Source organism: Quercus lobata, chromosome 2 (genome assembly GCF_001633185.2).
Source record: "Quercus lobata isolate SW786 chromosome 2, ValleyOak3.0 Primary Assembly, whole genome shotgun sequence".
Taxonomy (NCBI): Eukaryota; Viridiplantae; Streptophyta; class Magnoliopsida; order Fagales; family Fagaceae; genus Quercus; species Quercus lobata.
In genome coordinates, this window is record NC_044905.1 from 35,992,908 (window position 1) to 36,064,996 (window position 72,089).

At 32.8% G+C, this 72,089-nt stretch overlaps 3 protein-coding genes across 3 annotated transcripts; all 3 read right to left on the reverse strand.

Annotated features, from left to right (window-relative positions):
• Window positions 1-801: 801 nt before the first annotated feature.
• Window positions 802-9,906, reverse strand: LOC115975461 (laccase-14-like). The gene is made up of 7 exons (XM_031096245.1): window positions 9,726-9,906; window positions 9,006-9,157; window positions 7,978-8,222; window positions 3,877-4,002; window positions 2,523-3,114; window positions 1,440-1,792; window positions 802-1,110 (listed from the first exon to the last, which is right to left on the reverse strand). Exons 1-7 carry the CDS (start codon window positions 9,825-9,827, stop codon window positions 905-907), a joined length of 1,776 nt encoding a protein of 591 aa, XP_030952105.1. The 5' UTR covers window positions 9,828-9,906; the 3' UTR covers window positions 802-904.
• A 15,311-nt stretch (window positions 9,907-25,217) lies between these two features.
• Window positions 25,218-30,365, reverse strand: LOC115975462 (laccase-14-like). Its single transcript, XM_031096246.1, has 7 exons — window positions 30,150-30,365; window positions 29,830-29,981; window positions 28,851-29,095; window positions 27,833-27,958; window positions 26,781-27,375; window positions 26,218-26,579; window positions 25,218-25,600 (listed from the first exon to the last, which is right to left on the reverse strand). The coding sequence occupies exons 1-7, from the start codon at window positions 30,258-30,260 to the stop codon at window positions 25,419-25,421; spliced, it is 1,773 nt and encodes a 590-aa protein (XP_030952106.1). The 5' UTR covers window positions 30,261-30,365; the 3' UTR covers window positions 25,218-25,418.
• Window positions 30,366-50,438: 20,073 nt separating this feature from the next.
• On the reverse strand, window positions 50,439-56,059 carry LOC115975463 (laccase-14-like). Its single transcript, XM_031096247.1, has 7 exons — window positions 55,892-56,059; window positions 55,496-55,647; window positions 53,317-53,561; window positions 52,984-53,109; window positions 52,149-52,737; window positions 50,946-51,298; window positions 50,439-50,656 (listed from the first exon to the last, which is right to left on the reverse strand). Exons 1-7 carry the CDS (start codon window positions 55,997-55,999, stop codon window positions 50,517-50,519), a joined length of 1,713 nt encoding a protein of 570 aa, XP_030952107.1. The 5' UTR covers window positions 56,000-56,059; the 3' UTR covers window positions 50,439-50,516.
• Window positions 56,060-72,089: the final 16,030 nt, after the last annotated feature.

Here is a 72,089-nt window from a genome sequence, read left to right on the forward strand (position 1 = left end):
TGATTCTTGGATAGACTTGCATGGCTTTAATATTTGAACCTGAAACCTTATTCCTTGAAGCATTAAACACATCCTAGATCTACCCAATTACAAATAAAGTGCGTTTTGTCAAAGGATTAGCTAATTCTATATTGACATATGTTCCTAAAATTATTCACATATGTCCTAACAAACTCCTTAGTAAAATGGTTAGGCCTAACACTCTCAATAACCAAACTCATTAAACTTAATTCAAGGGAATATTTAATATCTCCGTTAAAAGATTATGAATTTCATCTTGAAAATATATGTTCCTTCAACACTAAATGTGACTGCCCAACATACTGAGATTTTGATCTTGACTTTAGATTTCACTTCTGATATATCAAATTTACTTACACTTCATGATCAGGTTCACTATTCTCTCAGGATTAAGAGTTGATGTAAATAAAAGTTATGAGATTTATTATTCATTTGACAGTTGTTAGTAGAATAATAAATCGATTCTCACAGCAATCCAATTCAATATATATTAACGCTTAAAACATATCGACATATCAACTAGAAATCTTCTCTTCTATGATTAAGACAAATCATCTTAGTTGATATATTATATTCTTCGCAGATGAAATGCCCAATTTTGTCATCGACTACGAATTAAAATTTTGAGTCTACAAAGAACTTGTAATTTATATCTTCTGTGACTAAATCACATATTATGCATCTCATGGATTATATGATAATGTCCAAATATTCATGTTACCAATATTTTAGATAATAATAAAACAACTTTCTTACATAAAACATAATGCTATACATAATGTCATACGTGGCATCATACAATAAGATTTAAAAGGCACATATCCTAACATAAATAACAAACAAATAGTATGTAAGTAGATGAAATGCAATTAGATGAATGCATTTAGCTAAAAATTGGTTCATTTTCTTTTCCTTGATCCAATCCATCAATGTTTTCGAGCCGCAATCTAAATGAAGCTTCGCATTGAGGCAATTGAGGAGGGGGTTTGCGAATGCTTGTCTCAGTCGTATCCCCATTCTTTACAATAAAAACAGAAGACATACCCCACGTCATATGTCTATCCAAATGACAATGCCAAAACCACACACCTGCCAAATATGATTGATGTTAGCATCCAAAATATATATGCCAACCAACTAGAGCCACATGATTATAGTTACACTTTTAACTGTCCAATCAGTTTCAAAAACGGGTTGACCTAACTGTTCTTACATGCATGCAATTGCCATGTATGGAGTATGCTTCACAAAAGGTATGAATCGATTGATCCCAACTTCTCCCTTAAAATTATTATTATTTGCCAGTCAGGTTGTTGGTTGCAAGATCTTGAACCAAAGTATATATTTTAAGCCCACATGCATTTCCTTTTAGAATAACTAAAACTAATTAATATTTACGTTATAGAGACATTGCATACCTGGATTGTTTGCTACAAATCTAATGGCAAGCCATCCTTCCTTAGGAACTCCGAAGGTATTCACTTCAACCGGATCAACCAGATTAAAACTTTTTGGGTCGGTTACATTGTCATAGATCCCAGGACCTGATCCAACCACATAGAAGCTATGCCCATGCAAATGCATTGGATGAAGCCCTGCGCCTTCCACCAAATTGGTACTTTGAAAAACCATCTCAACTGCTTCATTATAATTCAACACCTTCACTTTGGTCCCAAGTTCTGTTAAGGTATATGGAAAATCGTCTCCTGTGAAGTTAAAATAAGATGGGGGCTGGTCTGGGAAATCTGTAGTGTAAACCCCACTAATGTTCCTGCACGGAAGTCTTAATTTAATCCATTTTCCAAACATATAGGCATCTATGATAGTGCGATACTCATGTTAGAATGTTGATAACTAGTTATTAATGAATACAATCTTTTGTAAGTCCATTTCCAAAATAGTGTATTTTTAATTTCTTTTTTATAAAAAGAATCTATAAGCTAAATCATAACATCACCGAAAAGGATCCTCTCGATTTCATGGTTCTATTGGTACATTTATACTATTCAAGGAAAAATATTAACCACATATGCGCTATACTAGTAAAAGTGCTAACCATATCAATGCTATACCCTAAAATAATTAGTTCACAATTGAGGCTTCTTTTAGTTTAACAAAACCTAAATTACCTCAGCATATACCTGATGTAAAACTCAATGCACACCCCCACAAGGCAGACTCAATCAATATCCAATCAATCTTAGGCATACAAGACAAAATGGACCAAATTTGAAATGGATATGATCTTGTTATTATTGTAAGAGAAAGTCCAAGCCTTCTTTCACACTTCAGTCAGATTTGATTCTACAAATGTAAGATAACCATGTATTACTATCTATTTTTTTCTACATGGCCTTTGAGTAAAACCCACAATTTGTTTCTACTATGGCAAGACATGAAAACATAAAGGAGCATGGGAAAGACATTAAAACTGACAACCTTATTCCCCAAGAAAAGCAATGTATATTTTAAATAATTAAATGAGAGAAAGACTGAAAAACCTGTAGTAAGCAAGCAATACATCTGTAGTTGGGTTGGACCAACTTATGTTATTGGCGCTTGTAGCCTTTGCTTCAAGTGTTGATGTAAGGTTATGAAAAATAATGCCGCCCATGGAAAGTGTTATAAACATTCTGGTAGTTATGTTTAGGGGGACATTTACTGGATAATCTTTGTTTGCTAAACTCTTAAAAAGATTTGTGAATGTTATGGCAGATCGCAAGTCTTTGTAAAAGGGAAGATTACTTGGAAAGATAGGGGACGATGGGATAGTATAATTGCCTTTATATTGGAGGATCATGGTGGCATTGACTGAGTCAAATAATGTAGCCGGGGCATCTTGGCTCCAAAATTGTCGAGCAGCAATATAATAATGGCCAAGACTCTGATTTGTTGTGAGTAGGATATCCATTGTTTGTCCTGGGCTTATCATGATGTAACTAGTGTTTATGGGTTTGGTATAATGTGCATCTGTTCCAACAACTGTGAGGTTGTGTTGAGCAACTGCGAAGAATAGATCGACAGACACAGCTGCGTTGACAAGTCGAACAAGATAGGTCTTGCCGTACTCAACCATCCAACGGTATGTTGTTTCTACAACATTAAGATTATAGCTCAATGTTAGTTTTTTTTAATATAAATAAATAATAATGCTTATAATTTTTTATTACAAAATATTATTATACCCACATTAACTCAAATTGTTGATTCTCAAAAAAAAAAAAAATAAAATAACTCAAATTATTGTTATATCTATACTACTATTTAAAGGGCTTCTCCTGTTTATAATTCTTAATTTAGATGCCCAAAATACCCTCAAATTCATCCATTTCTAAGGCTTAAATCATATGATTAGACATGTAAAATTAGTAATTTAAAAACTCCCAATTTTTAGCTAAATTAAAAAATAATAATAATAGTTTTTTTTTCTCACATCCACATTTCTCTCTCACGTTAGTTGTCAAATATTAATACAGTTTCTTCTTTTTTGAAAAAAATAAATAAAATAAAATTGCTTAATTTTCCACAAACGTACCATTTTTTTTTATCACTAAACTATTTTCTTCCCACCTCCACATTTCTCTTTCACATTAATAATCAAATACTAATACAATTTCTTGTTAAAATAAAAAATAAAATAAAACTATCATGAGTAAAACATGTAAGCCCAAAAAAAAAAAAACCTTATTACACATGCAAAGCGCGTGTGACGAGACTAGTATAAATTAATATGGAACCTACACTCTATTTAGGATTCCAATGGGTGAAATGGCAAAATATATCTTATTTTAACAGTATGATCTAACAAGGTATGCGGTATGCCTGAAGTCCAAAATTCAAAATCTACAATCATACCTTTAGAGCATGGGCACAAATCTCCTGGTTCGCCATTTATAGTGTAAGCAACAGAATGTGGCAAGTCAATACCAGAGTGTAGATCCTCATCCAACGAAGATTTTAAATTTCCTCTGTACAACGAACCTGCATGCTCAATAAAATTGAATCATAAATATGCTTAACATTTTATTATTGATTTACCTAGTAAGTATAGCAGTTATATATTGAGACCAAAATGATTTTGAACGATAAAAGTAATTGTATTTTAGTAAATAAATAACAGATTCTTATATAGGTTTAATTATTACACCATGTATGCCAAAAATCAAAATAACATTTAGGAATTAATTTTTTTTTTCCAAAATTTGAAATTTATTTATTAGTTCACTTTTTTTTTTTTTATTACAAAGAAGATTGGGCTGCTCATAACTTTAAGTCTTTTTTTTTGTAGCATAATTTTTTTTTTATCATATTATCACAATAAAAATTTTCTTTTACTTTGTCTGGACTATGAGAAGGTGAAGATTTTTTATTTATTTATTGTGTTTTAAAATATGAATAACATTCATAACTGAACTGTCTTTTTCTAGCAATTTACCTATTTTGGAAACAAAATATTTATCTCATTTGAATTTTAAGTATGAATTCCAAGTAAATTCATTGTTATTGTTAGTTTCTAAAAATCAATAATCTTGGGTAATAATTTTTTGGAATTTTTTTTTTCATAACCAATAAGGTGAGAGTTTAAAATTAATAACAACTTAAAAATTATAAAATTTATTGTAAAAATTATTATATATGTAACATTGCTTTTTCTAAAATCCATACTCAATTCACAGCTTGGAGCCTACTAGTGTATATTGACCCCCGATCAGTGAGAATTAGGAAACTTAATATCAATATGTTATATATGTGGAGCAACTTCTTTCCACATGTTTTGGAGCAAATTAGCTTGTTGGTACTGTTTCTCAGAGTTGTGGCACACAAGAGTTTAGTTCTAAGTTTTGTCTTCTCCCATACATCATTCTCTGGTTATCAACCCCAACAGCCACAGCAATTGTTCACCATCTCGCATTAATTAGGACAACGTATTGAGACCAGAAAGAGGGGAAAAAAATCTCAACTTTATTTTTTTATCCCCTGGGCATTCAGGTTTGCATAAAAATGTCTATTTTATTGTCTAAAATGTTAGTTTGCTATTATACTGTACCACTTTACAATACATCCAACATCCTAATTTTTATTTTTTCACCACTTCATTTAAATTTTCTCTCTCTCTCTCTCTCTCTCTCTCTCTCTCTCTCTCTCTCTCTCTCTCTCTCTCTCTCTCTCTCTCTCTCTCTCTCTCTCTCTCTCTCAAGAACCACCACAAATCCACCATGAACCACACAAAAAAAGAAACAATCCCCACCACCACCAACCCACAAAATGTTGTATATATAGATATATACAATGATAGGTTGTAATAATGATATAAGATTGGAGTATTCATTTGTAAAATGAATAAAATGGAATTTCGAGATCTGTAATTTTCTTTGTGAAAATTCAAGTTTCAGGATGTTCAATCAATCAAGACTTTATATTGATCGATCGAAGCAGTGAGAAAGGTTTCTTGATCGGTCAAAGCTTTTGCTCAATCGATTGAATTGATCAAGAAGATTGATCTGAAGCTTCTACCTGACTCGATTGATGCTCGATTCCTCTCGATCAATCAAGCCACATAAAAACAGTTTTTGTAGAATTTGTGGTAACTGTTTTGAACGTTGGGAAATGTTTTAAATCTTGTAAATGATTTTATGAGGCATTGTAACTCTCCGTACATACCTTTTGAAGGGTTATAACCCTATAGGTATAAATAGAGGTTAATGTTCACTTGAAAAATAGACTATCTCTCCAAAAATTGTAAGTTTAAAGAAACACAAGAAATCTTGTGGGTATTCTCCAAAATTGCTATTTGTAGAACTCAATAAACTTGGTTGTATCCTGTGAACAAGTTTGTAGAAACTCTTTAGAAATTTGCATATGGGGACAAATATTGTCTAAGGATAATATTCAATTGTGCCTCCAAGTCAATCACTAATTTCTATTTACTTGATGTGTTCACTTTGTTCTTTCATTATTACTCCTTGATTTGGTGAAATCCCCAACACAAAACCCATCCCAAAACAAATCCCATAGTAAAGAAATAAAAACTCAGCCACAACAACCATTACAACCCACCACCACCACAACCATCAGAAGCCACCAACCATCCATCAATAATCACAATCATCAACACATCTATATAAAAACAAAAACATACCTAGATCAAAAGGAACCAATCATTGCAAACCTCCATCAAAACCACCACAAATCAAATTGGACAAAACCAAACACCACTACCACCACCACTATCAAAACCCAACACCACAAACCACCAAAACCCAACATCTTTACCACCACAACCCAACCATCAGAAGCTAGATTGAACCACAAACATTCGATTTGACGGTGGTAGAAAGGGAGGCAAGAGAATAGAAAAGTGGGTAGAGTGTTGTGTTTAGCGGCATGAGGAGACAGAGAGAGTCACATGGGTTAAGTATTGCGAGAGAGACTGGCAAAGTATGACAGAGAGGGAGATCACAGACAGTGAAGAGAGAGTGTGAGAGGAAATAAAATAATCCATTTTATTTTTATCGACACAAATTTGTAGTTGCTATTGATACTCATTTACTGTAGCAATCTATAAAAAATTTTAAGATATGCCAACTCGAATGTTTGTGGTTTTGGGCATGTGTGAATTTAAAATAGCATCTAGGGAGGATTTACACCTCCAAAGCTAATGCTTAAAAATCTCACATATTAGCTTTATCATATTATCTCTCTTTTATTTTCTTTATTGAATTCTTTCATGTCTCCATCAAGTCCTCTTTCAAGGTAGAAGAAAAACTAAAAAGATGGCACTCATGACTCACCTAATCAGATTAGAAAGTAAATATAAATTGTTAAGATCACTTATATCAGATGGTGTATAATAGAAAAATGTGTCAAATTGACACATTTTTGTCCAAAAATTACCCATATCATACAAGTCAAAATTGTGCAAATATGTATTATTGATATAGTAACCGTGTAAATTTATATTGATACTATTCATTTTGCATTTATTTTTTATTTTGTTCTTATATACCCTGAGAATGAAAAAAGAGAGTGAATGAGTGTTGTTGTTGTGTGTGAAAAAAGAAAATTTTTAAAAAAATTAAGAAAATTTGATATTTTAATAAAATGTATACTCTGTTGTTTGAAGTAAAATATTTTCTCATTTTCAAGTATTTGTTTGCATGTAAAATGTATTCAAAGTTGTAAAATATTTTCCTTTGACTAAAACTTTACACGTAAAAACTTGTAGAATGTTTTACCACAAAAACAAGTGTAAAACATTTTACAAAAATCTCACTCCATCACACCCAATTGACTCTCACTCTCACACTCACCTATTTTCGTTCCTCTCTCACAATTTTCTTTTCTTCTCTCATATTTGCCTAAGCCAGACTAGCGACAGCACCACCAGTGGTGCCACCCTTCACCTTCATTCATCATTGGTGAGAAATCTGGTGACCTCCTCTAAAGGATGATTACAGATCTCACCTTGTTTTGATGTTGAAAGGGTCGCCACAAGAGGCCCAAGGCGAGCCAATATTACCACCATTCCCTCGCTCACCGCCACTAGCGCCTTCAAGTCCTCCCTTCTCCATATTAATAATAGACACCCCAAAAAACAAGTAAAAGATTTTAAGCCAATTATATTTTGCATTTAAAACTATTTGAGATTCTTATTTCAAGAACACACACACACATAAATATATGCTGAGGATTCTTATTTCAAGAACACACACTATTTGAGATTCTTATTTTAAGCCAATTACCTTAGAGCACTTACGTTTGTGTGGCCATTTTAACATTACAATAAATATATGCTGAGGATGGAGAAGAGAGAAAGAAAATAAATATTTAAATGAAGTAAGAAACTAAGTTTTGAGTTTGATATATGTGTATGAAAAAATAAATAGCTAAACTAGTAAAAGTAAAGTTGGGTTAGTTTAGCTAAAATTTGAGGAATGGATAAAAATATTAACATACCAAGTATTATGATCTCTTCGTCATCTGGTTTGGGAAATGGATAAGTGGATCCAATAGCAGGCAAGATAACAATAGCACCATGAACACCGACTCGTGTCCAATCACTGTGAGCATGCCACCAAAGTGTTCCCTCCTCTGTGGAAAGAATGACCTCATAGGTGAAGTTTGATCCTGGTTCAATAGGACATTGTGTGATGTAGTTTGTACCATCTGACCATGGATTTCTTGGTTGCTTTACACCATGCCTATAAGAATCATAATATCATTTAAGGTTGTCAATCTTGTTAGGCAGTGCTTATGTTATAAATAAAATGGTAATTTAACTGGTTTAATATGAAAATATTTTATTCTTAGAAAATGTCATAAAAAATATATATGGGCATGGTTGCATTCCTAGGTTTACAAATCCTCAAGACTCATATTTATGAGAAGGGAAATGATAAAGTTGCTATAAATATTTACTGTATAAGCCTAATAATTTGGTTTGATAATGAATGGATTGGAGAACTTTGCCGACATTAAATAGTTATAATTTTCAATATAGATGTCAACATCAATTTATATAATAAAATCCGTAGTATGGAGAACATCGTACTTGTGAGAATATGAATGTTAGAGTGTATAATAGACCACTCAAACTAAATACCATGTGCAAATATGCCTTAAGTCTGTGTCATTCAGTGCCTCGACCCAAAGAGATGATAACCACGTTAAGGATCCGTTTGGATACAACTTATTTTTACTGAAACTAAAAACTGAAAACTGAAAACACTGTAACAAAATAATTTTTAAATGTGTAAATAGTATCATGGGACTCATTTTTAATAATTTTTAGTGTGTGAACAGTGCATGAACAGTAATTCTTGTCTCCTAAAAAAGCTGAAACGCGTAAGGAAAAAAAAAAAGAGAAAAATGCAAAACACAAAATGCAGATGCAATAATTCCTATCCAAACCGCACCTAAATGAAAGATAATTTTACAAAATATGGACGCGTGCGGGTTTATTTTGGGAAAGAGGGAGAGATTACCAGTGAATGGTCACCCCATAATTTCCTTGGTTATGAACATTGACATACATCGTATCTCCTTTGTGAACCCGTATTACTGGCCCAGGAATACTGCCATTTACAGCTAACATGGTCTCAGTGCTACACAACCTTGTGAAGTTTTCCTCCGTAAGCTGTAAAAGTAGAAGAAGAAGAAGAAGAAGCATATGCTTATAAATTGATGTCACGGAATAAAACATCAAGCTTGTACTCTCCAACTCTGGTGGCAAGTTTATGCTTGTGTTTTCAAACCCACAGTATTAGAAAATCACCTTTAAAGCATCCACATTGGTAAAGTTATATTTTTTAGCTTTTAACAACTGAAAAAGCTAGTTTTTTATTTTAATATCTCACTTTACCATTCATCAAACATTAATAGTTTTATTTTAGCAACACTTTGATTAAAATAATAGTAAAAATTCCCCACAAAATCTTTAACAACCAGCTACAACCACCTCCACCACAACTCTACCAGCCACAGCCACCGCTATGGCAACTACATCTCATGGTAGTGAAAAAAAAAACAAACAAACAAACAAACGAATGAACCAAGAAACAAACGTCAGCCACAACCAAAATCCATGCCATTACTGGACGAAAAGAAATCGCTAGGGAAAACTAATGCTAGCAGAGTAGTTCATCGGTAACTGTGATTTTCAAGATAAAACTACAGAAGGAAACTATACGATAGCTCGTACTTACAACAAAGTCATAAAAATGAACATCGCCCTTGACCATGCAAAGACACTGTACAGCAAGAAACAGAGAGCCCAAAAACAGCGATTCTTTCTTTTTTAGATTCATGCCCTCTTCAGCACGAAACTAGTTTCTTTTTTCTTTTCTCTTTTGAGAATTGAAAACCAGTTTCTTTTGTGATATTCACGTAGTGCTTTGAGAGTTTATATACACATAAAACACACCACGTTTGGATACCGAGGTTTGTGCGTCCGTGTTTTCTCTCTTTTTTTTTTTTTCTTTTTTTTTTTAAGAAACATGTTTTTCAAATTTTATGTCACATCAATGAGTTCATACACTATTCACGTAATTATATGTTTTGCCTAAACAATATATACCAAGGCACGTGATTCAACCTAACATTCCAAGAATGAACAAGATTAATATTTAGTTTCAACTGTCAAAAGTCAATACCATCTAATCACTCAAATCACCGACGTTTTATACTTGAAATATTATGCTCCTAGGAAAAGCAAAAACTAGAAATTAAAAACCGCTTCCTAAACTCTCACAAGGTATCATATAATTGCCAAACATTCCTGCAGGCAAGCTGAGTTGAAGGTTGGTTATTGTTCAAAAAGTGGTTACTAGGAGCACTAGAAGCAGAACATTAGGTTGATGCCAAAAAAACAAAAAAAGACGAAAAAAAAAGAAAGAAAAGAAAAGAGAGAAGTGAGTTATTTTAACTTGTGACATTATTGAGTTTAACAATAAAACCAGAAAAAACCAAAACAGGAAAAAACCAACTAAGCGACATCATTGAGCGTTTCAACACCAAAACCGGAAAAAACCAACTATATATGCTAAATCATTTTAGTGGTCCAGACTCCAGAGTCATATTTTCAAAAAATTCTAGAACATGAGATTCTTTAAAATGAGCTCTCAATAATGCATTGTTGTTTGATGTATTGGATATGAAAAGGGCAAAAATGGTCCAATACCATTTTTGGCCGAAATAATTTGTATTCTATTGAGAAATAACTAAGGATTTATTATTATTTTTTAACTCGAGTTTGTAAAACTCAAGTTTGACATGACATGAATTTCAAAAACTTAAGTTTTATAAAAACTGCCACAGTGGCATCCACTAACCTAAATTATTTTAATTAAAAAATGTGATAAAACTAAAAAGAGATGTCTAACAAACTTAAGCGTGTACCATAAAACTAAGGTCCATATTTCTAGATAGCAACAGACTTAAGCGTGTCCCACAAGAGATGTCTAACATTATTAACTTTCTTTTTTGCTGAATTAACATTATTAACTTTCAAACCTCTTTCCAAGTACCCTATGCCACAAGCCATGTCTTTCTCACCTTTAGTACATATTCCCTCTCTCTATCAGCCAAAAATTCCTCCAACTATACTTCAACAACATCGAAGAAAGTGATCACTGTGGCCAGCATGATCTTTCCATACGTTGAAAGCATAGCTTGCGTTGGCCTCAATAAGAGACAAAAAGAGCTAGAGTGATGGTTCTAGAGAGATAGTGAGAGAGAAAGTGTGTCAGTGAGTCGGTGAGGGTTTGATGAAAGTGTATGAGTGGAACTCGATTATAACGAAAGAGAATTCCAGTGGCATTTTATATTTTCTTAATTCCAGGTCTGCTTGTGACATTGTGTCTTTTTTTTTTTTTTTTTTGGGAATTTGATTTTCATGAACTCGAGTCTATGTAGAACTCGAGTTTCAAACAATGGTAGATTACAAATTATTTCTTACACAGTGATTGAACGCAAATTACTTTAGCCAAAGACGGTATTGGGCCATTTTTACCTAATGAAAAGATATAGTGTATTTGTGATTTGCAAATATATGGTTTGTTTAAATGGCGGGTTCGACATATCATATATATATATAAATATAAAAAATATGTTTCAACTGTGTACCAAGTAATCGATTAATAATTTATTACTATCACAAGGAATCAATGTATCATAGTGCTTCACTTCATCACTTGTACTATGAGTCTATGACTAATTGGGGGAAAATTATTCCTATTGTAACAAGGATTAAATTTCTCTATCCTTATCATTAACGAAACTAGAAAGAGCTCAAGCCTGACTTTAGAATGAGAACAAATAGACGAAAGGCAACAGTGTGGTTCATGGTACTGTTATTGTCATTACCACTACCTTCAATTTAATATTTAATTGATAATATTAAAGTTTAAACTAATCCCCAACAAAATACAAGCTGTTGAAAGGTTTTCCTAAATATTCTATCCTAGTTTTTTTTTTTTTTTTTTTTTTTTTTTTTTTTGAAAAAAAATATATATCCTAATTAATAAATAAAATAATTTATCTATAGGCCTGAGAGGCCCAATTGTAATGTAAAGCCCATCTAATTCTAACCTAGACCATACCATTCCTATATAAACCATACTAGAGTCATATCATCATGTAGCTATCGAAGGCTCGAACTACATAATTCTTTGTGTTTTTTCTCTTTCCCCTTTGCTTTCCCTCCACCAATCTCCACATGTACAATATATAACTCTGAAGGGTAGAGAGCTTGCGGTAGGATTCCTACAACCTTGTTTGGTGCACTTCTCTGCAAGATAAAATAAAAAGGACGTAATCCAAATAAAAAAGCACATAATATTTTTTCTTTTTCTTTTCCTTTTTTTGACCCTAGTGGGGCTTGATTCTTGTGGCTAGCATTAGGTGTGCTAAATGCTCAATTTTAAGCATTTAATACACCCAAAAACAAAAACAAAAAATACCCCTCTACCTTCATTAGATGTGCCAAATGCCAAAAAGATTTGGCACATGCTATAGTCATGTTCTAATTTTTGTAGGGTCGGCTAATGTGCTAAAAATTTGAGTATTATTTTATTACTTTTTACTCTTCTATTAATAAAAAAGAGTACATAAATAATATTTAAATAAAATGGTAAAAGAATATTTGACCAAGAATTGCAATACAATGTTTTACAAACTTAGTGCATAACTAATACAATTTTTAACAAAGTTAGTACATAAGTAATACAATGTTTAACATACTTATTACGTAAGTAGATAAATGCTTTTAGATATGAAAGTTTAAATAGTGTGTAAAACACCAATGAACGTTTAGACCCCCAATTTAAAATTATCAACACAAGCTTATAATCAAACAATATATGTGCAGAATATGAAATATAAGCTATAACCAAATTGGTAACACACTCTAAACCACAATAAATCACAATCATAGTAGTAATTAAAAGGTAAAGAGAAAGGGAAGAAAGATGTAAACACAAAGATAACACGACAATGTATTATCGAAGAGGAAACCGAAGTACTCTGCGAAAAACCTCACCGCCACCCTCCAAGCGGTCAAAAATCCACTAGAGAATGAAGTTGGGATACATGAAAAGCAAAAGACCCTCCAAGCCTAATCTACCCAGTGCACCTAAACCCTCCAAGCTTCTTGCTCCAACAGAGTTACACTAAACCTTGCCTTCTATAGCTTACCGGATCCCGCAATCGCCCATTGCATCAAACAAAATGAATTGGTCCATTCTAAACTGCTTCCCAAGTACTAAAATACCTCCTCACTAATATGGGTATGGTGAGATAAGGATTTATTTAATATACCTCTCAAGAATATGTCAATGGAGAGGGTGAGAGTAGAGGAATTTGAAGAATCAAATGATGAAAATTGTGGATGAGTCAATCTTGTTTTTCTCTAGAGTTTCTCTCTCAAAATTCTCTCTGAAAGCTCTCTACATTTCATGGGTATAAAGGTATTTATAGTAGGGTGTATGAGGAATGCGAAAGGTCAGGTTTCAATCAAACAGGGCATTCTGGCGACTTGACCTTGCGACTAGAATGAGTTGCGAGTTTGAGTCATGAGCTAATTGTCTGGCCGGACTGAAAAATTTGTCCTATAGTGCTACAGTTGGCGTGACCCTTCAGCTCCTCCTGCATGCTTCACACGTGTGCCATTCTGGCAACTTGCTAGTTGCGAGCCAGTCATGAGATCCAATCGCGAGATTCCCTTGAATTGCACACTTCTTGAAATTTCTTCACGCACTACCCTTACATAATTCCCAACTAATACAGGGTATCTAATTTTTAAATTACAAACAAATTTGGCACGGAATAAAGCCAACACATGATTGAATAAATTCAACCTTACAAGATAAAAGTTGATTCATTTTCTTTTCCTTATCCAATCCATCGATGTATTGGAGCCACGATCTAAATGAAGCTTCGCATGGAGGCAATTTAGGAGGGGGTTTGCGAATACTTGTCTCAGCCGTGTCCCCATTCTTTACAATAAAAATAAAGGACATAACAGTTCTTACATGCATGCAATTGCTTTGTACAGTTCAATACCAACTTCTCCCTTTAAATTCTTTTTTTAAATCTTTATTTGTAAATCAGGTTGTTGGTTTCAAGATCTTGAACCAAAGTATATATTTTAATCCCACAAGCATTTCCTTTTAGAATAACAAAAACTAATTAATATGTAAGGTATAGAGACATTACATACCTGGATTTTTTGCTACAAATCTACTAACAAGCCATCCTTTGCTAGGAACTGAGAAGGTATTCACTTGAACCGAATCAACCAAATAAAAACTTTTAGGGTCGGTTACATTGTCATAAATCCCAAAATCTGATCCAATCATGTAGAAGCTATACCATGCAAATGCATTGGATGAAGCCCCAAGCCTTCCAACAAAGTGGTACCTTGAAAAAAATCTCAACTGCTTCATTATAATTTAACAACTTCACCTTGGTCCCAATTTCTGTTAGCGTATATGGAAAATCGTCACCTGTGAAGTTAAAATAAGATGGGAGCAGGTCTAGGAAATCTGTAGTGTAAACCCCACTAATGATCCTGCATGAAAGTTTTAATTTAATCAATTTTCCAAATATATAGGCATCTATGGCAGTACACTAGTACGATACTCATATTACAATCTTTTGGAAAGTCCATAACAAAATAATGTTTTTTTTTTTTTAAGCATTTCTAAGTTAAATCATAACCCCACTAAAAAGGATCCTCTTCATTTCAAGGCTTATCCATTTTTTCAATTTCATGGTTCTATTGGTACATCTGTGCAATCCAAGAAAAAACACTAACCACATTTGAGTTATACCCTAAAAGAAATAGTTCATAATTGAGTTACCTTGTAGTTGTTAACATAACCTAGATCACCCTTGTATATGCTTAATGTGCAGGGACGGAGCCAAAAGTTCAAGTTAGGGGCGGCGAAGTTAAAAAAAAAAAAGCACATAACAACACTACGCACGTAGCATAACACTACAATCAACAAACTTTACTAAATACTAACAACTAACCATTGAAATTTCAAACCATCTCAACTAAAAATTAAAAAAAAAAAAAAAAACACACACACACACACATTAAAAGACAAGCACAACCATTAATTATGTGTTGCTCCTCTATTCATTGGTATTGTTGCTCCTTTATTCATACGGGCATATGCTTTAAAATAAATAAATAAAAATAAAAATAAATAAAAACAAAAAAACAAAATCACCAGATGGGTAGTTCATAAAATAATATAAAAGTAAAAAATACCCAATACATGGGTCCAAACTCCAAACAGTAAAAGAGAGTTAAAGTATGGCCAAAATGGCCCATTAGCATTAATTTTTGAAATATTTAGCAACAGAGCACTGTTTCGGAAATAATTAGGGAAGTACCACTTTTTCCGAAAACGCCGCTATAGGGCCCGAAAACGTCACTATAGGGCTTAAAAAACGCCACTATAGGGCCCCTTGAACCTGTTATGGGGACTTATAAAAAAATTTTGCAGAAAAACGCCGCTATAGGTCCCAAAAACGTCACTATAGGGCTTAAAAACATCACTATAGGGCCCCTTGAACCTGTTATGGGACTTGTAAAAAAATTTTGCAGGAAAACGCCGCTATAGGGCCCAAAAACGTCACTATAGGGCTTAAAAACGCCACTATAGGGCCCCTTGAACCTGTTATGGGACTTATAAAAAAATTTTGCAGGAAAATGCCGCTATAGGGCCCGAAAAAGTGGTATTTCCCTAATTATTTCCGAAACAGTGCTCTGTTGCTAAATATTTCAAAAATTAATGCTAATGGGCCATTTTGGCCGTTAAAGTATTGATATAGAAATAGAAACAGTGATTCTTCATTTAGCAACCAAAAAAAAAAAAAAAAAAAAGAGTTCCCCATCTTCTATCGAAAAAGAGAGGAGAGAGTTAGAGACAGAGATTGAGAGAAAAGAGGCTCTACCTCTGCTCAACAAAGATGAGAGAGGGAAATACCGTGCTAGAGCTTTCTTGGTCTCTCTTTGAAGCTGATTTGCTACGGACGTGCCGTGCGGTGCTGTTGCGTTTTTGGTTTCAGTCTTCATTCCCTTTGCCTCACGTCTCTGTACTTGTGTCTCTCTCTATATTAGGGTTTTTTTTTGGGGGGGGGGGGAATTTGATGGAATGATTTGATGTCAAATTTATAAAAAATAAAAAATAAAAATAAAAAAAAGACCACGTATTAATTAGTCTCTACATAGTCATTTGAGTAAAACCCACAATTTGTTTCTACTATGGCAAGACATGAAATAGTAAAGGAGCATGGGAAAGACATTAAAACTGCATACCTTATTCTTAACCAAAGAAAAGCAATGTACATGTATATTAAAAATAAATAATTGAGGGAAGGAGGTAAAAACCTGTAGTAAGCATAGTTGGGTTGGCCCAACTAATGTTATTGGTGCTTGTAGTGCATCAATTGTCAATGTAAGGTTATGAAAAACAATATCGTTCATGGAAAGTGTTATAAAAATTCTGGTAGTTATGTTTCAAGGGACATTTACTGGATGTTCTTTGCTGCTCTTAAAAAGCTTTGAGAATTTTATGGCAGAATGTAAGTCTTTGTAAAAAGGAAGCTCACTTGGAAAGGTAGGGGACGATGGGATAGTATAATTTCCTTTGAATTGGAGGATCATGGTGGCATTGACTGGGTTGAATTTTGCAACCTGACATTTTGGCTCCGAAATTGTTAAGGTGTCTAAATTTATGTGGAGACCACATCATAATTATCCTTTCAAGTGCTCAATTAGAATCTGAAATTTGAGTCTAATTTTGCTCCATGTGTCTAAATTTATGTAGGAACCATTAAGAAAAGATCTAATTAGAATTTATAAATGGAGTACAATTTTGCGTCATCTGTACTATTAATTTTCTAAATTTTGCTGCAAAATATTTATATCAACGTAATGGAATGGAACGGGCATTATCCTCTTAAGTTAAACGACGTTCCAAAGAGAGAAAATTCTAGAGGAAAAAAACAAGAGGAAATTAACACAGTTTCTCTTTACCAACCGCACACAACTTTCTATTTCGAAACACCAATGGCAATGGCAACTGGCAAGTCCACACAATTGAGACGTTCATGACCATCACTACTTCTAGTCTATCATTTTTGTCTACTGTCACTTTATTTTTCTATAATTTTTTTACTAATTCTTGCTGAGTGAAGATCTATTAATCTATTCCATACCCTTATTAAACCACTTTAAAAATAAGTGATTTTTTTTTTCAAAAGATCTATTATTATTATTAGTATTATTATTTTCTATCCTTCTAAAATTCCAACCTTCTTACAGAGATTGGAGATTCAAAAGCAGGGGTAGGTCCTTTGGATATGATTCTCACTAAGGTTCATCCCTCTCTGTAATTTTGTTTGTTTTTTCCCTTCATTTTGAGGTATTTTTTGTTAGCACAATTCTCCGCAAGATGAAGTATATATTCCTTATATTGCAGATATCCACAACCTCTACTATGAGTCTTGAGTTATTTTGAACAATGTAGGAATGAGTATGGAGTAGTTTATAAATTCGTAGCAAGTAACATTCTTTTCCTTTCCTTTTGAAATATGCACACCATTCGTTTGACAAAACTTCCCACTCACTCTTGCTGGGAATATTTTTTCTGGGATTTCTTTTTTCCCTCTTTAAAACGAATTAACATGGATGCCTTGAAATTTTACTACAGGAGTTTCTGTTTTGGTTCAGCATGTGGAGGGAGACACCAAAGATGCTTAGAAGGCCTATAGAAACATATGTGTTTGACATGTTGCCTCCTGTGGTTTTCGGTTGTTTTACGACATACAGACGAACCCCAATTCACAAGAATCACTTAAAATCACTATTACCCATTTTGTTTTCTAGGCTGCCAGATAACTCTTTTTTTTAGTTTTATTTGAAAGAAAAAAAAAAGTTAAAATCTTTATCTTTGAGAGGTTTCCATTGAATTATTTCCTCAATTGATGATAAAGATTAGTAGGGGAGATATTTCTAAGAAAGGAGCTTTGCCTTAGCAAATAATAGCTATGATGGAAGACATCTAAGACTTGCTGGCTTAGTGTAGACGAAAAAACATGTCTATATCTGAATTTTTAAAACACGGCTATAGCTCCTAAAAACGCGGATATAGATCCTTTGAGCTATACCCTCATTTTCTATAGTGCCATTTTGTAGTGTCAGCATTGCATCGTAGCAGTAGGCCCAATTGGTCTATACCAACGTTTTTAAAAACGTGGCTATAGGTCTTAGATGCATCTTTTTTGAACAACAACTGTAGTGTTTAGTAGTTTTTCTACCTTCAACATTTATAGAAAGCTTACAGAAAATGTTTAGATCCCTGTAAACTAGATTGTTTAACCTAATTAATTAACCAAGCGAATACTTAGGTTTATTATTCAGATCTAGGTTAAAACAAAATAATCATATTATGCAAAGCAACGAAAAAGAAAATAACACAACGATATGATGACCCAGGAAAACCAAACCAGTAAAAAACCTGAAGAGTATTTAACCTAACTATCCTCAAGGTAAAAAGCAAATCCACTAGAAAGAATTGAAGTTTAAAATAAGATTTAGACCACTAACATCCTATTGCTACCATATGTAGAACTTACTACCACGACCCATGATAGCTCCAAGTCCACGGACTACTTCTTTCCTTGCCTTTACAACACAAGCACCCACACTTGTAACTTTGAAACTCCACACAAAGGTTTATCAACACAAACTCTCTTGTTTGTGACTTCGAGACCACCTTTGAAGGTTTAGATCATCAGCACCTTTGATAACTAGAGAAGGTATCAACTTTTACAACACCGGGTCTTGAGATTTTTCAAGGAATAACACCAATAGAAGACATGAGAAAGTTTTTTGGGTACAAAACCCTAGATACAAAGGAGACACACTCTTCTCTCTCTAAAAAGCCTTATAAAAACGTGCTTAGGGTTTCCTTTATATACTAGAAGAAGTAGATCTGAAACCCTAATCCCTTTTGGGCTTGAACTACTGCTTTGGGCTTAATTAAAATTCTGCAGATACGACTCTCGATCAGTTGAGACTGTCTCTTGATCAATCGAACTAGGCAGATTCTGAATTCTTATTTCTATAGCTTGTATGTTCTTGAATCTTGATTTGAATCACTTTGAGCATTGTCTAATAATACCTATAGGCTCCAGGATCTATATCTAGACAAATTTGTGTACACGATTTGCCAATTGTTCTAAACTTTTAGAACTTAACAAAAGGTTTATAATACTGTTTGCAATATATATGGATCAGTCAAGATTTAAATGTAAATCTTCTTTTGAAAATGGATTTTTTTTTTTCTTTTGTGTTTTAATAATATTCTAACTAAATACATTTTTTTCTCACCTTTTCTACGGGACAAAGGTTAGTCAGTAGTAGTTGATTTACTACTCTACTCATCTGATCTCTTTTATAAACTACTAATCTCTTAGGTGTTAAATATCATTTAGGTTTTGGGTAATTTGATTGGATTGGTTTCAATTTCAATATTTGGGTTAGATTTTTATTTTTAATAATTCAGATTTATTTTGCTGTGGGTATTCATGTAAGATTTGGTTTTGATTTGTAATATATAATCGCTAAACTTCTATTCAGCCATAAGTCAATCTTTGATTTGGGAGGGGAGAATGTCCACATAGAAGCTATTCAAAATTGGATATGGAATTTAAGCATTTTCGTTCAATGGGTATGTTTCATTTTCTTTGCAATTTTTTATTTTTAAGCTTTTCAGTTTGTGGGTCTTTACGTTTTCAATTGGTTATGATATTTTTTTCCCCCCCAGTTTCCTTTAAGGGCTACTTGGATGCTAAGAAAAATATGTTAGAAAGACAGAGAGAATTACCATTTTCTTTTTGCAGGATTTAAGGCCTGTGTGCAAGCTTGAATACAATATATTTTAACTTGATTTATTTTTTTAAAAAAAATTCCTTGTTTACCTCTTGATAAAATTAATTACTATGAAAGAAAATATCATGTTGATCCTCTACTTTCAAGGTTCTTTTGCTTCTATAAATGAAAAGTTCACCTTAGTGATCCTAAATAACTAAGCCATGTTGTGTTCAGTATGTAATTCTATTTTTCTAGGTGCCAATCAATAAATTCTAATTTTAAAAGATATTTAAATTATAGCCGTTCAACCACGTTGGGCTACAAATCAATAAATTTCATGATTTTTCATTTGTTTCATTTTACTTTTAAATTGTGGGTTTGTTAATTCATTTGGATTAATCACTAGGAAATGTATTAATTTTTTGGGATTCTGCAATCGCTCAATCTCTAATATAGGTGCTCGATAAAAATAATGTTTTGGTTTACATTTTGAGAATGGCCATGGATCACTTTGTAAAATCTAATACTAAAAATGGGAGATTGTGTCTCATCAACGGCTGTACCTATCATTCTTGTGAATTTGGGACTGCTAAATGAGAAATAAATGCTATCATTCTAAGTTTATAAATTTATATAATGACACCCCAAATCAATCAAAACATCCATCATGCTTCAAACAACAACGACAGCAATTATGCATCTACTTAAGCCTCTAGCCGCACCACCAACATCAGCTATGCAACAATTTAAGTTAAGCATTATTGCCACCAAGTAGTCTTATTCTGTATAGGAAAATTTTGGACATGAAAAAATATAATTGAGCTAAATAATCCCATGCGTCTATCCCCATTCAATTTATGAGATACTATTGGACCAATTTATTCTTTTATTTTGTGTTGTATTTAGTTGAATTTTACGGATTATCATTGTAAATTGATATTGTATATGTAGTATCCAATAGTGATTTTACGGAGCTAGTATAATGGAAATTGCAAGAAAAAAACCATTTTAGAGTCTAATTGCACACACAAAATATACAAATTAATGTTATTCTAATTGTCTTATTATTCAATTCCAAGTATCTCTATATTTTAAATACAATTCAATTTCATGTCAAGTTTCCTTCTAATTATACTTTAATGGTCTTATAAAAAATCAATTCAAATTTATTATTAATTATAAATAATGTGTACAAACTGTGTGTTTATGCACCCATACATGTGCATGGGTTAATAATAATAATAATAATATGCAATATACAATATTGGTCTCTAATGCTAATTTTAGACCCCTGACAAAACATTGTATTTAACCAAGTTAAAGCTAAGTTGATTATTAGATCTATTATGCAGGTTTAAGTTAAACACATAATTATGCAAGTGCGGAAATTTAAAAGAGACACAAAATGATGACCCAGGAAACCAATGAAACCAAATCAGTTTCATAAAATAATTTCAGTTCTCAATACTCATTTCTCATCACTCTAAACTCTAATCTAATTCTCATGTCTCTATCTCTATTATACAATAGTCAAAATAATTCTATTTGTTGTAAATCTAACTACAGTTACCAAACTAGACTCTGAATCACATAGATGTCTTTGATAGTAAATTGTTGCAACATGAACTTTTTTTTTAATTTTTTTTAATAATCTGCAATTCATTAAACAAAAGAGGAGAAACAAAAGGGGGAATCCTCCTTACAAGCTGCAAAAAAAAAAAAAAAAAAAAAACAAAACAAAAAAAAACAAAAACAAAAACAAAAAAAAAAAAAAAAAAAAAAAACAAAAAAAAAAAAAAACAAAAAAAGCAAAGGGAAGATTTCCAGAATTAAAAAAAAAAAAACAAGAGGAATTAGAAATTAAAGCAAACTTTGCTGCTATATGGGCAGTAGAGTTACAGAGCCTATTAACCCAAAGGAAAGAGCATGAAAAGAAAACATCAGCTAAAATACGAATATTGTTTACTAAGGTGCAAATGAACCAGTCCAGAGTGCATGGGGGGAAAGGCGCATGTCAAAACAAGACTTTGAATCCCCTTCAAAGATGTCATGATGCCAACGTTCATGCTTGGCAAGCTACACTACCCAAAGGAGGGCCTTGGTCTCAACTTGAAGAGGGGAGCGGGTTGGCAAGATTCTAGCCCAAACCTTTAAGACAGCACCAAGGTGATCTCTAGCAACAATAGCGCCAAGGTGATCTCTAGCGCCAAGGTGAGAAGTTTGATACGGGGTGATGAGTACACCATTACTCCTTTAGTAGTGGCTACTGCTCTTACTGTGCCATTGGTCCAGCATCCTATTTATCCTTACAATGAGTCTCTACCCCTTGATGACATTATGTCATTTATTATTGGTATTACTACCCAGAGGGGTTCCAATCCTCAGATCACCTCTCACAAGCTAACCGAGACTCATTATCTTTTCTTTCAGATTTCTTGCCATTTTATTTGGCCTATCTCTCATCTACACACCATTCCTTTGGAGAGATGTGCGTTTTTATATGCCTCTATTTCTAATGCTTCTATGAGCTTTCCTCATCTTTTTATTTGTTCTTTAATTAAGGTTCATCAAAGTAGTTCTATTGTTCATGCTCTTTTCTTCCCCGTTTTTATTCATCGGATTCTTTTGCATCTAGGATTAGATGACTTTCCCGCGTCTGAGCATGTTCATATGGTTATTCCCATAGGTGCCACCTTTCTTAGGCAAAGGGCTGCTCAAATGAGAGCGAGCTCTAAATGGCCTAAGGTTGAGCCTTCCAATGTCGCACCTCCTCCTCCCTCTTCTACAGGTGATACTACGGCTGAGGAGTTTGTTGATCCTCCTCCTGCTATTAATGTTCCTCCACCTTCTACCTCGAATGATACAGACATTCGACGTATTTTGGAGACTGTCATGACCATTCAGGCGACTCATGGTCAACTTTTGGTGGACATGCTTAATGAGCTTCGTGCTTTGCAAGCAGATTTGGAGCATTTGAGATGGTTGCCTTCGCCACCTCCTTTTGATGATGAGTGATTGTCCTTTGGTAATTCGTAACAAAAAGGGGGAGTACATATGTAGATGAGATTTTGTTGTTAGGGGGAGATTTTTGATGTTTTGGAGCTGTCGAGCTTTGATGTTGGCAAACCATGATCAAAACGTTTTAGTCTTGTTTAGACTTGCTCAAAGTATGTGCTTTTATGTAAAGTTGGAATCGAGTTACTGTAAGATTTACTGTGTAAATCTGCTTGGCTCGATCGATCGAGAATTAGACTCGATCGATCGAAAGTCATGCAGAATGTTTTTTTCTGCAGAATTTCCAACTCAGCCCAAGCCCGTTTAACGTGTGAGGTTTTATGTTTTGCCTTAAGTATAAAAGGGAAATGTTTTGCCTTAAGTATAAAAGGGATAACCCTAGCCACGTTTTAGTGTTGCTCTTTATGTTGTGTGTGTGAATCTTTTGTGAGATCTAGAGGTGTTTGTCTTCACATATACGTAGGGTTTCCAATCTCAAAATTGATGTCAAGAGTTTGGTGATCAATTCAGTTGCAGATTCAAGAGCTTAAAGATACACAAGCGGGAGTGCTTGTACTTGATGTGAATCCAAGAAAAAAGTAGTCCGTGGACTCGGAGCTATCACGTGTAGGGATGGCCATGGATAGGGTATGGATCGGGTATACCCATACCCTACTCGAAAAGTTTGCCCATGGATACCCGAATATCAATACCCATTAGTATCCATACCAAAATCTTACCCGAATATATTATTCATAGATATCCATACCCTACCCAAACCCATTTAATTTATTATTATTATTATTATTATTATTATTTAAAATAAATCCAAATATAGCAACTTCTTCGTCAATCCCATTTTTGTCTTTTTTTTCCTTAAATTCTCACTCTCTCTCAATTCTCATCTCATAGTATATTTATGATATATCTTTTGTTTTTTCCTCAGTTTCTCGAGAAACAAACAGAGTGATAGAGAGAGAATGGAGCGATGTCATCTCCTCCTCCTCCTCCGCCACCGCCGCCTCCTCCTCTGCCGCCGAAGCCCCCTAAGATGGACATGTTGATAAGGATGGGGATAGTAGATGAGAATGGAGTGATGTCGACGGATTTCGAGGTCAGCAAGTTTGACGAGGGTTTTGATCGGCGAGATCGATGAGAGTTTTGATCGGTGAGATCGACGAGGATTTTGATCGGCAAGATCGACGAGGGTTTTGATCGGAGAGATCTCCAACCCTTGCCTGACTCGTCCGTGACTGGCAGCTTAAGTACTGGAAAAGCCAAGATGTGTTGGGAAAATGAAGTACAACAAGATGGTGGCATGGACGAGCTCTTAGCTGTGTTGTGTTACCAAGTTCGAGCTTCAGACATGGCTGAGGTTGCCCAGAAGCTCGAATTGCTCGAGGATTTGATGGGAAATGCTCAAGGTGATGGCCTCTCTCATCTCACCACTGAGACTATCCATTACAACCCTTCTAATCTTAATGCCAGAGAGAGTGTAGTGACGGTGAAAGAGGTTGGGGTTTTTTTTTTTTTCTTTTTTTTTCTTTTTTTTTCTTTTTTTACGGGTCGGGTTTGGATAATATCCATACCCTACCAAAACAATTCAGGTAATATCCATACCCTACCCGGTTAAGCTCTACCCATGAAGAACTGAATATCACCCGAAACATTTGGATCAGGTAGGGTTGGATATCCATTACCCAATGGGTATGGCCATCTCTAATCATGTGGTCGTGCTAGTAAGTTTCATACTCAAGATAGCAATAGGATGTTAGTGGTCTAAGTTACTATTGTGTAAATTTCAATTCTTTCATAGTGGATTCAGTTTTACCTTGAAGATAGCTATGTTAAATCCTCCTTTGGTTTTTTATCAATTTGATTTTCTTGGGTTATCATATCGTTGTGTTCTTTATTTTCCGCACTTGTTAATGATATGATTTATATATGTTAACCTAGATCTGCATAATTTACATAAGTTAATCACTTGGCTAAATAACTAGGTTAATCTGATTGCGTTTTAAGGGTCTAAAAACAAACAGTGTTCACTCTCATACTATCTAAACCAGTGAATATGAAGTTGCTACAACCTAGTCATCAAAGGTGCTTGATCTAAATCTTCAGAGGGATATATATATATATATATATATATATATAGCAGTAATTCCAAAATAGTATACCAGTATTGGCCGGTACCAAAATAAATCATTCCTCTTACTAAACTGGTACAGCCTCTAGTACGAAATTAACTTAAAATCTCTAATTGGCTAAACTTTAGAGGCGGACAATATTTAAACCTTATTTTTGCTTATGCAAATATGTTTGTATGTAATTCATTGAATTATGGATGAATCACAATGGATCATGTCAACAATTATGAAAATTTTTGTATCAATAGATTTATTTGCATAAGAGAACCCAAAAATATATTCTTTGGTCTTTCCAAGTGCCAACTCCTAACTCCTAAACAATACATGTCTAAAACGACCTTACTGGTGTCATTATTAAATGTTTTCCTTTACTCTTCTTTCTGGAACATTGACTGTCGTGGCCCATGCAAGGAATCAGTTTCACAAGGAGGCATGTAAGCTGGAGGAGGCAGGATGGTTGACTCTTCGGTATTACCGTTCCTTACTATGAAAGCTGTGTCCATACCCCAACTCATGTGCCGGTCAAAATGACAATGCATGTACCAGACCCCTGAAAAGAATTCATCCAAGTTTCAATCCATTTTTTTATTCATCGAAATAAATCCGTAGTTAGATTATGAATGTATGTCATTCAACTACACGACTTTTGACACGTCGAATCTATCTTAAATCAGTACTTATACATTTGTTAAAACATCTTTTGACATGTCAAATCTATTTTAAATTTGTACCTATTCATTTGTTGAAACCTTACTTTAGATAGATAAACAGTATTTAAACAAGTGGTACCTTTGTATCTAAAATGGGAGAAATTTAGGTACATTTCTTTTGAAGTGTTATTGTATTTTAAGTGTCCCAATTAAATTTAACATGTGACTATATTGATCAATGCAACAAAAACATTGTTATGTTTTTCTAAGCACAACTAAATTCAATTATGTGAATTATTAACCAATACAACAAGGATCTATAGCTAAATTTTGTCAATTTAATATGCAACGTGAATCCTGTCTACCTAGAGTTTTGCAAAGAAATGTCCACTATCTAGTTCAATATTGCATATCAAAACATCAGCAAGAAGAAAAAGGGAGATATCTATGGACTAAACGAAGCACAAAACTAAACCAAAATGAATTTTATCATAAGAAATGAGGTTAACGAAAGTACCTGGATTGCTAGCTACAAATCTGATGGTAGCCCATCCATCTTTAGGAATTGGAACGGTATTAGCTTCAGGTGGATCAACCAAATTGTAAGTCAATGGGTCAGTGACATTGTCGAAGTTTCCAACACCCGTTCCAACCACATAAAATCTGAACCCATGTAAATGCATTGGATGATTTTCTCCAGAATTCATGACATTAGTCCCCTGAAACGTTATCTCAACAGTCTCATTATAATTTAGCACCTTCACCCTTGTCCCTTGATCTGATATGGTAACATTGTTCGTCAACAAGTCGTCTGAGGTGAAATTGAACAAATGCGGTGGTTTGTCTGGGAAATTTGTCTCGTAATATCCACTTATGTGCCTGCCACAAAAGATAACTTATGAGAGATGTTATTTCATAATTAGATACCATTAATCATATTATTCCATACACTGTTCTAATTAAATGCTTCTGAACACGCGTGTACAAATGTGCAGAGACTAGAGGATAATTATTTAATGTAATTATGAAAGAAAAAATCAATTAGAAAGATATCATATGTATGGCGGCCAATATATATACCTGTAGTATGCTTCCAATATATCCAATTTTGGGTTTGCAAAACTGATGTTGTTTAAGCTAGAAGCAAGCCTATTCCCAGCGGGCCCAGCACACGAGTCATTGGGACAATGCATCATGCCTATAGAAACAGTAATAAACATTCTTGTGGTGACATTTAGAGGGACATCTACAGGGTGTTCTGGACTAGCCAAACTCCTTAAACTTGTTGTGTAAAATGAAGCAGCACCTACATCATAAAAACCAGGGATACTGCTTGGATAGACCGGTATCGATGGAGGAGTGTAGTTGCCATTGTACTGGAAAACTGCACTAGTGATGCTTTTGTCAAAGTCATCTGCTTGCCCATCAAAATAAGGGCTAGCAAGCATGTAATAGTGGCTAGGAGATTGGTTTGCTGTGACCAACACATCCATTGTTTGTCCTGGGGTTATCATTATGTAACTAACTTCTAATGGTTTGATGTAAGAGCCATCCCATCCAACAACTGTGAGATTGTGGTCAGCAATGGCGACGAACATATCTGTGTTCATTACAGAATTAACTATGCGAAGGAGATAGGTCTTGCCATAATCAACTGACATCCGATATGTTGTCTCTGCAATTTGCCATCGTAAACACATAATAGGTAAAACATTTTCTTATCAAAAAAAAAAAAAAAAAAAAAAAAAAAGGTAGAACATTTTGACACATTATGAGAAAGCCATATGTGTTTCTTATGTTATGGAGTCTATTGTTTTTTTTTTTAATCAAGTCAAGACACAAATCAGTTTCTTTATGGTAGAAGTGAGATTAAAACCCAATTTCCTTGTTTTACCATAAGAGACTTTATTAATTAAATCAACCGAGTGAATATATATATATATATATATATTTTTTTTTTTTTTTTTTTTTTTTTTGAGAGAGTAACTGAGCGAATGTTAAAATAGTGTAGAATTTGGAGTGGTTCTATAGTCTCTTCTCATGCAATATCAAATAATTTTTTTTTTTTTTTTTTACAAGAGCAGTACAATTAAATAATTAGTTTAGTATAATTGTGTGATTCCGTATTGTACCGTTGGAGCAATCATAAAAATCCCCAGGTTGGCCGTTGATGGTATAAGCATCAGACAATGTGGTCAATCCACCATAGCGAAGGGCCTCATCCATTAACGTCTCTACATCTTCTTTATACCACGAAGCTGCAATAAAACAATAGGAGTCAAAAAGTAAGACTAATATAAAATAGAAGCAATTTGTAATACATTAATCAAACATATCTAGCATAGTTAAAAAAGAAAATAAAATCCTTGTGCCATGATAAAATGCTCCCATCGGCTTCTATTATTAATCTAAGGACTTCCACTCTTTTATTGGCATAAAATATTTCAGAGATATATATGAAACTAATTTTTTTTGGTATGCATTAGAAACTAATTGACAAAAACATGACTTTGAAGTATGATGTGAGAGAGATACAACAATAAGTCAAAGATGAAAAGGTTCTTTGAATTTCGGGTGTGTGTGAGAGAGAAACAGAGACATTGACAGAGAGAAACAGAGAAGGAATGGCTTGAAAATCCACTTCACATGTGGAAAATATCAGACAATGTCAACTTGGATGAAGCTCACCCTCTTTCACAACCTTTAATTTGTTCACATTGTTAATCTACAGTACGGCACCAAAAATCTGTAAACAATTTATTAGTGTACTTGAACCAACAATTGCTCATTGGCCACGTTACCATGATATTAATTAAAAATTTCAAATATAATAAAATAAATTTTACAAGGTTATTATTTCCCTTTAAAATGACCCCCATCAAATTCTCTTTGCAATGGCTACAAGCTGGAAAAAAAACCCCTATATTTCACTGTGGAAAAAAATCAATTGCATGGTTCACATTAACTATAATTTACACCTGTACTTGATCCTGTTATATATTTAACAGCAAGAATCTACTATATATCTTCTAATGGAAAATTTTAACCGAAATTATTGCAATCAATAAAGAAAATTAAAATTTTATGCTAAATGAAGCTACTACTACGTCCATAAATGGTACTGGAGATTGAATATGATATTTTGCGTACCAAATACTATAACTTGTTCTTCATCAGGCTTGGGAAAAGGATAAGTTGTTCCCTCTGCAGGTAAAACAACAAAAGCACCATGGATTGATGATCTTGTCCAATCACTGTGAGCATGCCACCATACAGTTCCTTCTTCCGAAGAAAGTAAGACTTGATATGTGAAATTTGTTCTAGGGGGAATGGGACATTGCGTGATATATTCAGGTCCATCAAACCATGGGTTTCTTGGTTGTTTTATTCCATGCCTGAAACCATAGAAAAAACATTAAAATATTCCATAGCCAAACATTACCATTTTAAACTGCTTATAAAATTTTAAACATTCACTTCACTAAGTGTGTGTTTGGTTCCAACGTCTGTTGCGTTGCGTTTCCGTTTCTGTGTTTTCTCTTTTTTTTACTTCTTTTTTTTTTTTTTTTTTTTTTTCACGCGTTTTCCCCTCACAAGCGGCTACTGTTCATGTACTGTACATGAACAGTAACCGCAACATTTGACCAGTTTTCCGTGAACAGTGTATCCGTGCACTGTTCACGGACTCACAAATTTCATTTTTTATCAATTTTTTCATTAAAAATGGGTCCCACGGTATTATTTACACATTTAAAAATTATTTTGCTACAGTGTTTTCAGTTTTCAGTTTTCAGTTTCAACAAATAAGTTCTATCCAAACAGACCCTAAATACATGATACATTAGCATTTAAAATTTTTTTTTCCCCCTCCACTATACCTCATGTAGTTGTATACTTATATAAAGTTTTAAAAAAGAAAAAAAAAAAATGTTTGGTCATTAATATATTTAAAGTTATCTCACTCCAACTTACTATGTGCAGTTGATAAGACCATCAATGTGTGGTTTTAGTAAGTTGTGCGACTCGTTTAAATAATATACATAAATAGTTTTATTTGCCACATAATATGTACAAATATTTTTCTCAACTAAGTTAGTGAGCTCAAAATTGAGAGAGAGAGAGAGAGTACCAGTGAATTGTCACACCATATCGTCCTTGATTGTAAACATTCACATACACGGTGTCTCCTTTGTGAGCGCGAATCATTGGTCCTGGAAAACTACCATTTACCGTCAACATGCTCTTTGTAGAGCATAGCCTTGTAAAATTGCTCTCCTTGAGCTGCAAGCAGAAAAATCCAACTCTTAATTTGAGAAACAAACATTCATAAAATCAAACCCAATTCAGCCCAGGCTTGTATTCCAGGGTAACCAAAAAAAAAAATACTAAAGTAACCGCTAGAATGGCATAGAAGTGAAATGTAATTGTGAAGTAATTAGTTACACTTACAACAAAGTCATAGTAATGAACATTGCCTTGAGCAATGCAAAAGAGCATTTCACTTAGAAGCAAAAACCCCAGAAGCTCTAGCAACAGATTCATCTTGAACGAAACCTTCATTTTTCTCTCAGTTCCAGTACTTCCAAACTAGAATGGAAAGTGCATTTTTATAACTTCGGCTTTTTTCGGATGGGGTTTTGGTAGAGTTTTGGGAGGTTTTGATTTACCGTTATGTACAAGAAGTCCAGTCCGACATTTGAAGGCATGTGATCAACGGTGGCACCGTTTGATATTTAGGTGGACTTATTGTTATGGGATTTATTAGGTGAAAAAATGAGCACGTGGAACTTTTCTTACCTCGAGATTATCATATATATATTTTTTCTGATGAATTGTTGTTGATCATTTCAGCAAAAAAAGGAATTGTTGTTGATCATATTATATGTTTCATCTGAAAATTTTGGAGAAGAATAAAAAATGAATTTGAATCAAACAGAAATTGACTTACCTATCCTCCAAGTTGAATCTTAACAAAATCAGTGAACCGTAATTAAGAAAAGTGGTCGCCACACCTAACATATTTAGCCCAGGACGGCTGAACCATATAAGCAATTGATGCAATCGTCTAAGGGCCCCAAATAAAAAAAGACCCCCATTTGTATAAAAAAAAAAAAATTATATATATAATATTTATCTATATATTTTAATTACAAAAAAAAATTAGGTACTTTTATTGATCAATAAAATGTATTAAGAAAGTTGTAAGGACACGATTCGTAACGAACCGTAACAGTGTTGGATTCGCACGTAAAAAGGCCCAAACAATATCATTTGTAGAGCGTGGGTTTGAAAGGCTAGGCCTTAGTCACCAGGTGGTGGGTTTTTCGTGGTGTTCATGCATGGTTAAGTTTTCTTCACCCCTGGAATCTTTCTCCTGGAGGTGAGCTGGGAGGCTCTGGTTTTTGGCCCTTTTTTCCAGCCCGGTCCCTAGGTCACTCTTTTTCCCTTTTATACTGGCCTGTGTTCGCTATCCTTCGTCCACGTGTAGGGTCAAACTTTCCAAGACTGATACTTGTCCCATCAGCCCATACTCAAAGTCGTTGGGGGTGGTTGTAAAAGCCAAAGAATGCGGCTCTGTCAGGTGCAGAGTATTGAATGGCAATAAGGGCAGCTTTCCCCGGATATTTTAGATTTTCTTTCAAACTTAGTCCTATACCGTTTTTGCCCCTCTCTTCGGTGGGATTTTGGGTTTGCCGAGGACTGGGCGGTCCTCGGCAGTACCTTAAGGCCATCCTAGGCTTTACATTATTGGGCTTGGGCCACAGCCTTCTTCGGCCTGGACCTCTGGACTCCCTACGAGTAAACGGGCCTGGTCCATAAACTATTGGGCCCCACAATAGCCCCTCAAAACCCTGCTGTCCGACCTTTGAGTTGGAAAGGTGGGTTTTGGTAATACCGAACCGTTATTATGGCTCATTTAATTTAGCCCTTCATTGATGCTGGCGGTTCTCCACCTGCCCAGAAAATATATCGGTTTACAAGGTGTTCCCCTTAATTTACTCATGACACGCTCCTGCCGTTTGGTTGTCCAAGACGCGCTTTTAATGATTTCCCTTTACGAGATTCATTTACATTCGACGGTTCGTCTGATGAGGTGGGGAAGTGGAACGGACACATCTTTGTTTTCAGATTCCTTCGGAAACCTGAACGAATTTAATGCCTTCCGTTTTGCCCTTCCTATAAGAAGACAAGCAGGTGGCTATCGCTTTCGTACAGAGACCCTTTTATCTTTCTGAGATCTGAAACCCTTGGCCTCCCTTAGCGTTTACTTAACCCCATAGTTATACACCAAATCATAACACGTTCACCATAACGAGTGATGAAGGAACCATACCCCTCCTCAAAGCATCATGTTCCAATAAAGCTCGAAATGGCTCGGTCAGAGCAAGGATGGCGGAGACTTAAGATTTGTCTCGCCTTCCTTTCAGCCAAAATCCGAAGCAGGGACTCATCACGTCAAACTTTCGGCGTGACTGAGTCGAGAACACCCATTATCAGTACCAACCGCTCTCTTACGAGCATACCTAATATGGCCCCAGCGTGTTAGGAGTCAGGACCGAGGCAGGGACTAAATGCCCCTGCTTCTTCCTCTCTTCGTTCACTGGCGCCTCCTTTCGCCTCTCTTTCTTAGTCTTCCCAGCACCAGATCCATCCTGGCACTTTTCCTTCTCCCTCTTTTGCTCCTTTTTCTTTCTTTTCATCTCTTCCCTCTTCTTCTCCTCCTTCTTTTCATTCATCTCCTCCATCTTCTTCTGAGGAAGGTCCTTCTCTCGATATGGGCGCTACTAAGGCAGAGTTTGGAAAGACTTTGGAAACGAGTTTAAAAAGAGATCTGACTGTTTACCCAATGTATTGCTTTTTTTATGATTTTAGCAATCTATATTTTGTATAGGCTTGTTTAAGCCCCTCTTTGTACGTTGTAATACATCTTTGTATTAATGAAAATTGTTATCACTTTATTTCACATACTCTATCTCTATATTTCCGGAATGATAAAGCAATGAATAGTCCTACAATCTTGTGAATGAAAAGATTTTTTTTTTTTAAACTGTGGCCGACACCTAGGAACAAAGTCCCAGTTAATAGAAAGATCTTGCTATGCACTTATAAAAACAATCCGACTTAATAATATTGAATCAAACAAAAGATACTTAGGGCTGAAACTCTCATCAGGCTGGAAAAGAAAGGACATTATGATGGGTCTACTGAATCGGTCTGGCACCATACCGCCGAACTTAGAGTACCACACTTGGGGCTATTATGTATTGATAAGTGGTGTTCAGCATAGTAATATAGCATTTGAATCAATGACACTTAGGGCCAGAAATGCTTGCTAAGAAAAAGATATCACCATAACCTTAATGGAGTTGTTTGGCACAACAATGCCGACCTGTAAAAAAAAACGATACTTACCCCAAAATTGGCCGAGATGATAGCTCAATGCACGATGCAGTGTAGGAAGTAACCATCCGAGGAAATATCACCCACAAAATGAACAGCCCCTTAGGCTACTTAATAGTGACGCGTTTCAACATTTTCTTAACACTCTTATTGGCATTAACCCTTTACAGTTTTTGAGCCGAAGACTGAGCAACATAGAATTGTTATCAAGTAGCCAACCTTACAAAAACTCAATCTTCTTCTCATCCAAGAAGTTGGCTGCCCAGGTAGTTGGTTTCCCCATAGGCTTGAGTCCGAGGACTATGCAATGCCTTGGTTCTGTCCAAAACCTAGTTTTCCTCATCCAGGTAGTTGGTTTCCCCATAGGCTTGAGTCCGAGGACTATACAATGCCTTGGTTCTGTCCAAAACCTAGTTTTCCTCATCCAAGTAGTTGGTTTCCCCATAAGGCTTGAGTCCGAGGACTATGCAATGCCTTGGTTCTGTCCAAAACCTAGTTTTCCTCATCCAGGTAGTTGGTTTCCCCATAGGCTTGAGTCCGAGGACTATGCAATGCCTTGGTTCTGTCCAAAACCTAGTTTTCCTCATCCAAGTAGTTGGTTTCCCCATAGGCTTGAGTCCGAGGACTATGCAATGCCTTGGTTCTGTCCAAAACCTAGTTTTCCTCATCCAGGTAGTTGGTTTCCCCATAGGCTTGAGTCCGAGGACTATGCAATGCCTTGGTTCTGTCCAAAACCTAGTTTTCCTCATCCAGTAGTTGGTTTTCCCATAGGCTTGAGTCCGAGGACTATGCAATGCCTTGGTTCTGTCCAAAACCTAGTTTTCCTCATCCAGGTAGTTGGTTTCCCCATAGGCTTGAGTCCGAGGACTATGCAATGCCTTGGTTCTGTCCAAAAACCTTTCCTCAGTTTTAGGCTCCGAGGACTATAAGCCTGTCCAAACCTAGTTTTCCTCATCCAGGTAGTTGGTTTTCCATAGGCTTGAGGTCTAGCCTTTTCTGTCCAAAACCTAGTTTTCCTCATCCAGGTAGTTGGTTTCCCCATAGGCTTGAGTCCGAGGACTATGCAATGCCTTGGTTCTGTCCAAAACCTAGTTTTCCTCATCCAGGTAGTTGGTTTCCCCATAGGCTTGAGTCCGAGGACTATGCAATGCCTTGGTTCTGTCCAAAACCTAGTTTTCCTCATCCAGGTAGTTGGTTTCCCCATAGGCTTGAGTCCGAGGACTATGCAATGCCTTGGTTCTGTCCAAAACCTAGTTTTCCTCATCCAGGTAGTTGGTTTCCCATGCCCCTTAGGCCCATAGGCTTGAGTCCGAGGACTATGCAATGCCTTGGTTCTGTCCAAAACCTAGTTTTCCTCATCCAAGTAGTTGGTTTCCCCATAGGCTTGAGTCCGAGGACTATGCAATGCCTTGGTTCTGTCCAAAACCTAGTTTTCCTCATCCAGTAGTTGGTTTCCCCATAGGCTTGAGTCCGAGGACTATGCAATGCCTTGGTTCTGTCCAAAACCTAGTTTTCCTCATCCAGTAGTTGGTTTCCCCATAGGCTTGAGTCCGAGGACTATGCAATGCCTTGGTTCTGTCCAAAACCTAGTTTTCCTCATCCAGGTAGTTGGTTTTCCCATAGGCTTGAGTCCGAGGACTATGCAATGCCTTGGTTCTGTCCAAAACCTAGTTTTCCTTTGGCGCTGGACCTTGGCTTTAGGGGAGTTAGCTCCTCGGCCAAGCCCCTAGAATTATCCGCGCGATTAACGCTACCAAGCGTAGCCCCTAGTCAAGAAGCATAGCCCCTAGCGGAACTTTACTCTAAAACTCTATAACCAGTTGTCAGAAATGACAAGGGAACTCTCTCGACCCACCGCCTGTGCCAACACACAAGCCTTTCCCACAGACGGCGCCAATTGTAAGGACACGATTCGTAACGAACCGTAACAGTGTTGGATTCGCACGTAAAAAGGCCCAAACAATATCATTTGTAGAGCGTGGGTTTGAAAGGCTAGGCCTTAGTCACCAGGTGGTGGGTTTTTCGTGGTGTTCATGCATGGTTAAGTTTTCTTCACCCCTGAAATCTTTCTCCTGGAGGTGGGCTGGGAGGCTCTGGTTTTTGGCCCTTTTTTCCAGCCCGGTCCCTAGGTCACTCTTTTTCCCTTTTATACTGGCCTGTGTTCGCTATCTTTCGTCCACATGTAGGGTCAAAATTTCCAAGACTGATACTTGTCCCATCAGCCCATACTCAAAGTCGTTGGGGGTGGTTGTAAAAGCCAAAGAATGCGGCTCTGTCAGGTGCAGAGCATTGAATGGCAATAAGGGCAGCTTTCCCCGGATATTTTAGATTTTCTTTCAAACTTAGTCCTATACCGTTTTTGCCCCTCTCTTCGGTGGGATTTTGGGTTTGCCGAGGACTGGGCGGTCCTCGGCAGTACCTTAAGGCCATCCTAGGCTTTACATTATTGGGCTTGAGCCACAGCCCTCTTCGGCCTGGACCTCTGGACTCCCTACGAGTAAACGGGCCTGGTCCATAAACTATTGGGCCCCACAAAAGTCATATTGTATCCTAAAATACAGAATACTACACAATAATAATGCACACAACTTGATAGGACAAGACTGCACAATGCACATAGTACTGTCTTGTCCACAAGCCCCAACACATCACAAGGCCTAAGTTAAGCTGGCCCCCACACGGCCCCACAGTAATTAATAAGTTATCACATTTTTTTTTTTAATGCAAACTCTTACTTTATCAATTATTATAAATTACCACACCAATTAATAATTTGATGTATATTATATCAGCTCATTTGTATTATAGTCATACTAATTTATTGAACCATGTAATAAATTGATTTTTATTTGTACAAATTTAGATTTTAAAGTTTTTTTTTGTTTTATAAATCCACTTATAATTTCCGCCTAAGGCCCCCTAAATTGTTGAACCGGCCCTGATCTAGCCTCCAATTCTCCAAGTACGTATCCATTTGACTCTCACATAAAAGTATATACATATCTTTCTTTACATGCACGATGGAGACACAGAGAATTAAAATAAATGAATATGAAAAAATTTAAAATAATAGTAAACATAATTGTCAGGCTTTTTTTAAAATAATACTTTGTGGGTTTCAATTAACTCAATAGATACAATAATTTATTGTCAAATAAAAAATATAGCATTCAAACCTTATCTATATTAAAAACCAATTGGTTAAAAATTGACTTTTAATATAAAAGCCAGTATTATAAATTAAAATTCTATCATATTTATAATATATATATATATATATATATTCTTTAAAAAACACTAAAAAAAGTTTCAATTCCCTAAAATTTATTTCGGTTGTCAGCTCAGTTTCTAAGACTGTAATTTCTTTATCAAAATAATTCCTCACTTTTTTCAAACGTGGTCGATTAAAGCCGTATGTAACAAACATTCAATGACAAATGAAAAGGCCTTACACAAAATATTTAAGGCTTTTATTATATTTAAAATTAATTAAAGAATACTTATTTAAACTTTTACAATATAATAAATTTTTTAAAAATCCATTCTTCACGCTTTCTGAGATATAAAATTATTATTGATTAATTTTTTTTTTGCATTTATGTTGTTTAAACTTCTTTTCATATTCTTTCTCAAAAAAAAAAAAAAAAAATACTTCTTTTCATATCTGTAGGCATATTTTTTTTGTAGACAATTACAACTGTAAAATATATACTAATATAAAAAATAAAAATAAAACACTTTCTACAATAAATAAATAAACAATAAACAATGGAACATGATTTTTCAAATGCACTATTATAACTTGATAAATTAGAGAAAACAATCATGAAACTATCAACATGTCACGACTCATGAAAGTATCTATGTATGTTTTTTAAACAAATCACAAATGACTCATTAAATAGGTCATATAACTAAAATTGCAATTGAATTGTATTACTAATCACTATATAATGGGTTGAAAGAAAATTCCTATTTCTTCCAACTGTATTTGGAGGTGAACTTTTCCATAGTATTAAATCAAAATTATTGGGTACTTTTATTTATGAGCTAATAGAACCAATTACCTAGGTGAGATAATAAAGGAGCCAACCTAGTTCTTAAACACCACCGCACACTCTTGGTGCAATAATCACTTCACACGTATAAGTGCTTATGGGGTGTAGGGGACAAGGGCCGGAATTCAAATCTTCAGGAGGGAGCTTCATACACATATACACTTAAATTAGGCTTTAGTAGAATTTCTATCTTGTATTAAAAAAATAAAAATAAAAATAAAAAACCTTTGTTCATAAACATTTAAAAATTTATTGTTGGATATTGAAACTGCATTGTTTTGCCAATAAAAAAGAACATATTTTTCCTCCAAAGCAAGTTGAAGAGATCTTTGACCCATTACATGGTGGTTTATAAGAACATTCACATGTATTAAATAACATGATTTATCAAATCATTTAAATAAGTCACATTTACTATTAAATCTGTCATCCAACTAAAAATATACATTGAATAATCTTTTGAGTTACCATGTAGTGGGTTGGAAGACTATGACCTTATAAATTCTTGAATAAAATCATATAAAATTTTCCTACAAACTAGGTTGGATAAATTTCCTCCAACGCATTACATGACACTTCATAAGGTCATCTATATATATTAAATAACATGATTTATTAAATAAATTAAATATTTCTCATGACTATTAACTAGGTTATAATGTGACTAAAAGTAGATGCAAATCCTTATTTAACTTACCACATAATAGGTCGGAAGAATTTTCTTCCAAACCCAATTTAGAAGAAAATTTTGTAAAATAAAATCCCATCCCTTTTTTCTTCCAAAATTGGTCATCGACCCTAGTGGCAGAGCCACTTTAGGGCGAGGGTCCCTCCTAAACTTTTTCTAAAGTTCTTAAAAGAAATTTTGATTAGATATATGTATAGTCCCAAAAAGTTTAAAAGTTATTTTATATATATATGGCCACCAAATCCCAATTAAAATTGTTATATACCTATTAATAAAATTATTTTGTATATAAATATATATATAGCCACCAAATCCCAATTAAAATTGTTATATATCTATTAATAAAATTATTTTGTTAAATTATATAAATTTTTATTAGAAAGTCTAAGGTTTTTTATATTCTTTTTTTTTTTTTTTTACTTCTTTTTTGAAGCCTTAAGGTTTCTTATATTCATTTTAATAGAATCGCATACTTAAATCTCATTAGTGGTGGTGGGTTCCAGTTAGCTCAACTAGTAAAGTCTCTGATGGTTGAATAAGAGATCTGGAGTTCAATCCCCACCTACACCAAAAACTTATTAGTGTCTTGGTCTGATGATAAAAAACTATCATTAAGAGCTGACGCCATAAGTTGGAACTCTTTATAAAAAAAATCTCATTAGTGGTGACTTGTATATACACTGTTAGATAGTTTAGACTCCGGTTATGCCAATTAACCAATTATTAAGTCAAATTTATTTAATTAGTCCAATTATGCTTGTGTCCTTGGTTAATGATAGCAACACCAATTTGTGCCATACTGTTTGTCTCTTAATTTAGTTAGGTGGTAAATGGTAATCCCCGCTTCTAGCTAATTTGAAGACGAAATTCGAATATCAAAGATACATGTTTACCAATGTTTCGATTAAAACAATACAAAGAAAGTGCAGATTATTCACAAGTAATAATATTTCAGTGAGTATAAAGTTTATCCATAGGGAATAATTAACACCAATGTAAAAACATTTATTCTTGAGCAGAAAATAAAATAGTTATTTCTTTGTTTTTTCACCTAAAGATGGAATAAGATAATATTAAAACTACAATTGAAAATAGCCTAATAAATTTAAGAGAATTTAATAGAGAAAAACACTAGGGATTTAAAGATCCATCTAATATTTTATTATATGAACTTTGAATATTCTTAACTCAATTAGCATAGAGATCCAACTAGACTAATTAGAAGATAAAACAAAAAGGTACTCAACCAACATATAGAGTAGATTGAATATGAATGACTAAGCAAATAATTCAATTAAAGCATTCGCACTGGCACTTGGATATGCCAAATGTAAGCTCTAATTTACAATTCAACCCAAAAGCAGCCCACAGCTTGACTAGTAAACATGGGATATGTCAATTTTTTTTTGGCATAGTGCTACAGTACCATTGCAAATATAGGATGGCACTATAGCAACTTTTCTATATCACAAATTATTATTTTAATGGTACTATAGCTACTTTTTCAAACTATATGATGATATTGTAGCAACATTATATTATTTTAATGTGTAAATATAATATTTTAATGAGTAGAATAGGAAAATAAAAGTTGGGATGTTGGGTATATTGTAAAATGGTATAAGATAATTGATAAAGTAACTTTTTAGGATAGTAAAATAGAATAGTCTGAAAATACCGGATGTGAATGCTCTTAGCATGCTACATGAGAGATTAAGTATTTAATATATTTTCAAATCATAACAAATCAAGAATTTCAAGTATTTGATATATTAAATCTTAAAAACTTGTCAATATTCAATAGTTCTAAATAGTGAAAAATAAATTTCAAAATTTAATCATCAATCATCAATCCATAGAAAGCATGTAGATAATCCTAGGAACACATGATAAAAATATTAGGTTTTACCTCTAACCATAGCTAGAGATTTAGCCACACCTAGTTATGCAAAATAAATTCATAAAAACAAAGTTAAACATCTAAAAGAAATAAGCGAAAGATGAAAATATTCAAGGATTTTTGTGTCTCTATAACTCTAACCTCCTCCAAAGAAAAAGGGGAAATCCCTCAAATTTAGGATGTGAATCCCTTTGCTTTTGAAGTTTTATCCATGGTCAACTTCCAACCCACATTTGACTTCAAAATATTTTTTTTTCCAAATTTGTGGTGAACTAAAAATTTTTATATCTTCGAGTCTTATTTCTATTGCCACAAGAATCAAGTCAATTGGAGATTTGTGCAAAAGGTTATTGCAAAACTACCGAGACTATGTAGGATGTTTCAATATCAAGATTTTTCCAATTTCGGCTTAAACGAATTTCTTTCATGCATTTTTTTTTTAACACATCTTTGACTTTTTTAATGGTTCAAAAACTATGCCTCAATTGATCTTGACCCTTAATTGATTAGTTTTAATATCCTGCAAGAGAAAAATATACGTAATGAGTTAGGCTAAAATCAGTCAGGTTCAGTTAGGGTGAAGGTGGATTTGTGCATTGAATCAAGACTCTCAATTTTGCTACAATTAAAACCAAAACCGACCGGTTCACCAACAAAACTGCACCAAACAGACAATGAAAATCATGGGTTGGCACCTTTGATTTTCTCAATCCCCATACATCATGTATTTTCTAAGAAAGCAAACAAAGAAAGAATCAAGAAAATAAAACCATAGCAAAGAAACACAGAACACACCCAAACTATAAACCCAAGAAATCTAAATCCAATAAAAAAGAATAGGCAGCACCGGCGAGTCTTCTGATCTCTAATTGCCTCTCATCTAAGAGATGAAGATGATAGCTAAATAAATATGTAAGGGATGAGTGAAGAGGAAGGGGGAGGGAAACTATGGTTGAAAAAGAGAAGGAGAGGGGCTGAATGAGAAAGAGAAACTAGGGTCTGTTTGGATTGAGCTTATTTTTGCTGAAATTGAAAACTGAAACTTAAAACACTATAGCGAAATAATTTTTAAATGTGTAAATAGTACTGTGGAACAAATTTTTAATGAAAAAGTTGCTGAAAAGTGTAATTTGTGGGACCCATGAACAGTGCACGAGTGTACTATTTACAGTTGACTTGTCAACAATTGCGGGCTGTACAAAAAAAAAAAAGAGAGAGAGAGAGAGAGAGAGAGAGAGAGAAACGCACTTTACAAAACGCAAAAGCCATTTTAAGTTGAATCCAAATGGGTACTAGGGTTTAGTTTTAAATAAAACTCACAAGCCCAAACGACACTGTCTTGAGAATAGGAACTTAGAAAAGAAACTAGGGTTTAGTTTTAAATAAAACTCACAAGCCCAAACGACATCGTCTTGATAATAGGAACTTTAAAAAATGAAAAATGCTATTAAAAAGGTTCAAACCTGGGACACGCATTTGGAAGGCACACGTGTTAACCACTAAGGCAATATACAGGTGCATTATATGATTTACGTATACTAATATATATTAGTCGGTTTTGGTTCGGTACAGTACAATTTTCACTAAAATGGGGACCAAACCGACCAATTTTAGTTTTTCAAAAATCCAAACCGAAATTATATTGTGCCTAGAGAAGACTAAAAAATTGGATTCAATTCGAGCAGTTTCAGTCAGATCATTTGGTTTGTCAATTTTTTTTTTTTTTTCTAGCTCTAGTAATGAGTATATTTTTTATAAAAAAAAAAAATTCTAACTTACATATTTATGTGTAATTAAACATAATTTGGATATGATATTACCTAAAAAAAATAAAGATAATATTATAATTTTAACCAATTATCAACCAATATCTTGACTAGAATAAGTTGGAGTATTTCAACTTTTAGGTAAAATTTGAAATTACACCCTCTAACTTTGTCCAAATATCAATACAGTTTTCTAATATCACTTTCGATCAATTTAGTTCTCTAACTTCCAATTAAAACAAAGTAACTTCAATTTATTTATTTTAGTGAATTTTCTTTACATTAAATCACTGAAATACTTCTTCGAAAAATAAATCACTGAAAATAATTATTTTAAAAAATGATAAAATAATTAAAAAAAACTAAAAACGAAACTGAGAATATAAGCTGATGTGCATGATGGGAACGATTTGGTAACTAATTAGTGGAGGGTTTACAGTTGGGAGGGTTTACTGAGGGAAAAAGAGCAGAGTGTGGACTACCGCTTCAACCCGAAAAAGTACTTCATTCCCATTCGATCGAGTTCAGGTTCGAGTCGGATTCCTTAATGGTCTCGATGATGTTTACGCAATAGTGGGGATGTAATGTTTGCGCAACAACTGTTTGATACTATGCCTGGAGATGAGTTTTGTATTTTTTGTGGCAATGATTACTTTTTATGCCAAATATTGGCCAACCATCGGCTTTGGAAGATGACAGATGATAAGTCTTGATTTTTTTAACGGGAGTGTTGTTGAACTACTTTATATTCTCAGCCATCATCTGCATTTTTTTTTTTTTTTTTTTTTTTTTACAAATAACCATAGAAAATGATTTTTGGTCAATAATGTAAAGAAAAAAAAAAATAGACTACATCGTTTGAGAATAACTTTTCTCATTCACACACATCACATTACTATAAAAAAATAAAAATAAAAATAAAAATTATGTTTTCACAATATTTATGAATATGCCATAGTATTTGTATTCATTGAAAACAAAAACACTAAAAAGTTGTATTCATTTTTTGTATTCAAATCAATTTTTTAGGATATTGAAAATGAAAACTGAATACAAATACTAATGGCCTGTTTGGAAGTTAAAAAATGTAGGGGGAGTAGAGTAAAGGGTGGGGGAGTAGTTCAATTACCTCGTTTGGGAGTTTTTTAAGGAAGGAGGGGGAGGGGTTTCAACTACCTCTAACCCCTCATTTTTAATTCTCCCAAATTTGAGAGATTTGGAGGGAGAGTAGGGTAGATAAATTATTGATCAAATGAATTCCCTAATTTACCCTTTCTTAGTTAACAAAATTACAAACATATAATCTTGGTTTGTTTTATGAGAAAATAAATAATTTAATGCTAAAATTTTAGAAATTCAGAACCGGAAAAGCCACCAAAAACAAACATTTTTCTGTTTCAAAAAGTGTAACTATGAGTTTTATTTTTCAAACAAACAAAATACACAATACTCAAATTTCAATTCCTTTCCCTTTTCCTCCATTTTCAGAGCACCCAAACAAAAATTAAAGCCACAAAATTTTTCTAAGAATCTCACAGCTGTAACCTAAAAAAAGCACAAGAAATCAAGCGCCGCCAAGTCGTGGGTCGTCGCCAACGGCGTCCAAAGGACCATGACGCTCACAACTCGGCGGCGACAACGTCCAAAGGTTCATGACGCTCACGACTCGGCGGCGACGACGTCCAAAGGTCCACGACACTCGCGGCGATCAGGATTGAGCTTAGGCCCTCAAGCTCGATCGAGCCTCGAGCCACTTTGTCGCCGATGAAGCACAATGGCTACTCTTCCCCTCTGATTCCGGAGAACTATCCCAACGACGACGAGGATCTCGCTTTGCTTGCTCTTCGTTCTCCAGGATCTAGCTTTTCTTTTTTTTTTTTTTGGTTGTGTGCGTTTTGGGGGGATTTGGTTTGTGTTTCTGTGAAATTTCTGTTTTTTTTTTTTTTTTCTTCCTCTACTTGTGCCTGTGTTTGGTTGCTCAGAAAATGTGGAAAAGAAATGGGAATTTGGATTTTGGTTAGAGTTTTAAAAAACCTACTAAATTTGGCAATGTTTAGTATTTATTAATACTGATATAAACGCTTTGTTTTCAAATATTCAGAGAACAGTTCAATTTTGACCGACTTTTACTCTCTGTTTTTTTAGTTTTTAGGTATATAATTTTTTTTTTTTTGAAACATTTTTTTTTAATTTATTCTTCTCAAAAAAAAAAAAAATCACTAACATATTCTAAGATTTGGACATGATAATCAAGTTCAAAACTTTACAAAAATAATAAATTAATCATAAACCAATATTACAAGTCCATTTCAAATAGGGGTAAATTTGTCTATTTTAATCATTTCCTCTCCTCTCCATCCTATTTTTTAAAACATCCAAATAAGGGCTAATTACTCTCTTCCCCCTTACTAATTTTAAAAACATCAAAACAAGGTGGAGGGGAATCATTCCCCTCTACTCTCCTCCCCTCTACTCCCCTCTATTCTCCTCCCTCTCTAAACTTCCAAACAGGCCATAAAATCAAACCAATTTTTTAGTAGTGGGACCCACTAAAAACTGAAAATGAAAACAAAAAACGGTGCTTTTTTCAGATAACCAAATAGGCCCCAAATTATTTTATTGATCGATTGAGTATATATTGTTGATAGAGGGATCTTATGTTGTTAATGATGTTGTAAATTGTGATATCAGGAAATGAGGATGATCACTAAAATGTTTTTCTTTTTCTTTTCTTTTGCTAATATTTGGTTGATTTTGAATTACATAGTTTGAATTTCATTAATGATTGACTAATGAAATTTATTTTAAGGGCAATCCTTCTTTAAAAAAAAGAAATTAAAAAAAATGGCAATTGTTGAGGAGGAGAAGGGGGGATAATAATATTTGTTGAAAGTTCAAAAAGATTTGGTTTTTAAGGGTAATTTATATTTAGTTTCAATAATATTTCACCAATTAAATATAGTTTGTAGAAATTTGTACAACCGATTAATGAAATAGAATAAAGAAGAATTTTTTCAGTAACATTTAATATATATTGTGCAGTAGGTTAAGAAGTTCCTTACTTTTATGTTTATATGATATTTGTTAAATGTTCATTTTTAACTAATTAGCGAGTGGTGTTTTAAATATGTATCACAATAACGAAAACAATATTATCAAAATTGCAACAAAAACCATTTTAATACCTTCAAATGTATTATTATTATTATTATTATTTGAGATAACAAAATCAAATGATCATTAAAACTTTCACAAATGTACAGTTTTCGTTATTTATTTGTTAATAGTACCACTATAATTGAACATTCCCGTGTATAAACACGGGTTACATGCTAGTTACTCTATAATATATATAATTGTAACAAATTTAAATGCTATAGTCTCAAAAGTAACAATTGAACCTTAATATTTTAAAAAGTAACCAATTATCCCTATAAATTTTAAGCAAAAAATTAAATCATGATACGTAAAAAATAAAAAAATAAAACTCAATCCAATTAAATAGAACAACCGATATTTTAATGTTTTACTTGTTATCTCAAACCTTAATTTGTTACATTTGAAATTACATAATTTAATTTGTTAGTCTTTGAAAAATTTTAGTATTTGTTTTTTAATTTTTGAAACAATTGGATTTAATTAAAGACTCTTAAGGTTTATAGATGTTATTTTTTCAATAAATAATTTTTTTATTACAAGATTTTCTATATAATATTACAGATTAAGGTCTATAAGAACGTAGTATAAAACCTATGTTTTACCCCTTCAATCCCAACATACTACATCATCTTATTATATTCTATCAAATTGAATAGTTGTCACAGAATATTTATACTACCACTGACCCCACAAATTTGTAACTTACTTCTCGGCATTAGTTTGAATTAAGATTTAATTCTTCATCTTAATATGTGAGTATACTGTATACTATATTTTTTTGAAATATTTATATATTTGAACGAGTGAGTATACTATATTATTGAATATGAAGGTTTTGAGATTATTATTATTATTTATAGAATATCAAATAGATATGTGAGTTTTCCATCCAAATATATATATATATATATATATATATATATATATGTGTGTGTGTGAGAGAGAGAGAGAGAGAGAAATATATATATATATATATGTGTGTGTGTGTGAGAGAGAGAGAGAGAGAGAGAGTTTCATGTTGAATATTGATTTTGTAAGGTACCACGTGGGTTCATAACATATCTAGCTTACTTGTCTGGTGTGTTATAAAGTCATGTGTTACGACCGTTAACCTTTGAATCAACCAACTTTCGGACTTCTTGTTGTTGAGTTTATACTCTGATGGGGGAATTCACCGTACAAATGTCTGAAACCACAGAAACCTGTGGTAGAAAACTAAACAGATACTCTCTCATTTCAAATGGTTGGTGGTCATCTATTCCTGTGTTCAAACTAAACATATGGTCATCTATTCCATTTTGAGATATCTTAAAATAAAATTCTTTTAAAATTAATAAATAAAATTATTTTTTTATTCTTTACACTATTTAAAAAGTCAATGTTATTTTTTTCCTCTAGTTTAAAGGATAAACTATATATTTGGTTCCTATCCTTTACACCATATTTTAATTTGATCTCTATCCTTTTAATGTCATGTTAATTTAGTCTCTGTCATTATATCTTGGATGAAAATTACTGACATGGCAAATGACCAAAATAAAATTTAAGTTTATTCTCACATCAACGGAAACTAATTTTTTATTTTAGTCATTAGACATGTCATCAATTTTCATTCAAAAGATAACAGTAGAGATTAAATTGACACAATATTGAAAGGTTAGGAACCAAATTGACACAATTGAAAAGTTAGGAATCCAATTGAAAAGTTAGGAATCCAATTGAAATATAGTGTATAGAATAGGAACCAAAAACGTAGTTTACCCTAGTTTAAATCAATGAGAGCAATTTTGAAAATTTGTACATTTTTATTTGACCAACAATGAATTAAATGATATTCTAGGTTGGATTTTCTAAACATGACCACTAATTTGGGACAGAAGGATATCCCACTTGCCCGTGCTGACTATGAAGACTCTTATGTATTGGCCTTTTTTCTTCGTCTGGAAAGTAGACGTGCAAAGCGGGCTACAGATTTTTGAAGGAAGAAGCCCTCCCTACTCAGACTAAAGCTAACCCCCAAGATAAATCTCTATGGAAAGGAGTGTGGTCCCTCGATTCTACAAATAAAGTAAAACATTTTATGTAGAGAGCCAGCCACAATTCTTTACCAACGAAGCAGAATTTGGTTGGACGCATAGTGCTGGATAGTCCCATCTGTGACCGCTGCCAGGCAGCTTCAGAGACTCCTCTTCACGCCCTTTAGTCATTTCTCAATGGGTGCGTTTTTTTAATGGGTCCTGTGTATTGTTTATGAGGTCCATAAGAACTTTTTTTCAGTAAAAACAACTTTAAAACTGAGTCTCATTTACATATTTAAAAATTATTTTACAATAATATTTTTAATTTTCAATAACAAGCTATATCTAAACATATCCTTAACCAATGTACCTTTTTTTTTCTTTTTTCTTTTTTTATTATTATGAGAAATATGTGTATTTTATTACTAAACGGATAGAGCATCCTGAAAAACAATAGGTTCAGGATGCTCCACCAATGTTCTTTTCCCTAAAAACAATTCTGGGACAGAAGGAGCTATACCAATGGGTGAAAAGTTGGGAAGAGTGAAAGGCAGCTGGTTTATAAATTATTTCTTGAATCCTTCATTTCATCAGCTATTATTTTTTTATTATTTAATTTATTTTATACCTTTGGCATTAAAGAAAAATGCTTCTTTACCACCGACTTCCCTCCCCCCAACACTGTCACTACATCAAATGAAAGGTAAAAAGACTTCTCGTTACCACGTACATGTTTATTTGCCAACGACTTCTCATTATTTTATTTTATTTTTTTATGTGTAACTTATAAGCTTAAATAGTATAATTATTTAAAAAATAGTAATATTACCATTACAAACTATTTTATAACATTTTTATAAACTATTGATGTAGCAAATTTTTATTAGTTCTAATCTAAGCCACCACTAAAATCAGATTTTTACTTATCAATAATTATTTTGAAAATGCTTAAATCACATTAGTAATTTGTAAAAATATTTTAAAATAGTTTATCTATAATATTATTTCTTGAAAAATATACTAATCTTTTAATTATTAAAAGATTGCTAAATTCATTTATTTTAAATGTTAACTATTTATATATTAGTGATAATACCGAAACGGTACAACGAAATATAAGATTCTCGTGACTAAACAGAAACAACCTCACATCCAAAAAAAAAACAGAAACAACCTCAATCTCTTGATTCATACCCAATGAATGTGAAGCGGCATCTTCGTGGGCCCAGCCCAAGGACACTGTTGAACTAGTAGTAACCAATCCACGGGCATGACCCACTTATTATATACGGTTTGGAGGTGACCCGCTTATTATATTTTTCACCACTATAGGCGGGTTGAGCTTGGCCCAATAACCCATGATCTTTGGTTAGATATCCTAAAATGCCATTAAGACCACTTTCTTAGAACTATGAACTGGAACAAGGAGGTAGCCCCAATCTAACACCATTAGGGGGGTGGACTCAGCCCATCAATCCATGGTCAACAACCGGACATGAATATAATAAACAAATTAAGACCGTTGTTTCTCAAAAAAAAAAAAAATTAAGACCGTTAAGTCAAGCATTATTGTCTGAAATTAAGAAAAAAAATCATGTAGGTAAGAAGACTTTTGACACATAATTAAGAAGAAAAAAAATGTCATCATTGTTCTTTTAGATATGTAGGTAAGAAAACGAATAAAAATTAACGAGTGGATTAATATCATTTATTTTTAAAACGTAATAAACCAAAAACATTCATTTGAAACTTAATTTTTCAAATTATTATGTCCAATTATACTATAAATTAACGTCCTGCCTTCTCGTTTTTTAAATTCTTGGGCACCAACACACGCAATTGACCATTAACAAAGTTGACTATAAATTAGAAGAATTTCAATGTAAGTTTGTGGTATGGGTCAAAATGGCTAAATACCACTATTGACCAAAATATTTGGCAATCTACCACTATTTTAGAAATATATATAAATGTACAACTCTTTTGGAACTTGAGTTTGTGAAAATCGAGTTTTCTATGTAACTCGAGCTCCATAAACTTGAGTTCTTTGAAAAAATAGTTTTTCAAGTTTGCTATGCTATTTTTTATGAAACTTGAGTTACATGAAAAATAGGTGAAAAATTGATGCCTATTTTTCATAGAACTTGAGTTTCAAAAAAGTTATAGATTCCTAATTATTTCGTAAATAGTGATAGATCACCAAATATTTCCATTAGAGATGGTATTTGTCCATTTTGGCCTTGTAATTTTTTCAGGCATCAAATGTGATACCATCATACCAATTACCAGACCAGATTCAAGGGAAACATATCTTAGCGCATAAGCAAAAAATAAATCTCTCTCTCTCTCTCTCTCTCTCTCTCTCTCTCTCTCTCTCTCTCTCTCTCTCTCTCTCTCTCTCTGTGGGAATATAAAATATTTTATAATAATGATGTATAAAATTGTGAGCTCTCAAAATTTTATGTGACATTGTAATGTTAAGCAAAAGTCAAACATTTTTTGTTTTATATAGATTATAGATATAGACTAGAAGGTAATCCATGCAATACGTCAAAAAGTTTCACACACACACACCCACACACATATGTATGTCTAAATATGAATTTTGATCATTATGTTAGTTAATAATAAACATTTATTTTGATTATATCTGTAAATGGAACTATATATTCTAATAGGAAAAAGTTAATGAATGTCCTAACCCTTGAAGCATTGGTTTATGAAATATTTTTAGAAAGTTTTTATGAGAAAATATAAAAGTAATTAACTCTTTCCACAACTTCTTATATTTCCCATATAAGCGGTATTAAAATTTTTAAAAAATTGTTCATTAGCAAATACCCAAAAAGCACCCATTAAGTGGACTTATTCTAGTATTAGATTTTTATTATGATTGTGTTTACATATGGAATTTTAGTGCATGGTTTAAAAATTGAATAGAATTTAAATTCATATAATTGGCAGTGCTTAATTACTTAACTAATTAGCTGGGCTTATATATAAAGTGAACTTTGATGCTGCAATTTTTTTGGAAGGTTTAGGGGTGGTAATCCGAGACTGCTGGGCTTATCATTGCTGCCCTTTGCCGAAAAGTGCCCCTGCCGCATTCGGTAGATCTAGCAGAAGCTTTGGCAACTAGTAGAGCACCGTCTTTTGTTAAGGAGCTTTGTAATTTTTCTAGTTGAAGTGGAGGGCAATTGCAACTTGGTAACATCGGCTATCAACAACCAGGGTCCTGCGAGAACCATGTATGGCGCCTACGTTATTGAGGAGATTCAACGTTTTTTTGTCAACGTTAAATAGTTGTAGTTTTAATCATGTGAAAAAGGGAGCACAATCAGCTTGTTCATTCAATTGCTAGGCAAGCAATTTTATTTGCAGATTTGGATATATTAGATACTATATTCCAAAAAAATTTTATTTATCAATAAAGGCCCATTCTTACTTCTTCAGTTCTTCTAAAAACAAAAAATAAAACAAAAAAGAGTATACAAAAGGTAGATGTGTGTTTTTAACGAAGACATTCACGGTTCAAATCACATTTTTTAATTATAAATTTAATACTTGATTGATTCTCAAAGAAGTGACTTCAGTCTCAATCTTTATAAATTTAATCAGAAGATTTCTCGTTTGGGAAGAAATTTCAATAAATGTTACGCAAGGGCTAAAGGTAGCCCAATCTAACACCATTAGCAGATTGGACTCAGCCCATCAGTCCATCGTCAACTATAGGATATAAGCATAAAAATTTAGACCATTAACTCATGCATTATTATTAGAATTATTATTTTTGATGTATTACAATTGAAGTAAAACTTTCTCAGAACTATGACTTGGAACAGGGAGGCATATATTTAGGAGGAGGGCGAATGCTTGTTGCACTGGTTCCCCCATTCTTCACAATAAGCACAGTGTCCATGCCCCAGCTAGCATGCCTTTCCAAATGACAGTGCATGAACCATACCCCTGAAATTAAACCATCATTCAAGTTAGCCATCATGATTGTCTTTTCTTTTTTTTCTTTTTTTAATTTTTATATCATTGTGGATAATAAATCACAAGTAATTTTTAGTAGGGTTAAACTTGTTTTACACAAACTATGTTACACAGTTTTATACACATCCTAAAAAGTAACTGTGACTTTAATTACTACTATTTTTTACATAACTCGAATATGGGTGAGTATGACGGCATAGAAAAAATAAAAATATTTTATGTAAAAATAAATAATAATAAAATTTATTCCAAAACATACCAGGATTATCAGCAATGAATCTAATTGTAACCCATCCATTTTTAGGAACTCCAACAGTGTTGACTTCTGGTGGATCAATCAAATTATAAGACTTAGGGTCAGTCTTATTGTTGAAATTTCCAGAACCCATTCCAACCACGTAGAAGCTAAAACCGTGAAGATGCATAGGATGATTCTCTGCAGCCCCAATATTAGTTCCTTGAAGTACCATCTCAACTGCATCGTTGTAATTTACTGTCAAGGCTTTTGTCGCTAGGGCTGGGTACTCTGTATTGTTGCCCACATCTCCAGTGAAGTTGAAAAAATAAAGAGGTTGATCGGGGAAATTGCTTGCAAATACTCTGGGCAGTCTCCTGTGAAAAAAGGAAGCATAAATTATCCTGTTTTAAGCTTTCTATTCAATGGCAAGAACTTGGCTATAATAAGACTAAATTTTTTGTCATAATTTTCACTTAAAATTAAGTTAGATTACTAATTTGGTCCTCTAACTATCGATTAAAGTCTAATTTTGTCTCATAACTATTAATTATGTCAATTTCATATCTCAACTTTTAAAATCAAATGAATTTTATTATTGGGTATCCTATCCATTTAAATTTTTACAAAATTAATAGTTCAAATTGACATGATTTTGAACTATTAATTTCGATTTTTTTTTTTTTCATAATAACCTTTTAAAATATGTCACATTTTCATGTCAATTAATTTAGTTAAATTTAAATAGAAAGGTATTTCAAGAATAAAATTGAGTCAATTTTAAAAGATTAGGAACTAAATTGATACAATTAATAATTGATGCACAAACATAATAGAATTAATAATCGAGATACCAAAGTAAACTTTATTTAATGGTTGGAGTATCAAATTAGTAATTTAACCTAAAATTTATATGATTATTTACTTTCAAAAAACAGTAGCTATATTTTTTTGATATATATAATTACCCCCTTCATATATCAAATTTTCTTGGAAGTAAGTGAATTAGATTGTTTTATCCCCCACCAAACTTAATCCAAAAATATGTCAAATTCCTTTAATTTAAACATACACTATTAAGAGGTTTAAGTGATAACTCAATGGTAATACAATCCTTTATGGTATCCTATGTTTAGGATTCAAACACCACATCTCTTTCCCCCACTGTTTACCTAAAAAAAATTACATGTACTATTAAATAGAAGTTGGAAGAAATTAAAGCAATACCTGTAATATGCTTGGAGTATATCAATTTGGGGTGTCACAAAGCTTATATTAGTCAAGCTTGCTGATAATCTATTACCACTCGGACCTGCACATGATGCATTTGGGCAATATATCTGATTCACAGAAACTGTCATAAAGATACTTCTAGTGATCGTTTTTGGCACATTGACAGGATGTTCTTTGCTTGCTAAGCTCCTTAACCGTATTGTATAGTTTCCGGCAGCGTCTTTGTCGTTGTAAGCAGGAAGTGTTGGGAAGGGAATAGTTGATGGGACAGTATAATTGCCTTTATATTGCAGAATTGCTGTAGTGGTGGTGTTGTCATAGGGAGCAGCGGTGTCTGCAAATGGTGTTGATGCAATGTAATATAGACTAGGAGACTGATTTGCTGTGACCAAAACGTCCATTGTTTGTCCTGGTGTTATCATGATATAATTTGTGTTTATTGGTTTGAGGTATGCACCATCACTCCCAACAACTGTGAGGTTGTGCTTTGCAATTCCAAAAAATTGTTCTTCATTCATTATGGAATTGATTATGCGCAGAAGATAGGTCTTGCCAGAGTAAACTGGTAGACGGTATGTAGTTCCTACAAGATAAAGTAATGATGACCATCATTAGTCAAATTGATTTGATAAACAGGGAAAGAAAAAAAAGGTAAAATAGAAAAACTTATGTGTATCTTAGATTTTTCAATGAAATTTAATTATGCGTTTTATCTAGCCAATTCAACAAAATCTTGTGGTTTATTAGCTTATTGGCTAATGTATAGTTCTAGCTCCTAAAGTGCTATGATTGAATTTAGATTAAATTACTAATTTGGTCCTTCACATACCATTAGAACAATTATAGAGATCTCCTGGCTGGCCATTAATAGTGAAAGCATCTGAGATGTTTGGATCGCCACCAGTTGCAAGAGCTTCATCAATTATTGCCATCACATCTCCCTTATACCATTCCCCTACAATTACATTAAAACACAATTATTAAGATTCTTAATCCATACTTTAAAAAAAAAAAAATTAATACTTGGTGCTAGTGTCATTGTGGAAGTTTCTTATTGTTACACTGTGAACTAATAGAGAAATAAGTAATCACCGAATATCACCCCCAAAAAAAATAATAATAATAATACCAATAAGAGTATCTAAAATTAAAAAATGCATACCAAGAATAAGTGTTTCTTCTGCATATGGCTCAGGAAATGGATAAGTGGTTCCAGGTTTAGGTAAAATAATAATAGCACCATGCACTGTAGCACGAGTCCAATCACTGTGGGCATGCCACCAAAGAGTTCCTTCTTCTGTGGAAAATATTACCTCCTGAGTGAAGCTTGTGTTAGGAGGAATGGGGCACTGTGTAATGTTCTCTGGACCATCTGACCATGGATTTCTCGGTTGCCTAACTCCATGCCTGTGCAATTACCAAAGAACTCTATTTCATATAAAGCTCCAATCAATTGATGATCTCATACAATGTGGTAAGAAATACATTATAGGATTTTTTATATTGTGATGCATACACAAAATCTGTCACTAGGAACAAATTTATGTGCTATTACTTAAAATCTTAGACTTTTGGATTAAACTTAATGATGCAATTGCATCATCAATATGACAAAAATTATATTATCATCTCCAAGTGATTTCTCCATGTAATTACATAGTATGTATAGGACGGAAGAACTAGAACTATGTACACATATACAATGAATAATTAGGAGCTTAAAGAGTTCTACACCCACATTAGCAAAAATAAAATTAAGAGAATTAATTCTGTGATATATTAGCCAATGCAGTCGCAAATATGGTTTAATTTCATTGGAAAACCAAAGGTTTATCTAGTTTTGTTCATGTATGTATTGTCTTATATTTTTACTTCTTGTTTCAATTTTTTTTCCCCCATAATTATAGTCTCTAAATTTTTACTGTCATTTTCCAATATTATTCACACAAAAAAAAAAAAAAAAAATTCGAATTTGAACAAAGTTACAAAGATACCGAAATAAATAAACAAAAAGGATAAGCAGTAAATCAAACTATCCATTATTAAAGTTTAGAAAAGAAAAAATAACTTTTTTTTTTGATAATTCAAAGATAAGAAAAATAAAATTCTAAGTTCAACGCAGGCGAATATAACTTTTTCTTGACATCGACCCACTACGTAAACAAAGTCTTAACATTTTAGGTGAAACCTATTCAATTCGATCTGATTATCGACTGCAACAAGTTAAAAGCAAGTAATGGCATGGTCGTAATATGTGGGAAAAGGATGTGTACTTTGTCAGAGTAGACTATAGTTAGGGACAAGGGTTGAAAAACAAGTATTGTCATTCATTGGTCAATAACGGTGCCAAATGGACAGATTAGTTTTAGAGTAAGTTTTAAGTAAAGTATTTAGGTACTGTTCTTTAGGTTCTCATTCTAAAATTCTACAATCTAAATTTTTTTCAATAAAAATTTAGTGTATTTTTAAGTTAAATAGCCACATAACTAAATATTAAAAAAAAAACTTAAAGAACAACATTTAAAATATATACCTAAATTTTGTCCTTAATTTTATATTCTAAATACTAACGCGTCCCACTCACTACCGTAGGAAAAGTTGAAATTCCTGCTTTTGGTTGTTGTGTCGGGCAATACGCTTTATTTATGTTCCATGTTTCAGTAGAAAGATACAAAGAAATTGTATGCAAACAAAAAATGACACTATTAATATAATAATATATAGCAAATGATTAATGATAGATGAAAAAGTAATGTCAATGATGAGTTTAAAAAAATACCAGGTTCAAACAAGGAAAAATTATATATATTAGGTACTCTCAGAGTACCATAAATGTATAATCTTTCCTCTCACATGAATTATGGATCCTACTAATTAAATTTATAGTAGGACCTATCATTCATATGAGAAGAGAGAATACACATTTATGATGCTCCAGAAATATACAATAATTTTTCTCAAACAAGATATAAAACTTATGAACTTAATTGTTATCAATTTTTTTTTTTTTATGTACGTAACATTGCTTAATAGATAAACTCATATTAGACAAACATTAATGCAACACCTTTCAATAATGAATGAAACTATAAGCATAATATTTTTACAATAACTTCATAATAAAACTTAAGAGGCAAGTTATTAATCGTGCGTAAAATAATTATAATAGTGGTGGACTATAAAAACCGATAACAGCTTAGGACGTGGCTAGGCTTTATTGTGAAATTGCTTTATCTTTAGCACAACTCTTCAATCAATACTTGCAAATAGATTTTTGTCTGAAGTGAGTTTGAACTGAGTTTTTCTCGAACACACATGAGAAAAAGGGAGAGTGAAATTACCAGTGGATAGTGACTCCATATTTCCCTTGATTATGTACGTTAACAAAGACAGTATCGCCTTTGTGAACCCGAATGGTTGGACCAGGGAAAGTTCCATTTACAGTTAAAATGCTCTTCGTGCTGCACAGCTTAGTGAAATTTGTCTCCTTCAGCTGCGTATGCCATCACAAACCCCAAGAAGAAATCAAAACAAAGTAAACGTTTATAAGAGACATACAATTATCGATATATGTCAAGCATAAAACTCTATTTGAAGCCCTTTATAGGTGTCACATAATGGTTTTGACTTTTGAGCATGAGATTCTCATATGTGTTCGAAATGAAAAGCATAAAAACATCAACCCGTTTTTCAAGTTAACTGAAATATATATAATGGACAAAACGAATTGAACTTACAACAAAGTCATAGTAATGGACTTGTCCTACAGCCATGCAAAGAAGCAGACTGTTAAGAAATATAAGTCCCGAAAACCATAAGGTAGAACTCATTTTTTCTAATCCCATCTTAGAACTCAACTCACTAGAGAACAATGAGAGAAATGTGCCTTTATTTTGTGATCTTCTTGAAGTATTTATAGTGTTAAGTAGCGTGTACAAGTGCATCTTCGCAGCAACACCATTAACACAATTATATCAAATTTTCAAACACCTATGGCCCCCATTTAAAAAAGAAATCAATTTTTTAAATGATTCAGATTAGAGCGTTAGAAAAATGAGTTTCTAGTGTTACTTTCACATGAAGCTTTTTTTTTTTTTGGTACAAAAATCGCATGGTTTTGACTATTGAGCTGATTTGCTCTTAGTTGGATCGTAAAGGTGACAACAAGTAAATAATCTGATTTATTTATTTTTATAATTACTTTTTTGGAAGGTAAGGTGAACTACACAATCGATTTCAGTCTGTTTCTAATCACAACTTGCACGTTACCCCAAATTAAGCAGCCGCATCTGTTTTTATTTTTAAGTCAATATAATGTAGAAAAATAAAGGTCTGTGGACGTGGGACATGCCCAGCTAGTGGCTACTGATTTTATCTTTATTATTAGTTCCCACCGGAACTAGCTAATAATTAGGGGAAAATTGATAAGAATAACTCCGTGTTGAAGCTGTCTTTGCAAATATAGAATACTTTTTTGACTGTCTTCAACAACAAGGTTAAAATATTGTTTAAATTTACTAATTAAACATATAGGTTAATTATTGTTTCTGAGGTCACTCTGTAGTCTGTAATTTATTATGGTACTAAGCTAGAATCACGTGTACGTCTTGATTCTTGATGATGGGAATGTTTAAATATTGCTAATTTCGTTATTGCTTAAGTTTTTAAAATTTCTAAGCAGCCTTAGTTGTTGAATCAAAATATTGGTAATTTATCCATTCTTAAAAAAGAAAGAACATTGTGGTAATTTACAAGTAAAGGAAAATGGAATTTAAAAGAATAATCCCGCGTTTCGGTGCTGGTGTATCGCGGAAGTTATGGCATAAAAAACGGGTCAAATAACTCTATATTCAATTTCAACCATGTGATGTGTGAACATCCAGCAATGAAAACACTATAATTTAAATAAGTGTTATCCACTAATTAATGCTGTCGTTGTGGCTTTAAAGAAAAGAAGAGTAATTCTATTGTTTGGCGTTAAAGAAAAGAAGAGTAATGCTACTGTGGCTTTAAAGAATCAATTCACCACGTTTTCAAAAAATTTCATAACAAATTCTAGAAAATAAATTGTTATTAGTTCTTTTATTTAGGCTCATCTCAAACATTATTTTTTTAGTCACTAATAACAGTTTGTAGCCTAGAAATTGAAAAGAAAACTTCTATCTTTAGCCTGTTCAATCAACTTATCAATTAGAATTATTAAATTGAAACAGTACGTTGACATTTTACGTTAACTTTGCTTATCTTCTTTCTCCTTATTTTTCTTAACATAAGTGTTTTCGTTGGGATATTCCTGTGTAGATAAGGATCGTTAGTGTATATATGCATTCCATTTGGATCTTCTAGGATGGATCCTTTCGTGTTTGTTATTCAACTTCTAGAATGAGAGTGATGACGGTGGAGAGTGATGGTACTATATCTTGCATTTTTCTTTTTCCTTCATTTTTATATGTGAAAGCATGACTGTAAATTTACCTGCCATATGGCTTTTCCACGTTCCCTTTTGTTTCGAGAACGATATGTATGAAGTATCTTTTGGGGTAAAATATTACAACTTGCAACGGCAAACATCTGATCATCTGTATTACACTAAGAGTTCAACATGAAGATACCTTATAGCTATTATATATATTTGGGGATGTCTTATGCTTATCTCTTTTGATTGATTGGAATTTTGGACCAAATCCTTTCCTTGTGTGAGCATTGAACATGGATGTCCACAGAAGCGATAGCTTCTATAGCTAGTTCAATTGATAAAATAAAATTACTTACGATGAATTTCAATTAGCTCAACTGATAATAAAATTATTTGTCGTCAAATAATCTTCCACCTTCATCAATACCAATTTGTATCTTGATTTGATGAAATAAAAATAAAAACAAATATCGTTAGAGTGGTGATAGGAATAATGTACAAATTTTATAACATAGGTCTTACAAACTGATGTATTATCAATGAACAAGTAATTCAAACACTTATTTATTAATTTTGTTGGAGTGGCATAAGTCATGTTCATTACCACATTAATTTGTAAATTCTATGTACTAAAATTTTTGTGACATAACTAACCTCACTCTTTTCATTATCATTAAATGGAACTCGTAAATTTAAATCCAATCATTTATTAAATAAATTAAATAAAAGATGATGATTGTACCCCAACTCACTCTAGAACGGATGGGAGTGGCCCATATGATCAAGATCATTCTAGGTTTATGATTCAATATCATATCAAAATACTATGCAAGATTCGAACATAAAGTGTTTGGATTAGTAGAAAGTTTTGTAAAAATGTGCTGATACTGTTGCACTACTCATATTTAGTTTGTAAGTTTAATATACTAAAATTTATAATATTTCTAACATCACTCTTTTCATTATTATTATTATTATTAGATGGATCCCACAAATTTAAAACCATAATTTCTTAAATAATTCAAAATATATACAAAAAATAAAAAATAAAACAAAAGATGATGATTGCCCTCCAGCTCACTCCAGAACGGGACAAGAGAGACTGACCCCATACGGTCAAGATCATTCTGGGTTTATGATTCTTTATCCGATCATAATACAATGCATGATGTACACAGCCTACAGGTTTATTAATATTCACGATTCGAATATAAACGTGTTTGGATCAATAGTCAAGATTCGAATATAAACGTGTTTGGATCAATAGAAAGTTTTGTAAAAACGTGTTGACATTTTGTTGGTTACGGCACTTTGGTTTTTTTTTAATTGTTACACTTACATCAATGGATTAGCATAAGCTTTGTAGCCAGCTAGAGCTAGCCTGCTGTGCCTATAGAAGAAAAACTCTGATGCCACATTCAATTACACAACTTTACTGTTTGCTCACAACTCGTAATATTAGCAAGTTGTAATTGGTAGAAGAGTGTCCCCACATGGACTCAACATTACCCTTTCACCAACCACATCTCACCACATAAGCAAGTAGTGGACAAAATTGTATAAATGGATGTGACACCAAAATTTCCCCCACAAAGAAATGTTGCGTCTTTTTCTCACATTTTTGCAAGAAACAGATACATATATACAATCATTTCCCTGCAATGATGGCCTAACTAAAGAATAGCGTCTATCTTTGCAAGTTGAATTCTAGTCATTTCTAAGCCTCTAGGGACAATAACTTTTTTAGTGCCAAAGATGAAAAATGCCATTCAACCAATGCCTTTGAAGATTCCTGGTTCCTCCACCATTAGTGGTTTAGGCCAAAAACCATAAACAAGGTACAAAATCAAATCAAATTAAGAAAACAATTCTAATGCTGAAATGACAGACGAATCTAACAATGCTTTTACGAATTAGTACCAAATAAAGTCATTTATATTATAATTAACATCAATGTGAGAAAGGACAAAAAAAAAAAAGGGTTGAGAATTGATGCTTTGCATTTGGCACAATAATATATCATTCGCATGAGTCAAACTGAAGAAAATACTATCCTCCTTAGTGGAGTATCGACCATAAATTTCATTTTCAAAATTTAGTGTTGGAAGGAAGAATCTTACCAATGAAATGAACCTTGATTCCTTCGCAATTCAATTTCGCCTTTTGATAAATTTTGACCTAAACTTCCCACTAGAAACATAATCTTTGCTTAAGTCACGGGCTTTCTAGGAGACTGAAATCCGTGGGTATTGCATTGTATCCACACAAAAAAGAAAAGAAAAAGCTTTCTGGATGATCTACTGCAACAATATCAGGAAGATCTACAGAAACTTTCGATAATTGAAGAAGAATGATAATTGAAGCGAGCTTCCTTGAGTTTCATTTATAGCGTTCCAATTTTTTTGTAGTACATAGATTGAAGTACAGACCTTGTACTACATGCCTCAAGGCCCTCAACCAAGTTCAATTCTCAATTTAAAAAATAAAAATGTTTTGAGGTTAACAATAGAAAAGTCCTCATCATTACCAGTTAAACTCACGATATTCTCTTAAATATATCATTTTATTGTTGTTTGTTATAATCCATTAATCATCACAATAATTAATGTATGTTTGGTTAACTTTTTTGAATACGATTAATGGATGTCTTTAGAACGTTTTTTAATAGATTATCTTTAAAAAAATTTGATACCACGTCTATTAGATATTCTTCAAAAAGATCTTTATCGTAATTGTGCAGTTAACTGTATATAATTTGTATTTCTAGCATTATTCTATTATAAATTATCTCAAAAGTTTTCTCAAAAAAAAAAAATTATCTCCAAAAAAAAAAAAAAAAAACTGTTACTTTTTTTCACATAAAAAAGTTTCTAAAAATATTTTTTAAACTAATACCCTTAAAATAATGGATATCTTTAGGAAATTTTTTAATAAATTATTTTAGAAAAATTTTGATACCACGTTTATTAGATATTCTTCAAAAAGATCTTTATTGTAATTGCAAAGTTAACGACATATAGTTTATATCTCTAACATTATTCTATTATAAATTATCTCAAAAGTTTTCTTTAAAAAAAAAAAATTATATAAAAAAAGATTGTTACTTTTTTTCACATAAAAAAGTTTTTAAAAATATTTATTATTTTTTAAACTAATACCCTTAAAATAAGGAAAATTACATTTTATCAACCTAAACTATGCATCATATTACACTTTACACCCTAAATTATTCGAATGCATAATTTGCGCCTTAAACTATAACCCTTGTTACACTTTGCACCTTGCCGTTAGTTTTACTGTTGAATTAGATGGAAATATGAAGCACATGACTTGCACATGTGTTGCTTAAGTAGCACAAACTTAAAAGACCAAAAACCCCCTCTTCTTAATCAATTAAAAAGATTTTTTTTTTTTTTTTTCCATCTCTCTCTTGTGCGTATCAATATCAGCCCCTCTCCCCCAAATCAAAATCATCTTTGGCAATATCACTACTCCACCATCACTTGTACTTACACTCTTAAACAAAAGAAAAGATCTAGGGATGGATCACCTGAGTGATTTTACAAGTTAGTTTTTTTATTATGGTTTTTGGGTCAAAAAATTAAGTTAGAATAGACAAGGATTTAGATGGTTACAAGTTTTATCAAGGTACTAGAAACCTTAGGGAAGAAAAAAAAAAGACTCAAAGTGGGTGATAAGTCAAAGTTTAAGTAGTTGAAACTTAAGCAAGATTTTATGATTATGTTGAGTTCTACTAGCTCTAACGTGCAATTATTTCATTATGATTGTAGAGCAATTCTTTTTTCCATTCAAAGTCTATCAAGAATTGTTCTTAGGTGGTGTTGCAGTGGTGGAGCAATGATGATGCCGGAGATAATTTTGATTTGGGGATTTAGGGTTGTAGGAATTCTGATTTGGGGAGAGAGGCCAATACCTGATACGAGAGAGAGAGAGAGAAGAGGCCAATACCTGATACGAGAGAGAGAGAGAGAGAACTAGAAAAAAAAAATAGAAGTTTTGTTTTTAATTACTTGGGAAGAGGGGCGTTTGGTCTTTCTTCCCACTCCCTCCTTCCCCATTCCCTATATCTTCTGTCTATATTATCTCAAAAAAAGTTTATACCACTTAAGTAACAAACATGCAAGTCATGTGCTTCATATTTTCATCCAACTTAATAGTAAAACTAACGACAGAGTGTAAAGTGTAACGAGGATCATAATTTAGGGTGCAAACTATGTATTCGAATATTTTAGGGTGCAAAATGTTATATGGGATATAGTTTATGGTGGTAATGTGTAATTTCCCCTTAAAATATTTGTTAATTTTTCCCAACTTTTTAAAACTTAATTGTTTATCTACCTTTTTCAAAAAAACATTATTATTTTTAGATATAATCTTAGTTTTATCCACTTTCAAATTTTCAATATATAAGCATATAGATAATTAAGACATTCCAAATGCAAATTAATCATCATCATGTGCAACGTGCAAATAATTTTAGAGTCCCATCATTTGATATATCATTTTCCATAACTATCTTATATGGCAAGCTATGACTAATTGTCTTTCATTTTTATATGAATCTACCATTTTTTCATCATCACTCATTATCTGTTATATTAAAATTATTGCAACATTGTGACACAAAAAGGTATAGTTCTAGTTTTTTTTTTTTTTTTTTTTTTGGTTGTTGTTGTTGTTGAGAGAGTGTGTACTAGCCTACTAGGGACTAGGAAGTGCATATAGCACCATCTTGATATTAGACTAGTGGACCATTGGACCAATACTTTATGGTAGTAGTACTACCATTATTTGAGATGCTTTGGCTTGAACTTTTTTTACAACATCTTCCTTTCATTTTACAGAGAAAATAACTGCCACTTTCCTAATAGGAGAACAGTTTTCTGATTAACGTAAGAGAAACAAGAGAGCCCACTTTTGATAACTAGTTACATGTGAGATTAATCATATTATGCATAAAACCAATGTGGGGGAAAATCTATGCCAAAGATATTAGGTAGGCGGTTCACCCTTATTCATGAATGATGATAAAGTTATAGATAAATACGAGTAGTGAGTACTTAATTCCATTTTGTTTACTTTTCCTTTGTCAATCCATAATGCATAAAATTGTGGGGACCTTTAATTAGGTGACATCCAATATAACATTTGAAAAATAGTGCACATATCAAAAGTTACATGCCATATCACAATCTCTTGGGTAAATACTACTACACACATTTTGTTACACATAAGTTTACACACCTATAAAATGCACTGAAATTTCAGTACATTTTATGTGTGTGATCAACACAACCACTTACTTTTAGGAAAATGGGGAGATTGAAAAAGTGGGGGATGGAAAATGGAGAGATGATGGAAAAGTAAAGGGATAGAAAAGATTTAGTTTTCTCTCATATGTGTTTAGTTGGGGTGGAAAAGTGAAGAGATGAAAACTCTTTTGTTTAGTTGAGAAGAAAAATGAAAGAATAGAAAGTATAGATAATATAAATTTACTCACATGCCACTAATAAATTAAAAATTTTAATAGTTTATACGGGAAAAAACTAAAGTTTTGGCAAAAAACAAAGTCAACATTAAAAGATTCAAAAGTAAAGAAAAAAAGGGGGAGGGGGGGAAGTATCGTAAAAGGAGGGAGGAGATGGCAGATGGGTAATTCCCCATCAAATCCCCCTCCCTCCTTTCCCCCACCCCCCAATATAACCATTTCACCCAAATGTTGGGCCTCCAAAAAAAACATTAGGCCCTACCAAAATCACTTTCACCTCCCTTTCAAAACCAAACACAAATCCCCATATTTTCTTTTCTCCCAACAAATCACCCTTTTAGAGCATTCATATCAGCTCATGCATATATTTCTATTTATTTTAGCATAAAAACATACTTTTTTTCTATTCTACCCAATCATTTTTTAAAACTCCATACATCAGATTATTTATTTTATATTACATTTTTTCAAAAATACTATTTCTTTATCAATTTTTTATTTATTCTCCCAAATCATATCTCTCTCTTCCTTAACCAAAAACCACTGCTCTCTCACATACACACGGAGATCACTCTTTCTTCTTCCTTTCCAAACCCATCAAACCCAAGATTGACTCTCTCTCTCTCTCTCTCTCTCTCTCTCTCTCTCTCTCTCTCTCACACACACACACAAGGAAATCACTCTCTCACACAAATCATTGCCACCTACCCCACCATCACAAATCAACCCAAACCTCATCTACAACCAATTCTAAAATGACCCAAACAATCTGATCCATAGGCCCAATCAACAACCTTAATTGATTAGTCCAAGTTCCCCCACACATCAACAAGCCTTGCATCATCATCGAGTTAGTGCTCAAATTTGGGCTGCTAAAATTGGTCGTGGTTCTCAAATGCTTTTGCAAATTAAGTTAACAAATTTATGACTTTTTTGGCATGCTAGGTTACCAAATTAAGGAGTTATGGGTTCCTTCAAATTGTTGGTATTTTGATTTTGTGGTTGATTGACTTTGTGATCCATTTGTTTGGGTTTTATTTTATTGGCCAGGTTAGGCACTGTTTGAGGCTAGGTTAGGTAGTGGTTTTATGAGGGGTGGCAAAATAAGCCCAAACCCATTTACCCGTCCAAACCCACCCACTCTAATTGAATCCAAACCCACCCAATTATTATTTGGGTTAAATGGGTATCAACCTAATTAGACTCAATAATTATTAGGTTTTAACTAAAAACTCATTGAGTCCCAATTAACCCAAAAACAATTAACCCAAATTCAACCCATCCCTTCCATCTAAAATAAAAATAAAAAACTCAGCCCTACCCCTCTTTCAGCCTCTCTTCTCTTCTTCCATTTTCTAGGGTTTCCAAGTTTTTTTTTTTTTTTTTTTTTTTTTAAAAAAAAAATCCAATTTTCCTAAGAAACAAATAGAGAACAAAGGGACAAAGCAAGGCAAAAAAACCAGTACAACCACCACTACGCGGTGGCTCCAGCTCCGCCAAGCCCGCCTCACCACCGCCACAGAGGCGGGTCGGGTCGAGCCGTAAAGCCCCAGTCGGACCTGTCGTTGACTGTGAGGACGTCGTTCCGGATTCTGTGCCACGACTTGAAGGCCAGAGGGGTGATCGGGAAGTCCGAGAGCATCATCAAGTCAATTCGGCAGCACACCGACGTGTGGATCAACATGCACGAGCTGATCCCTAGGGACGAGGAGCGGATCACCGAAATCTCTAACACGCACCAGCGCGTGGATTACTGTGAGAAAGGTTTTGGTGTAGAATGGGGAGAGGAGTGTAGAGATTTTTCGGTGGGAGGTTAAGTCTGGCAGTATTCTTTCCACTTCTATTTCTTGGGGAGTGTTTGGTTGCTAAGAAAATTGGAATTTGAGATTTGATGAAAATTAGAGTTTGGGATTACTGTGATTTTTTTTTTTTTTTTTTTTTTTGGAGATTTGATGAAATTTTCCAAACTCACTTTTTGAACCAAAGAAGGTCATTAGGCTAGGTGGAGTAGTGAGATTTGAGTTTTTCACTTTAGGGGCATTTTGGTAATTTTGATAATTGGGTGGGTTGGGGTTTACCCATAATAATTGGGTTGGGTTGGGTTTGGGTTAGAAGCAAATTAGTTAAATGGGTTTTAATGGGTAAATGAGTTTTATATACCCAACCCAATTATGCCCACCCTAAACCCACCCATTTGACACCCCTAGGTTTTATGGATAGGTTGGGATGGAAGTCTGGTATGAAGGGGAAGAGGAAGAAAATGGGGAAGAAAGATGAAGGGGAAGAGAATTTTGGTACAAAGAAAGAGAGAAAAAAACGAATTAAAAAATCATTTGCAGGTGAATTAAAAATACACAGTTGTTGCAATAACACTATTATTGCATGTACACAATTTTAACTTAACTAATGTAGATGATTTTTGGGGTGGAATGTGTAAAATATTGACCCATTATGCTATTTTGCATTGTCTGATGGGAGTGCTCTTTGGGAAGGAAAGTTATTGTTTCATACTCCTTCATGTATATTACTTTATACAATGTCCACATTTTTCAAAGTCAGGCATTTAAAATTTTCAAAAATGTACACACTTTACACATGATGTAGAAGAGTTTGAATATTGTTAGATGTGAAACAATAAAAACCCTTTTAGGGAAAGGGTTGTCAAACGGGGAAATGAGCCTTCTGTCTTTCTATAATTCATCGCTCTTTATGAAAAATACTAAGATCCAGAGTGTGAACACAAAGTGTATTTGCAGGAATAGGAAATAAGCAAGGGAGGGAGGGAATGGATTTCTATATTATTGCTTACCTTAATGAATGATTAAAATGAGATTATTAATTATACACAATTACTAGCCTAAAATTGATTAACAGAAACAGTTAGATTAAATAATAAACTTTATTAGAGAAACTGAAATTAGTTATCATCTAATCATCCCTGTTGCTACTAATAGTCATAAGACTTATAAAAGCATTTTGAATGAGGAAGAAAAGATGAACATGAATGGCGTCATGTGAAGAACTTTAATAAAACGGTGTCGCTCAACTTAGCCCACATCTTGTTAGGCTTTTTCAAAACGATGTCTTGTTGCTCAACTCTTTCTCTTTTAGTGAAACGGTGTAGTGTTGACTTAATATTTCTTTATTCGTTAATGAAACGGGCTAGAATCTTGCAATTATCCTTTGTTTTTATACTTCGCACTTTGAATATTAGAGTTTTTCACTTTTAAGAGGATTGCTACCTACTTTAAGATTACAATTTAATGATTAGGTTTATAACTTTATATTTGAGATGGCTATTTGTCACATCAACTATTTTTTTTTACCTTTCACCAAAAAAAAAAAAAAAAAAAAAAAAAAAAAAAACTATTCTTTCATAATTGTCATGACCCTTGTGACTTAAAGATATTAAATAATTTTTTCCATACGGAGAAATTGAGTTCAAATCTCCCTTTCCTACTCATTTTATTGTAAATTAAAAAAAAAATAAAACAAAGTTTTATTTTCATAATTTGTAAACAATTTTTTCATAATTTATTGATTTAGTAAGTTATAATTAGTGAAAATAAAAGCTTTATAGCTCAACTGGCATCTCATAGTATTTTTAATAGAGATGTTCAGTGCTTAAATCCCCTACCCCTGACTATTGAATTATAAAAAATAAAAAATAAAAATAAAATAAAACTAATGGGGAATAATATCCACCATTATCATTACTTTTTTATCGACGAATCACAACTTGCAGCTTAATAGTTTGAACAACTGAAGTAAATTATGTAAATAGATTTACTCTTGTCACATTAGTAAAATTGTTCTTTTTATAGAAGATGATATTTAGGGAACAAAACTAGCTTTAAGCCATAACCACTTAGACTATTGCCTTGGGCTTCCATTAATAGAGGTCTCCAACCCACACCTAAACCCGACAAATCGTTCTGACCTAGAGCCATCCAAGCTAAAGAACACCCGATTGTCTAACTACTATGTTGATTAACGCGGGTTCTCTCAATCAAAACCTGATGATCTTAGGTCAGGTGGCGGGTTTCTTGTTAGGAATCTTGAGGAATTTGACCTATCATACGATACAGGTATCGTTGTTCATTGTTGTAGCTTTAAGTTGCTCGGGCTTCACTTGAGAGATTCAACAAGATCATTGTATATCCTATAGATCTTGAAAGATCTTAGTCAGATATTGTAAGATCTCAGCCAAATCTGACAAGATCCCTACCAAATTCGGTCAGCTCCACCAAATTTTGAACGTTTGCATCTAAATGTTGTTTTGATTTGATCTAACCACTAGATTTTCATTGTGTGTGTAGACATCCCATTTTGCTACTCCCATTTAATCTCATGTGCATATCATCATCACAATCTGACTCTCAGGCTAACAAACCACGAGGCCCCACAGAGAGAGAGAGAGAGAGAAGAAAAGATCTTATGTTGTTTAGCCTTCAATCGACGGTGGTGTTTGTGCAGATTTGTAGTTTTTGTTCTTTTTCCGAAAAACAATAATAAAAAATAAAAAATAAAAAATTTATTAGCCAATCTTGTTCATGCTATGTCCTAATAATTTTTTTTACTAAGCACTTAATGAATACACATGTAACTATGCCCATGGCGTATCCGTGTTTGAAACTGACAAACAACAAATTTTGCTTTGTTCATACTTATGAATAGGTTTAGTTATTCTCATGGTTTTAAAAATCAGACCAAGCCATTCGATTCAATTGGGAATAGGGTACAGTCAAAACCGATTCTTTGACTTGACTATACTAGTTTTTAAAACTATAGTTATTCCATTACAGCATAATTTACTACTAGTAATAAGGATTATAATTCATGTTGTAATCTTCACTTTTTGTAAGAAACGTCTCCTAAGTATGTATTTTTATTTATTTTTCCTCCTTTTTTATTTAGTCCATTGTCCTAGGGAATAATGTTTTAAGCATTAGACACGAGTAATAGTACATATAAAAATAAAATATAATAAAATAAAATACTATTTTGGTCCTTAAACTTTAATAAAAGTTTGTTTTTCATCCTTAAACTTTAAAAAAAAAAAAAAAAATTCATTCCTAAACTTTATAAAGAGTTTTTTCAAAAGTTTAGAGACAACAATTGGGATGAAAAAAAGAGCTTTTTTCAATAGTTTAAAGATGAAAAACAAACTTTTAGTATAGTTTAAGAACATAAATAAAATATTGTTAATAGTTTAGAGATGAAATATAAACTTCTCAATAGTTTAAGGACAAAAAATGAATTCCTTAAAGTTTAGGAATGCAAAACAAACTTTTAGTAAAATTTAGGGAGCAAAATAGTATTCTACTCTATAAAAAATTTGACAACATTTTTAACACAAATTAAGTTTTCATTTTTATTAGTTCTTATTTAATCCCACCATTAACAACACTTTTTTTACTTATTATTAACAATTTATCATATCAATGAGTGTCAAATTTTTTGTGTCTCTAAACTTTTTATCATGAAAATAATTGTAACAACTATAATTTAAACATTTGCTTTCAGATTTTTATTTTTATTTTTGTGAAAGGGTAAAAGAATTTGGCGACAACTTCTTTTTTTAGAAACGTGCAATCAACTTCTTATCAAAAGAAAAACCACCTAATCTAACCCCACAACGGGAAAGTTAGGTCTATAGTAGTATGCTGAAGACGTCTAGAATCCTTCTTGGGCACAGTGGCAAAATCATGCTTAACGTGATTGATGATGACAGCTTAGCTTAGGAAACATGTGGGCACTTTGTTCTCTTTTGTTAGACCCACATAAAATTAAATTAATATTATACTAAAAAATATTGAGAGTCCACACAAAATTAAATGTCTTTTTTTTTTTACTCTTTCAAATAGAAAGAATACTAATTTTTTTTGTTAAGTCAATAGTTGGAGCAAAGGGAATGTGAATCTTATATGTGTCGGCTAAAAATATTAGAACGTGCTAACTAGTTCAATTCAATTACATAACTTTTGACCATAAAAATGATGATACTATAAAAAATTTTATATATATCTTACTTAGAAAATTTGTTTCGACTTTTTAAAGTGAACTATATTTTGAAACATACCAAAATAAAATATAGGACCAATAATTTAGAACGAATGAAGTAATAAAATTATCTACCACTATATCACCTACTCTATGACGGTTTGATCCATTCCTAAACTATGTTTATATATATATATATATATATATATATACACACACGTGCACGATAAAGTTTCAACATATAATATTATTTTCATAATAATTAAAATTTTAAATATATCTTACTTAGAAAATTTGTTTCGACTTTTTAAAGTGAACTATATTTTGAGACATACCAAAATAAAATATAGGACCAATAATTTAGAACGAATGAAGTAATAAAATTATCTACCACTATATCACCTACTCCACCACGGTTTGATCCATTCCTAAACTATGTTTATATATATATATATATATATATATATACACACACGTGCACGATAAAGTTTCAACATATAATATTATTTTCATAATAATTAAAATTTTAAATATATCTTACTTAGAAAATTTGTTTCGACTTTTTAAAGTGAACTATATTTTGAGACATACCAAAATAAAATATAGGACCAATAATTTAGAACGAATGAAGTAATAAAATTATCTACCACTATATCACCTACTCCACCACGGTTTGATCCATTCCTAAACTATGTTTATATATATATATATATATATATATATACACACACGTGCACGATAAAGTTTCAACATATAATATTATTTTCATAATAATTATTATTTTTTATTTGGCCTAAAAAGTACTAACTAGTTTTTTGGTACTAATAAAGTTCGAAACCAAATCTATTATTAGATGATAAAAAATTATACCAATTATGAAAACTAAAACCAACTTCTAAAACCATGCTTTGGAGATTGGACTTTGGAGTGTGTATATATATATATATATATATATATACACAACGTTTCATTAGTTTCTAATTCAAAAAAGGTATATATATATATATATATATATTTCATGATTTGTTTCTTATGATTCCAAAAATAGTTTATTTCAATTTAAACGTGGTTAGGATAAGATGCTTCATTTGTTTCTTATATATATGATTCCAAAAACAGCCTATTTAAATTAAATTGAAACATGAGAAAGCGAATGTGGATTCCAGTTAGATTCCAGTTAGCTCAGTTAATAAAGTCTTTGATGATTGTATAAGAGATCTAAGGTTCAATCTTTTATCCTAAAAACTCATTGGTATCTTAGTCTGATAATAAAGAACTACTATTAAAAGTAGACCTCATAAATTGAAACTCTCTAAAAAATAAAATAATTAAAAAAAAAAAAACGTGAGAAAGGGAACAGACGTCCCAGACCCAGGGGGCCGGAACAATAATTTCCTGAGTGAAGGAAGGAGAAAACATGTCAAAGGTCTAAATACGTACCTATAATATTATAATTATGTCAAAATAAAAAATAAAAAAATGTCCACTTTCTAACTTTTTATTAAAAAAAAAAGGGTGCATATATCAAGGCAATAGTTCCCAATTTCAGCAGTGGAATCCTATGATTCAAAAAAAAAAAAAAAAAAGCAGTGGAATCCTATGAGTTGAAAATGGTGTCCAGTTTTAATTTTTTATTATTTTCTGGTATTGAATGAGAACATGGCGCAGAGATCAAAATCTCAGTTCCACTTTTTCTTTTCTTTTCTTTTTCTTTTTCTTTATGCTAGTGCACGTTAGAAAAGGGAGTTTTCTATTGGCTTTTTTTTTTTTTGGAGGGGGGGGGGGGGGGGTATTATATTGCCTTTTTCTTGAAAGATTATCAATTAGAATCATTATTGTCTAAAGAATTATTTTGCGTCTGTTTCTTTAGGACTGGTCCGTCCATTCAGAAAATAAGGAAATTTTCTAATGGCTTTTTCTTGAAAGGGAATTGACAACCTTTTGGGCTTAGAAGTTAGAATCATTGTCCAAACCATCTGGACATTTACAGTAGTAAAGCTATATTTTTAGTTATTTACTATTATAAAAAATTATTTTATTTATTTTAACTTTTAACATAATAAAATAATATATCTACTACAATAAAATAATACATCACACTACAAAAAAAAAACCACCACAAATATTTTAACCAGCAGTGTGAACACAAAAGAATTTTTTTTTTTTTTTTTTTTTATACCTTTGAGCTACATTTCACAACTATCTTTAGTTATGCACTATAGCTGAGAAGTCAAATTTTTTGGTTATAGCTCCACTGCTGCAACTTCAAGTAGCTTTTTAGCACCACTGCTGTAAGTGCTCTTACAAGCTTTCCACAAACACGAGGTACATTTTCTAGTTTTCTCACTCTGTATCAATTCAATGCAAAATGTATTTCATTGGTAAAATATTATACGTACTACAAATTATATTTTAAAAATTTTACTGATCAATGAATATAATTACAATTTCTAGCTTTTCTAATATATATTTATATATATATATATGTAATCACATTATTAATTTTATGAATAAAGTTTTTAATTATTTTTATTTTATTTTGTATTTAAAAATTGATACATCATCAAGAGTCATATAACTCAGTTGACACTTATTATAACTATTAAATAATTAAAAAAGTGGACACACCTATATAATAAACTTTTCTCTCTCCCCCCCGTCCCCCCCCCCCCCCAAAAAAAAAAAATCATTCTTAAAACAAGTAGTTCTATAAGATTAAGACCCCATCAAGTATAGTTCTCAATCACGAACTATACATCAACTTAATTAATCAATTTAGGTAATTGAATTAATTAACCGGGTCAATTTATACCTTAACAATGCAAATAAGCATTTGTCTTGTGTTATATGAATTGAGTCTTGTCACAGACATAATTAAAAAAAAAAAAAAAATCAAATTAGGTATAAGAATTTCTAAATTAGGGGAGAGAGGGGGGGGATTTGGATGTTAAAAATAAACACCATAATCCTATTTTTTCTTAAAAATAAATTAAATTCAGCAAATGAA

Coding starts and splice junctions, on each gene's coding strand:
- LOC115975461 (XM_031096245.1), bottom strand. CDS start 9,827: ATGAATCTAAAAAAGAAAGAATCGCTGTTTTTGGGCTCTCTGTTTCTT. Junction 4,003..7,977: donor CGAAGAGATCATAATACTTG/GTATGTTAATAT, acceptor TTGAGCATGCAG/GTTCGTTGTACAGAGGAAAT. Junction 1,111..1,439: donor ATTTGTAGCAAACAATCCAG/GTATGCAATGTC, acceptor CATATTTGGCAG/GTGTGTGGTTTTGGCATTGT.
- LOC115975463 (XM_031096247.1), bottom strand. CDS start 55,999: ATGGGATTAGAAAAAATGAGTTCTACCTTATGGTTTTCGGGACTTATA. Junction 55,648..55,891: donor TCCATTACTATGACTTTGTT/GTAAGTTCAATT, acceptor TGGCATACGCAG/CTGAAGGAGACAAATTTCAC. Junction 52,738..52,983: donor TCTCTATAATTGTTCTAATG/GTATGTGAAGGA, acceptor TTTATCTTGTAG/GAACTACATACCGTCTACCA.
- LOC115975462 (XM_031096246.1), bottom strand. CDS start 30,260: ATGAAGGTTTCGTTCAAGATGAATCTGTTGCTAGAGCTTCTGGGGTTT. Junction 29,982..30,149: donor TTCATTACTATGACTTTGTT/GTAAGTGTAACT, acceptor TTCTGCTTGCAG/CTCAAGGAGAGCAATTTTAC. Junction 26,580..26,780: donor ATATTGGAAGCATACTACAG/GTATATATATTG, acceptor CTTTTGTGGCAG/GCACATAAGTGGATATTACG.